Source organism: Malania oleifera, chromosome 7 (assembly GCF_029873635.1).
Source record: "Malania oleifera isolate guangnan ecotype guangnan chromosome 7, ASM2987363v1, whole genome shotgun sequence".
NCBI classification, from domain to species: Eukaryota; Viridiplantae; Streptophyta; class Magnoliopsida; order Santalales; family Ximeniaceae; genus Malania; species Malania oleifera.
Window position 1 is genome coordinate 12,762,993 of NC_080423.1, and position 72,089 is coordinate 12,835,081.

The 72,089-nt window shown below is 37.1% G+C and overlaps 1 protein-coding gene and 1 long non-coding RNA gene across 2 annotated transcripts; both read right to left on the reverse strand.

The window, feature by feature from the left end:
- Nucleotides 1-4,070: 4,070 nt before the first annotated feature.
- On the reverse strand, nt 4,071-36,396 carry LOC131159542 (MICOS complex subunit MIC60, mitochondrial). The gene is made up of 12 exons (XM_058114553.1): nt 36,038-36,396; nt 35,670-35,733; nt 29,475-30,155; nt 29,051-29,224; nt 28,765-28,917; nt 28,584-28,661; nt 7,817-7,909; nt 7,599-7,718; nt 5,686-5,763; nt 5,368-5,547; nt 4,824-4,925; nt 4,071-4,724 (listed from the first exon to the last, which is right to left on the reverse strand). Exons 1-12 carry the CDS (start codon nt 36,046-36,048, stop codon nt 4,491-4,493), a joined length of 1,968 nt encoding a protein of 655 aa, XP_057970536.1. The 5' UTR covers nt 36,049-36,396; the 3' UTR covers nt 4,071-4,490.
- A 7,638-nt stretch (nt 36,397-44,034) lies between these two features.
- Nucleotides 44,035-45,676, reverse strand: LOC131160235 (uncharacterized). The gene is made up of 4 exons (XR_009137969.1): nt 45,561-45,676; nt 45,423-45,468; nt 45,261-45,323; nt 44,035-44,133 (listed from the first exon to the last, which is right to left on the reverse strand). It is a non-coding gene; the product is annotated as an uncharacterized LOC131160235 (long non-coding RNA).
- Nucleotides 45,677-72,089: the final 26,413 nt, after the last annotated feature.

Here is a 72,089-nt window from a genome sequence, read left to right on the forward strand (position 1 = left end):
TATAAACTAAATATTTTTACTATCGTACTTTGTTTTATACTTAAATTTTATATTTATTATTTCATTTACCATATTCTGTGGGTAAAGAAATGAGTATTCTACAATTTATTTATTTAAATTGAAATTCTGTTCTAGTTGCATGAAAAATAAATTAATATTATCAATAAAATATATTATTAATTCATTTTTTTATATAATATTAAGACCAACATTTTTATTTTCTATATTAAATTAACTATTATTAAGAAAAATAAATGATTGATCCAAATTATTAATTATTGTCAGCAATATTACTATCAGTATTTTTATTTTTTGTATATTCCAATGCAATGGAAATTTTTCAATAAGAATAAACAAGCTTTTATGAAAAAAAATAAATAAATATTCATATACATTTTTAATTGGGTACAGTACATCTTGAACCTTTATTTTGTAAGAGCAAACTTGGAAATATAATTTAATCATTTCAAAAAGTACACAAAAAAAATCTCTTAACAAAATCAAAATCCTTGTCGTATTATTAAAATAAAATAATAAACATTTTATATTAAAGAAATAATTATGATATTTAACCGATCCTGTCACTATTTTAAATTTTTGCGCTTGCCTTTACAACTACTCTTAAATCTTATTTAAAATATTTTTATCTAAAAGTAATTTCATTATATAAAATTATCTCTATGTTTATTCATTTTTTTTGTTACAATTAATCGAAAAATTGACTTTATAAGAATTTTCAATAATCAACATGCTCTCGTAAAAAGTCTTTTTTTTGACCGACTATTTTTTAATTATTTCATTATACACATAAAAAGGATGTAATTATCACCAAAATAAATTTTGTAATTTTTTTGTAAAATATTAGGGTAACAAATTGGAATCTACAAACTTATTTTACGCTCTCTCAAAGTATTTACACGTGCAAAATTCTTTTCATTTCATTTTGGAAAAGACTTTTTTTTTTTAACCCTTTTGTATTTATTTAAAATTTATATCCTACTTAATTTTTCAAAACCTAAGTTGAACCTTATTACTTTTGATTTTTGAAATCCAAGCACCCTAAAAATGGAAGGCACATATTTGAGACAGTTAATATCAAAAAATTGTTAGAATGATTATAAAGGTACCCGTATTTCATAATTAACATACGAAAATTCCTTTTGTGGGGACGCCGCAAAACCAAATTTGACGTTACTCATGCCATTTTTCCTTCTTTTTTTTTTGAAATATAAATATATCTGTACAAATACAAACGGGTTCTTCTTTAAATTTTGATATAGTAACCAAAACTTACCGAAAATAAATTTTCATGTATACTATTGTATATAAAACTATTTATTCTTGCCTCCTAAATTAACAAAACTATCAATACTCACATACCTTTCAAGTTTCAATAGTTTTGGTTGAAGAGATTTTTTTGAAGTCATTTTCTGCATTTTTTTTTTTTTTATATATTTGAATTATGTATGTTGATAAAAAAAAAATGTTTGAAATAGAAGCAAAATGAACAAGAGGATTCCTACGTACTTTTCAAGGAAAAAATTTATGACTTTTCATTTTTGATAATATTTTGTAAATCCTTTTATTGTAATACGAAAGCATAAGGAATGTTTGGAAGAACAGAATTTAATGCTGGAAATTTAAAATTGTGTGAATTGAATAAAATACTATTATGACATCTCATATAATAAAAGATCTAGGGCTCAGAATTTAGATACTGCAACTATGAGTTATCCATATTATAATAATGGGTAATTCAAAATGTGTTCAATTACTATATAGGCACTTACAAATAATTTTAAAATATATTTTCTTATTTCCTGTCCTTTTTTGTAATACTTCCTTTCACTAATTCTTTTTTCAAATAATTAACTCCTATTTTTATTTTTTTTGGTCAATTTTGAGCTCTCAAAAAGGGCCCTTTTAAAATTTTTGTAAATTTTTTAAAAAAATTTTATAAAAGATCGAGATAACAAATTGAAACTTATAAACTTATTTTACTTTTTCTCAAAGTGTTTGCACGTGTGAAATTCTTTTCATTTCATTTTTAAAAAGCTTACTTTTGAGTTTTGAAATCGGAGCATCCTAAAAATCCCCAAGAACTTTCCAAATGACAAAAAATACTTTTTTAAAAGATTAAACTTCTGTTCTGAAATATCCTTTCTCCATTTTAGTGACTATTTAAAATACAATTAATTTTACCAAACATATTAAGCCCCCAAGCACTTCAAATGAAGGCCCAAAAATGATTAGAATTTTTTCCTTTCTAAAAAATATTTGGTGGGTCAGAGAAAGTGACTACTAGCCAAGGGCCACATATCTATCATCTTCTTCTACTGGTGAAACTCTTTTTTCCTTTTGCAGCATGAAAATCAGAGCTGTCATTAGTTGAGCTGTATCATCTTTTTCCACCAGAATCAATTCAATTAGAAAAAAAAAGAAACAAATCTCTCTCTCTCTCTCTCTCTCTCTCTTGGGAGTTGACCTGTCACCAGCAGTTGCTTTGAAGACTAATGGGTATTACCAGGAAAAGGTTATAATAATATAAGCAAAGGTGTTTGTTTTGACATCATTATGTATAGATATATATATATATATATATGTGATGGCAAACCAAATATAATATTATAAAATGTAATCAATGGCATTTGTTGCCTGAAAGGCACATTCCTTCATGTGCAATTCTTCACATAAAAGTTTCATCAATTAAACCTACAAACCCTACCTGTGCATATTGAAAAAGAAAACTAAGAAGAGGAGAAGGATTTGCTGATTATAACATGGGAATGGGATGATGCCTTCATCAACCAAGATGCTGACTTTGCAGCCAAACAGGGAATTGGGAATTGTCTATATGGTTGGTTTGGTAGCTCTTCCAAATTGACAGAATGGTTTAATCATCAGATCAGACGGCTGTAATTTAATCATCTGATCAATGGATGCCGCAACACGAGGGCTGTTGGATCTATTAATGGGATGGATGTCCAGTAGGTGGTGATGACCAGCTATGCCCATGCCTACCTTTTATTCTATTTATGTTGGAAGCTTGTTAGATTAGGTTACAGTTGCTTTTTCTTTTATGACGCCATTAATTTTTTTCACGGAAAGCAATATATTAGATGGAAAAATTATTTTTTTTAGACAAGAATGTCCTGAATAAAGTATAATATACTTTTATTCTACATTTTAATGATGTATTCAAATTCACACAAAATTAAATTAATAATTCGAAATTCATGCTCCCAAATATAATACCGATAAAAATTAATTGAAATAGATTAATATTGATGAAAAATTGATGGCCACCATATGGCTAAGTGATTTTTAATTAAACTACGAGAAGGGTTTCATCTTCTTTTTTTAATCTTTTCCATAATTAATTAAACATGATCTTGTTTGTTTAATAGTATTTCGAATTTGTACTGGATCCGTAGATGTCTATCCCTATAATTATTTTCAGCAGTTTGATGATTCGTATTTTTTTTTTTTTATTGTACTCATAGTTCATCAATGTCTTTGCTCATGCATTTTTCACTTATTGAAAATATATTTCAAAGAAACTAATGATCATAGAACAGCATAACTACAAAAAACAATTTTCAACTTTCATTTTTAATTTTTAAAGTTCTTATTTGAAGCTTGAAAAATATTAAAGAAACCCTTTTCTTATTTTGGCTATCTCAATATTTCAGTAACCAAGTGTACTGTCATGGAGTCCATTGTCTACAGAACTTGGCAAGCAAATTATGACAACCAACAAAATAAGCAGCGACTCAAATCCATGATGCAGCAAAACATAAAACAAAAAAATCATAAAAAAACACAAGTTATGAACGGTCACCAATCTTACTGGCGTCAATTCAATTACCAAAAATAAAAATAAAAATTCAAATTCTGCAACACCTTCAGAAGGGTGAGCAGGGCTCTTAAAATTTTCTACATGATTCATGATCTCATGTGTATTTTATGCATAACAAGGTGAAGAAAGTAACAGAGTTCGTTAGTATCATTCAATAAGAGGGGGGAAAAATGAAATATGAAACAATCATGTTACCCAAGACAGTTTATAATTTACAACACAATACCACCTGATATATGTAAATTAATTATCAATAGTTGCTTACATTTAAAATGGACAATATGGTTACATTGTCTCGGCATAACCATGCTGCTGCAGTGCTGCTTCCTTTAATTCCTGAGTACGCAAAGGCAAGAGAAAAATACCAGTCTCTAGAAACTACAACTGACACGTGAATCCAGAATTCACATGGAGCATAAAATCTAATTCAGTGAAACAAAACACAACCAACTCATTTTTTCAACAAGAAACCCTGCGGTATTCGTTTACAAAATTCCCAAAATTTAAGTTGCTATAAAGAGGAGATTGGCTGCCAAGCACTGCTTCTAAAAGATTCAATCAATGAAATTACTAGAGAAAAAATTCCATCCCACAAGATGAGCCCAGTTTAGATAATCAAAAACTTCAGACTCTAAGTAAGACTGATGGATGTCGTGTATGACTGAAGAAGGGTTAATGCTTGCTCTGTGACAGCCCTATTCCTAGCTCGTCTCACCCAATCACCAACAATTTCTGCAGCTTGGCTGCCTCTGGCACCTTCTTCAAGAGTATCTGCTGCCTCAGCAAGTTTCCCTTCAGCCAAATAACTTTCAACCCTGTATATGACAGATTCAATCCCATCACCAGCCGGGTCAGCTTCCCTAACCTAAACAGAGGACAAGAATATTTCAATTAGCAAGTCAGCTGTTCACCGATAAAATGCTAACTGCTAAGTATCATGGATGTAGATCCAGGATCCCCAAACCTTTAACCAGGCAGCAATATGAGCCAAGGAATGTGCTAAAATGCCACCGCCCCCTGGTGGGATTAGACTGAAGTGCCGCAGTGTCCCTTTCAGGGCATCAAACTACAAGAAGAATATAGAGTTCAGTAAAATGTATCAAATTTTGGTTTTTGAACCATTATCACAGTGAACGGTGAACATGGGAAGCTTGTCTTTGGAGTTGAAGCAAAATGAGAAATAATGCAGGGGCCTTTATGGGTTTGGTGATACCAAAAATGAAATGAGTTGCAAACTGGCACCCTATATTTATATCCGTAACTACTAATTAATCATGTGCCTCCCAAATATTGTCAGTTCATGTTAACTTTTCATTAGGCTTCCTGAAAAAAAGGACTGTACACTACAGTTAAAGAACCCAACCATTAATTCATAAATTGTTACAGCAGCAATTTCTAGGGTGGAGTTTGCAAGCAAATAGCAGAGAACAGTGAAATATGCTATGGCTTATGCAAAGGAGTAATAACTTGTACTTGCATATTATCTAAGGGACCCACAGACAACTTGCCTTCTGATGCAGTTGCAATAGACCATCTGTGCCATGGTTTCGAGTTTCTTCTGGAAGGGATGATATGACCAAATCTAAAAGTGAGTCTCTATCAATACCTTCAAGATAACTGTGCAAAGCCTCTATTTCTGCCTGAATTGGTTGCCCTTTAGAAAGTGCATCTTCTAGCACAAGTGCTCCCTACAAGTCCCATATACATATAATTAAAAACAATGCAACATGTGGGCTAGAGAAACAAGCTGATAAATCATGCAATCTACCAACATAATCTTAGTTTCCTCTATTCCAATAACGAAAAAAAAAAAAAAAACAAATTACCAAAGCAAGTTTATGGACAGAGTGACTCTGACGAGCCTCTTCCGATTGTGCATAGAATGCCATACACAAAGCATTTATCTACAAAAGAAAACCAGAGTTATATAAAGTTCTCTATTAGTGCAAAACAAGGAGTAAAATACATATATACACAAAAAAAAACTATAAATAATGTACGCATTTTGTGGGATAGCGGTGCGTACACATGCAGCCAGTGAGGGGAGAGAGAGAGAGAAAGAAATCAGCAATTTTTACCCTAACTAAAGCAGATATTAAAGTTTTAGCACAGTAATGAAAAATTTATCACCACTGTTATTTCCTTGTTGCAACAATTATCTCAGCACCACTCCAGAACCCACTCTCTTTCTGTTTTCTTCTCTCACTGGAAATTAATTATTTAATTATTTGTTTGGATCTTAGTTTTTTACTTTCATGAATTAAAAAATATATTACTACAAGCTTTTAAAATTATTTCCAATAAATTATTTTAGTGTGATTAGTACAAGATTTGATTATAGATGAGCATACTAGAAATTCAAAAGTTACTTATGATTACCAAATTTAACTATATTCCAATATTATTTCTTTCTAAAAATTCAAAAAAGCAGACATATGATATGTACGACAATTACCCACATCCAACCAGTAAGGACAGTGACAATGCCATTATCCCGCAAGCTAAATCCTCCAAATCAGATATAGCAAGCATGTTGGAAACCAAATGACCTAGAGAACTAAAACACTGCCAACAATTGCTACGTCAGGTGCAAAGCAAGTACTCATCACAGCTTATCATATATCTGAATTGACTGACATTCTTTTTCCACCTTTTTTTTGGGGGGGCGGGGGGGTCGGGAATTGGTTGAATCTGGCTAGTAACATTATTCACTATTCGGCGTATCGGCCTAAGTTACACAAAGCTAGCCCATTCACAAGGTTTGAGCCTAGGGCCTATAACATTAAGGTATCCCATGACAAAAAATTTGGCTCTCCCCTAAGGAATTGTTCACATTTTGGAAACAGTCATGCCCTAAGTTACAGGTAGGCCCATCCTACCACATCCCAAGGTTTGATCTGGGATACATAACATTAAAGTATCCCATCATAAACCCATCCTGAGGAATGGCTTACATTTTGGAAACATTCAGTTTCCCATGTTAACATACATGAACCTGTATCGTGACAACAGCAGAGCTATATCAACCAACAGATAACTTCTCCAAGATTGTTTATTAAGACAAGACTGTTACAGTGCACACATGAACCTGTATTATGACAACAACAGAGCTATATCAGCCAACAGATAACTTTTCCAAGATTGTTTCTTAAGACAGTACTGTTAAGTGTGCATTTATATTCTGTGTTGGACTCCTTCATTCCGTCCTGTTCTCTCCCATCGTCTTCCTCTTGTGCTCACATTGTGAAGTCCCAAACCACAACTCACAATGTCCTGTGTTTGAATTAGCCAGTAGACTATATTACTTTACTAACTTTGTGGCACTGAGAAGTTAAAACCATATGCAGATGTTACTATATCTCTAATGTCATTTTATCGACCCCAGGAAAAGTGATTTTGTACTTTGAACTTGTTTTGCTCCATCAAGTTCTTTCATAACCTTATCAGTTATAACTCTTGCTTCTCTTTGGTGATTTTCTCTGAGGAGATCTATTCAGAAGTCTTGCTACAAAATTTTCCTCAAAAAATAACAATTTGTTTGTGTTATTTCTGAGAAGAATATCCCCCAAAATAAAATTTTGCTTTCCTTCTTTTTTTTTCATTAGAAGTCCCTCAAAATCAAATTTTGTTTCAGAACTTTTATTGCTTCTCAAGGAGATGAAATTGGCCTCGAGCAACTTATGAAGACCATTAAAATGTGTGCATATCTAACTATGCTTGTGTAGGAAGTAGATTGTACATGAAGATTTGCTTCTGCCATTTTTTCAATTTGAGATGCCTTCTCACTGGCAATAGCTGCAGCCAATTCCGCTTTCGCTAACTCCTGAACTTTCTTCAGCTTTAATTCTGCTTCACTTTCCTGCGACCATCAAAATATCAGCAAAATATAGTTAGGTCTTCAACTCAGTTTTACTGACAACTTAAAAATGTTTCAACAGCAGAAGGTTAATTATGCACCTTTTGTTCAAGTTCCATTTTAAGTTTCTCTTCTGCTTTTTCTTGAAGTGACTTAATAGCAGCCGCCACCTTTGCCCTCTCTTTGTTCAATTCCTGGAAATTACATACCATAAGATGCCAGATCTAATTTGAGAAAACTATTAATTAAGTCATTAAATTGCCAACAAAGTGCACGACAGTTAACACATAATTATTCACTTAACAACAATATACTAAATATAATTGTCACTCGTTACTGGTTATTTAGTCTCAGTTAATTACTGGTGTGCATTAGTAAGGGTATGATGGTGATTGTAATACACATGACACATTGTAAATAGAGACCTATCACTGTGAATAGGCCATCCAATTTATTAAACATTCTCAACATGGTATTGGAGAATGATCCCAAGACCTCAACCCTAAGTGCCATGGTCACCACCAAACCTAGCCCTAAACCTCGTAGCCTATGCATGTCTGCCACTGTAGAAGCATTGTCCACAACAGCATAGGCCTGAAACAGCTGCAACAACCAGCCAACAGTGACTCAGAGACATCATCAATCTGTAGCTCCATGAAATATCATCATCACAAGCTCACCCACACGCCCGCAGAAAGCTTACTGCTCACTCAGACTCCACATGCTGGACATGAGGCTTTGTAAAGCCTTTTCTTTTCGCCCAATCTGTTCCCAGATGGTTTGAAACCCTTTATAAGCCATGATATCAAGTTGTGGATCATATTTTCTGTTCAAAGATCCAATCTTTTATAGTTGTTCACTCATGACGATTCATAAATGATTGTTTGGTACCATTAGGGTCAATGTGTCAGTGGTAGCTGAGTTCTCCGGGATTGTGGTAGTGTTGTATTAGTTTTTTTTTTATTCATTTTGGTTGTTCACCTTGTTTTTTGTTGGTCTCTTTTGTGAGTGTTGGGATATAGTCCATAAATCCCGTAAATATGTTCCCTTCATATTGAATTAGAAACCAAGAAGATAGATGGAAAGAATTATGAACTGTGGTCGAAGCTTGTCAAGATCTATTTGACATGCTTAGGAAAATATGAAGACTTGTTTTAATCTAGGACAAGTGACAATTTGGAAAAAAAGATTAATTCTAACTAATTCTATTTTATTATATTATATTTCTAGTTTCTAGAAGTTTATATTATATTTATATTGAATTGAATATTTATTTCATTTTCAATGAATATAAAATCATCACTTTACAAAAGGTCAAAAATAATAATAATAATAATACAGAACCAAAATATGACACTTGGGCGACAAACTCCTATGCTCCTTTCATTACGGTATTTCTGAACAAGTTCCTGGATAACAAGCCTAAAGGTTTTCTCATTGATGATATCGATATTGATGATAGTGACCTTGATACGGAGCCGGAGCTGTTAACTATGATGAATGCGCTAACTATGGATATGATGTCGGAAATAGACCGATTCATTCCATCATTGTCAAAGGCCCTTCACTCTCATTCTATCAATTTGAAACTCGATGGAACCCCAGATTGCATGGATGTGCAGGCATCCAGATGTATGCTAGGAGCCTAGGAGACTTGGGATTATATCAGTCTTATTTCCATAACATTAATCATATGTATGATCTACTTTCAGTTACAAGAAGAAGACAGGAGCATCACAAAGTACTTTGCCAAGCAACTCAACATTGTGCAACCCTAAAAGCACACGATAGTTCTTCAAATCCTAGTGGCTTTGAAACCCAAGTTCGAAGTAGGTCCCATATTCTTGATAGTGCAGAGTTGCCATCATTTGCCAATGTTTATTCTCGCATCCTTGCTGCTTCCTCTGGCACCCATTCCTCAGCCCTAGTTCTAATGTTCCGACATCTAGCTCTGAGTACTGCTTTTGTCACTCGAAGGTGGTTCTAATTATCAAATATCAACCAAGTGGTGGCAAAGTTCCCAGGGTGGTTCAAGTAATTGCAGCAAAAGGGATGGATGTGGTGGAGACCCCCCTGTACAAATGTTCATATTGTGGACAAAAAGGTTGGTTCAGAAATTTTTACAATCTTCACAGTAAACAGCTGCATATTGCCAATGAAGCCACTAGATTCTATTCTCCCCTGTCAGCAACTGGGGAGCACAGCATCTAGGGGTGTAATCAGTTATAATTGGTTCAATTTTACCCAAAACTGATGATCAAACCAAAAATATTTGCTTTTTTAATTTCCCTCAAACTGATCCTAAGCCGAAATCCGGAAGTTTGGTTAAAAATGATAGCTGATTTTTTTGTTCAAATCGGGTTTGAATCCATTTGAAAATCACAAACACGCATGTCTAGAACTTAAAAAAATCAATGAAAGAACTTGTTCTTCAAATTATTCCAATAATTCCAAACCTAAATATAGATAGGCCCATAATTGATCAAAGAAAAACAGCTAGAAGCTCAAAAAAAGGAGACATGAGTAGCAAACATCAAGCCCACCACAGTCCACACGTCCATAAGACAAGTGAAGCGCAGCAGGCTTTTATAAGAGGGAGAGGGCTCCCCAACCGTGAAGGAGTCGATGTGGGATAACTATTGCATGCACAAACAAAGCAAAACAACAAACCAAGGGTCGTCCTCATTGTCCCACATCATTTTGGGAGAAGGTGGCCCTTTTCTTCACCTGTAAAATGCTTCCGCCCCCACGTCTGAAGTTAGGATATTGAATTAATATTTTTATAAAACCACAACACCACATTTATTGATCATATGAAATTTTGAAAATAAGAAATAAGTCCAAGATACTAATATTAAATTATGAATGATAAAATCTAAAATTAAAAATATAATTTGATTTTTCATTTTTTTTTTTTTTTCAGTTTGGTTTACATTTACAACCAAAACCAAAATCAGAACTAATAAACTGGATCAAAATGTGAAATGGTTCGCTTTTCAATTATTAGAAAAAAAAATTAGACCCCTAACTATATCACTTTCAGAGAAAGAGCATTCAAAGTTCCTATAGCATTAGGCATCCCAGCTTGCTTGTCATCCAGCATTTCTCTCACTATTCCTTGAAATATAGATTCAGCTGCTAGCAACCCATATGACAGGCGTAACTAATTTCTTTTCCACTCTCCAGCATTCTAAAATTTACCTCATGTTACATTTATCAATGGTTCCACTACAATTGTTAAGGGGATAAGGACAGTAAATCCTATTCCCTTCACCTACCTACCTTCATGCCAATTAGCAAGATTATATAATCCCCTCATTTTGTTGTCATTAAATATTTGAGATTAGGAAGAATACTGGTAGAGGACATGAGGCCAATGCCAGTAGATTTCACTATTTTGACTCACTATCTCCTTGTACTGCATGCACTACAGCTGCTACATCACTTCAAATCCATTATCGCCACAATCATCCTTCATTGGACAAGTTAAAATCAGTTCGCTCCTACTTTGAGTTCTGTGTATAGATTTGAATTTAAGTCTTGTAAGTTGGGAAGGCATCATGTTCCGTTTTCTTCTCGAGTCAAGAAACAAGTAGTCAGCCCTTTTGTGTTAGTCCTTTCTAATGTTTGGAGTCTTCTTCGGGTTTTGTCAAAGTTGGGTGTCCAATATTGTCACTTTTTCGTATATGACTACTCAAGGATGACTTGATTATATTTAATTTAGGATTATTTTGAGTTATTTATATATTTTTTGCCTTTTGTTATAACATGAAGACTCTGCTTAGATACTTAACAGTGATAATGCAAAGAAGTATTCAGCACCCAATTCAGTCATCTTGTGCTCCCACTCCACAACAGAATGGGGTTGCAGAGAGGAAAACCAGACATATCCTTGAAGTCCCCTGCACCCTATTGTATTATATGAATGTTCCCAAAATATTTTGTAATGATGTGGGGCTCACTTCTAGCTCTCCTATAGACAAAATACCATCATGAGCCCTTGGCGGTAAAATACCCCATTTGATTCTCTTTCTGAAAGCCATGTGTTTTATCTCTCTCCCCATATGTTTATGCGTGTGCGCTTTGTTCATTAGTTAACTCCAAGAGAGAATAAGCTGGATCCTCAGGCTATCAAATGTGTTTTTGGTACTCAAAAGAGTATATCATTGTTATAATCCTACTTTCCTAAAGCCAACCCAACCTTGATAAGTCACTTCCTTTGCCTGGGCATCTAGATTCTGGTCTATTATCTCTGCCCAATCATCCTCTTGCATCTCCACGTACTTTGAATCCTTTTAGTCACCTTTGCATCTTCTAGCTCTCCTATAGACAAAATACCATCATGAGCCCTTGGCGGTAAAATACCCCATTTGATTCTCTTTCTCAAAGCCATGTGTTCTATCTCTCTCCCCATATGTTTATGCATGTGCGCTTTGTTCATTAGTTAACTCCAAGAGAGAATAAGCTGGATCCTCAGGCTATCAATTGTGTTTTTGGTACTCAAAAGAGTATATCATTGTTATAATCCTACTTTCCTAAAGCCAACCCATCCTTGATAAGTCCCTTCCTTCGCCTGGGCATCTAGATTCTGGTCTATTATCTCTGCCCAATCATCCTCTTGCATCTTCATGTACTTTGAATCCTTTTAGTCACCTATGTCATCCTAATTTGCAAGCCTACACATAACCCGTCTGAATGCCCTTTTTGTTGCCAAAGGATATACTCAAGTGTATGGTTTGGACTATTCTGACACGTCCTCCCTTGTCTCCAAACTTGCCTCAGTTTGTCTATTCATCTCCTTAACCACCACCTACCATTGGGCATTGACCTTCACATAACTAAGTGAAGAATTCCTACATGGTGATCTTGAGGAGGGGGTCCATAAAGAGCAACCACCCAAGTTTGTTGCCCAAGGTAAGTCAGCATTGGTTTGAAGCAATCCCTAAGAGAATGGTTTGGTATGTTCAATGTAGTTGCGTTTGAGTTTGGACTTGAATGTTGTGCAATAGATCATTCTGCATTTTATTGCCACATTGTCGCTGGAATGATTTTGCTCGTTGTATATATAGCTGACATTATGATTACAATGTCGCCACTAGGATTTTGCTGATTGTGTATATAGATGGCATTGTCATTACTGGTAATGATGACAAAGTCTGAAGTAGTTTCTCTGAAAAAATTCAAATTAAAAATTTTGAATGCATTAAAATACCTCTTGGATGTATAAGTATCCAAATCTCGTACAAGACTGCATTGTTATAGAGGAAGAATGTTCCAGATTTTTTAGAAGAGACTGAGCTATTGAGATCTGAACGACTATAACATGTTGGCCCATTGGGGAGTTTTTAAACTACCTCACAATAACATGACCAAACATATACTCCACAAGTGTTTTGAGCCAATTTCTTGATTCTCCCAAAATCATCATTCTTATCTCTCAATACCTTAAAGCTGCACCTAGAAGAGGTCGCACATATCTCGCAATGGCTCTTGTATTAGGATCAGGGTCACACTCAGATTCATAATTATATAGATACACAACCAGGTCCTTTCTTTATGGTAACCTAGTATCCTGGAAGAGTACAACAAATCAACAACAAAACCAAGCCTTAGTCCCACTAAGTGGGGTTGGCTATATGAATCCTTTTCCGCCAATTTATGCGATCATGGACCATTTCTTTTGATAAATTCAAGGATATTAAATACTTACTCACTATCTCCTCCCAGGTTATTTTAGGTCTACCCATAACCCTTCTACTGTCCCCCATAGTAACTAAGTCACTCTTCCTCACAGGTGCACTATGTGGCCTATGTTGCAAGCGTCCATACCATCTGAGTCGTCCCTCCCTTATCTTATCTTTTATAGGAGCTACACCTAACTTACCACGAATATGTTCATTCCTTAATTTATCTTTCAATGTTATACCACTCATCCATCTAAGCATTCTCATCTCGGCAACTTTTACTTTTTGGATATTATGTTTCTTCGTCGCCCAACATTCCGATCCATGCAGCATAACTGGTCTTATAGTTGTTCTATAAAACTTTTCTTTCAATTTTAAGGGTATTCTACGATCATAGAGCACAATTAAAGCACTTCTCCATTTTACCCAACCTGTTTTAACTCTATGCATTCCATCATCTTCAATTTCTCCTTCAGCTTACATAATAAATCCAAGGTATCGAAATCTACAAGTGCTATTTATATCTTAAGAAATAAAATATTTTGGCCCAAATGACTGCTGAATCAGAACATTGGATCATGGCACACACAAGATGAACTAGTATAGCTAAAGAACATGTTGGAAGAACTTGGTTTTTCACATTCACAGACTATGGAGTTGATGTGAAATAAGCAAGCTTCCGTTCATATTAGCCTCCAAACTAATCTTCCATATGAGTAGGCAAACCACATCGAAGTTGATGGTGGCTTTGTTCAGAAGAAACTTATGTGAAGACTGAATTCCAACTTGCTGATTTTTTCACTAAATCTCTTGTAGGTGCTCAAGTTAAATCCATTTGCAACAAGCGAGGAGCATATAATATCTATGCTTCAGCTTGAGGAGAGTGTTACTCATTACTGGTTATTTAGTCTAGTTATTTAGTATTAATTATTTAGTGTTACTATCATGTGTTAGCAAAACTGAGAAGTGGGGCTATGATGGTCATTATAATGTATGTGACATGCATTATAAAGAGAAAGGGAGATGTAACGTTGTGATTGGGTTTTCCATTTTACTAAACATTCTCCACGATAACAACAACATTCAAGATAACATATAACAATTTAAAATTCAAGTTCTATATTTTATTATGCCCCCCAAGACCCAAAAAAGTGTGTGAAATATAATCCTACAACTTAGGTCAACCTACACTAGAAAGCATGTCCTGTATCAACCATTCATAAGGAAAATGAGTTCTTTATAAACCCTTAAATTGTTCATTGAATGACTTTGTAATCATCTAGTATTTAAGGCCAATTATTTGGCCACTTCGACAGTCTTTCGTTTCAAACATAATTAAGCACCTTGCTAAAAACTTAAAACCAAATTAGGTAGGCTATGGGTGGAAGTTATAGACTTATATCATAAGGATTATGCACACAGGCTTAAAACCAAAAATTCAAGCAAGTATCCTAATAGGTCCCTAACTCCTCCGAACAAAGCTTTTGCCATCAAGTCGATATGGTGAGTCTCAAGCATTGATTTTGCTCCTCCCCTGAAGTTATTTTGCCATCAAGTTGATTTTAGCTAATTGCTTGTGTTCTTCCGGCGCTAATGGGGGAGGCCAAATTTTTCATATGTAAAAAGGTTTTGTTCTTTTGAGAAGAGTGGCTAGTATTTTAGTATCATGTACAAGAATGATCGCCATTTCTTCCATCTTTTTCCGTCAAGGGAGGAAAAGAAATTACTTTTAGAAGAGTTACACTAATTTTTTCTTCACAAAAACCATATACCCTTGGATTAGAACATTCAAAGCACCAAATCATTTTTTTTATATTGAGAGTGAGAAAGAATAGCTTTTGTAGGCTCTTCACTTTGGAGAAGAGCCTAAACAAGAACTCCATACAGATGATTTGCATTCTGGAAGGAAAAAAGGTAGGCGGCTAGGAGTTCTTTGAAGGGCAATACAAAGAGCAATTGGGCTAATTTTGATTACCAAAGGACAACACCTATATTGCGTTATGCTGATTGTGGTTCAGCAAATGTGCATCAAGGGGTTGGAAACCTAGACATAGTTCCCCGTGAAAGAAACAATTCACCACGGCATTAGGGAAGGTTCCACAGTAGCACCAATGGTGGAACTCCGACGAGGGAAGCCAAGAAAGGAAAGACAATGATCAAGACGGATTTGAATGAACTGTAAATGAGGATATTCATGAAGGATTTCTACAAACAAAATCATAGGAGAAGATTCTCTTGTGGAACGGGCATTTCAGGCGCAAAGGTGTAATAGGGCTTGGGCTCCTAAATATAATTTTTATAGGCCTATAGAGGTTGCCTTTCTTTACCTGGGGAGCAACTCATGGTAAGATATTAACCCTGGACAACTTGCAGAGAAGGGGGTTCACCATCACCAACAGATGCCCCCTTTGCAATGCTGATGTAGAATCAATTGAGCACATCCTTCTTCATTGCCCCTGGACCAGAAATCTTGGAAATTGGCTCTAATTTTGATTGGGCAACGATGGGTTATTGCCAGCTCTGTGGGAGGGAGCTTTGGCCTAGAGAGGGATTCGAACAAAAAATGAAAGGAGAAACGTTTTGTCTCTCATTCCTCTCACAATTTTCTGGTGTGTTTGGAAATCAAGGAACAGGTGAGTGTTTAAAAGTTCAATCTCATTGCTTCAGATCAGCAAAGAGCAATGGTTATTGTGATTACTAGTGGCATAGTGGACATATAGCAAATGAGTTCAACGCAATTTTTTATTTTTGTGACACCCTTCAAAGTGGTTGATTTCCTATACCTTGGGCTAGCATCCCCTTGATGCCCTTTCAATATATTACCCTTTACTAATAAAAAAAAAAATCATTTTGATGGACCCAAAGAAAATGACAAAGAATTCTAGGCCCAATGGAGAGAGGGTCATCTATAGTCAAATCTTAAGGAAGAGGCAGCCAAAATGGGCCCAAATTGGAGAAATTCAGAGTGATGAAGAGGAGTAAGGGGGGCAAAAAGTTGGAGCATATAAAGATGATAGAAGAGGAAATCATGAGCTAGTGGCAAAGTTTAGCTGATAACGCGTACCAACCCAAAATTTAGTGAGGTTGTTGTACATCTACGATTGTGTGAAGAAGATAAATGAGGAGAGTTTTTTTTTTTTAATCAGCAAAGAGAAATTATATAAAACATTCATTTGATCTTCAAATGGATGAGGGAGGCTTATATGACAAAAAAAAAAAGGAAGTCATGCAATCAGAAAGCTAAGACAGAGCATTATTTAAATTTGGAGATGATGGGGAAGAGTCGTTATCCTCTTTTGACCTCGAAGATGAAGACTTGTTAATCAAAAAGCTGAAGAGGAAGCGTGATGGAGGAAGGGGCAAAGAAGAAGGTTAGAAGATTCAGAAGCTCAAGGGGAATTAATGAAGGCAGAAGCTCAAAGTTTCTTTTATCTTGAGATAATCAAATTGGCCTTATTCCAAGATTTCAAAGAGTAGATGATGCCAAGATGTCAACGAGAACCAATCTTTCCGCAACAACCATAACTTCTCTTCATTCTGACAAATTCTTAACCCCAAGCTCCCTTTCTAGCCCCAGTGCAATTACAAAAAGATTTAGAAAACAATCTTTCAAAGGCCAAGCAGGGTAATACTGCTAATCCTAAAAGGTACTTCTCCCATTACTATGTCATTTCATTCTAACTTTGAATTACTGAATTGCCATAATGAATTAGAACCTAGGAAATCTTAATACCTCTGACCTTTCGGGGATGAAAGAGGAAACCAAGCAGCTCAGGAACTCTTCATTGATTTGGGTCTTAGTAAGTTGGTTCCTTTTGGGAATTTGGCCAGGCTCTTTTTTTGGACATCGAGAAAGGAGAAAAGCCACAAAAAAAAAAAAAAAACATTAAACAGAGAATTGGTTAGATAACCTAACACGGTCAATTATGAGAAAGGGAGTAGATTTCCAAGGGTCAATCTTGAAATTAAATGGAGCTCTTCTTTTTTTTGAAAGGTAGAAATTAAATGGAGCTTTTATTTTGGAATGTTAAGAGGTCTAGAGTGCGGTGGACGGCAATATAATTATTAAGGATTTGATGAATAGAGTTAGTCCAGATATTTTGTTTTTGCAAGAGTTGAGGAGAGATAGATGCTCATTTCTTTAGGAGTATTTGGGATTCTGGATATGAAGTGTAGGTGGCTTTCCCTTCTTTAGGAGCCTCAGCTTTCCCTTCTAGGCAAGCTGTTTTCAAAGAATGTGTTAGGGTCCTTGTTGGTCCGCCTTGAAGTTAGTGGTGTTTAGGAGGTGGTTCACCTCTGTTTATTGCCCTGCACAACATTCAGCATAACAGTTTTTTTTTTTTTTTTTCAACAATTCGCTAGTTTGTTTAAAATTTGCAGTCCATGTTGGGTTGTAGGAAGTGATTTCAATCTTATCAGCTGTTTGAGGGAGAAATCTAAGAATTTGAGGGTGACTATTGACATAAATAAATTTGACTTTTTCTTTGGGATTGTGGTCTCAAGGATTTTCCCTCGGAAAATAGATGCTATGCTTGGGGGGCATCCAGAAACTGACAAGCTTCGTACTAACAAATTCCTTTTTACAATGCTTGGGAAGACTTACTCCCGAATATTGTGCAAGAGGTGTTGGTTAGGCTCATTTCTAATCATTGCCCAATTCTCTTGGACTCCATACAATTTGACCCCCTTTAGGTTTGAGAATAGGTGGCTGTCACACCCTTGTTTTCACGATAATGTTGGAGTTTGGTGGAAGAAGAGCCATGTTCAAGAGTGGGAGGATTTTAAACTGATGAGAAAATTGAATTTGTCAAAAATAAGCTAAAGGATTGAATAAAGAGGTGTCGGGATGGGAACATCAAGGAGAAGCCAAACAATATTTTGACTAATATTATTAGCATGGATAGTGTAGTATGTTGGGGGAGGAAGATACTATTAGAAGGGTTCATCTACGCGATGAGTAGGAGGTGCTTATGTTAAGGGAAGAGAGGAGGTGGCATAAAAAACTTAGGGTTAGTTGGGTTAGAGAGGGGAATTGAAATTCTAGGTTATTTCACACTATGGTTAATGGAAGTCTCATTGTGAAACTAGAGTTAGACTCAGGAAGGGTGGGGAGAGATAGCAAACAGACTGAGGATGAGATTACTATTTTTTTGTAAATTGTTGTATAGTGATGAGCACAAGAACAGGCTAAAGGTGGAGGCACCTAATTGGAGACCTATTGAGACAGAGGCTGCAAACTGGTTGGAGAGGCCTTTTGATTTGGAGGAAGTTAGAAGTATGTGTTTGACATGGATAGGGATAAAGCACCAAGCCCAAACAGTTTTACAATGGCCTTTTTCCAAGACAATTGAAAAGTGATAAAAGATGATATCGTGAGGGTTTTTTCCCTTTTCGTGGAGTTCCATAGGAGTGGGGTCGTGTGCAAGAGTATTACTTCTACTTTCATTGTCCTTATTACAAAAAAGGACAGGTCCACGTGGGTGAAGCCTTTTAGGCTAATTGTCTTGTGACCAGTGTTTATCAAGTCTTAACTAAGATTCTATAAAGGAGAATCAGGGAGGAGTTCAAGGATATGGTGACAATGGTCCAATATGCTTTTTGTTGTAGATAAACAAATCTTGGATACAATTTCAAGAGGTACTTGAGGATGTGATGAGGAGGGGCAAGAAAGGCGTGGTTTTTAAATTGGATTCTGAAAAATCCTATGACATGGTTAATTGGGTTTCCTTGACAAAGTGTTACAGAAAAAAAAAGAAGTTTGGGTCAGTGTGGCATACTAAGATTAAAGGGTAACCCACTTTCACTAATATATTGTGATTTTTAAGGCAAAGAAAGGTGTGGCTTTAAAATTGGATTTTGACAAATCCTAGTACAAGGCTAATTGGGTTTACTTAACAAAGTGTTGTAGAAAAAGGGGTTTGGATCAGTGTGGTGTACCTAGATTAAAGGGTGCCCCGATTTCACTAATATACTATGATTGTTAAGGGTCAGCCTAGGGATTAGTTTAGGGTAAGGGTTAAGACAAGGGGATCCATTATCCCCTTTTTTCGTTTACTCTGGTGTTGGATGATTCAAGTAGATTGATTCTTCATGCTTAGGATCTAGGGATGATTGTCTTTTGATTGGGAGATAGGATTTTGAGTTGTCTCATCGTTATTTTGCGGTGGTACTATTTTTCTACTAAGAACAATGTTGCGAAATTCCGCAAGGTTCTGTTTTTTTTAAAAGCATTTTTTAGAAGATTTCAAGGTTGAGGATAAATCTATCCAGGAATGGTTTAGCGGGTATCAATTTTAGTAGAGTTAACATTTTTAATCTCTAGTAGGTTGTGAATCTTTGGCTCAGCCTTCATCATATCTTGGTCTTCCTTTGAAAGGTAATCCTTTTTTGGATACTTTTTGGGAACTGATAATTGAGAGAGCAATGAAAAGATAAAAGGGTGGGAAGAGAGCTTTTCTTTTCTTATGGGGTAGGATCACTCTTGTAGTGCTTCCCTTGCTAATTTTCCCATTTTTTATCCCTTTCAAGATTACCTACTAAGGTAGGAAGGAGCTTGGAGAAAATTATGAAAGACTTCTTGTGGTCAGTTTTTGGGGAGAATAAGAGGGATCACCTTGTTAGTTGGAGGTGGTTAAGAAGCCGAAGTATGAAGGTGTGGGGCTTGGAAATATGTTTTCTAAGAACATCTCTTTACTTGAAAAATGGACATGGAGGTTTCATTTAGAGTATAACACCTTCTGGCACTAGGTTATTAAGAGTACGTATGGAATGCATCAAATGGAAGGAATACCAGGGGGAGTGGTAGTGCGTCTCATAGGGGCACCTACCCAGGTAGCTAGTCTTTTCTTTCCTCTTACTCATCTTAAAGTGGGTACTAGTGATAAAATCTGTTTTGGGAGGATATTTGGGTAGGTGAGACGTTGAAGTTATTGGTGTTATGCTTGTTTAGACTTTCTTCCGTTCATAATGCACTAATTTTAAATTGTAATTTTTTAGAGGTGAACTGTTTCCTTACTTTGAGGGGGATGCAAGGCTTTGGAGTGGAGATTCAAAGCCCTTAAAAAATCAAGAAATCCTAGCCCTTTTCTAGTTGAACAAAGTTGTTTGGAAAGAAAAAGTACTTTTAAGATCCAAGGATTCAAAGCCCTTAAAAAATCAAGAAATCCTAGCCCTTTTCTAGTTGAACAAAGTTGTTTGGAAAGAAAAAGTACTTTTAAGATCCAAGCTTTCAACTGGAATCTTGCTCTCATCATGAATCATTTGCATCAAATAACAAGGCTTCATAAAGCTCTTAGTCCAGATGTTTGTATGTTGTGCCATGAGGCAACAAGAATAATGGTCAATTGGTCATATATTCCTCCATTGCTAGTGGCCAAGTATCTATGTCGAAATTTGATTTCTTATCATGGTTAGGATGGGATGGCTCTGAAGAATGTTCATTACTTTTTGTTGAAGTTTTCGGGTTGAATGAAAGAGGAAGGATCTTTTGGAACTGTGCAATATATGCTATTTTGTGGATACTTTGGCTTGAAAGGAATGCTAAAATTTTTGAAGACCAGAAGACTTATCTAGTTTGCTTTGGGAGAAAGTTGCTTTTTTGCTTCCTTTTGGGCTCACTCTTTTGGGGTTTTGGTGGCGTCTTTCGCTGTCCAATATTCAGAGGGGCTGAAAGGCAGCTTTATGCAATTCTTCTTTTTTTTTTTTTTGAGGATATCTTATCCTCATTTCCTTGTAATTATTTCTTTTCTTAATAGACTCATTTTGTTGTTTAAGAAACACCATTTGGTATTGTTTGATGCATAACAGGTTCAATGTTGATATATAATGTACCAAGTTCAATGTTGATTCATGTACAAGCATGGAATAACAAAACATAACAACCAGCTAAAAATGAAGAGTAGAACTGTACAGGCAGCATCCACGCATGAATGCAAAGGCAAAGTGTTGGTATGACAAGCAGCATGCTCCTGCAGTGGCTATGGAATCCCACATTGGAAGGGTAATAAAGAACAGCACAGTAACCCTCTTAACTGCATGTTTGGTATGTACGAATAAATGGAATCGGATTTTTTTCACTTGATTTCATCATTACCACCCCCACCCCCCAATTCAAATTTTCATTTCATTCCTTTCCTAACCTATTCCATTCCGCAAACCAAACATGCATTCTCCCATTCCTAGACTTTATTCCTCAAATCATAAGACCTGGAGATCCACTTTCATAAGTCCTGCCTGTGATGTACTTAATGTCTTAATCTTTTCACACACATATAGTCCCAAGCCCGGGTAAGGGAAGAGAGTTGTGTTAGGTAACTAACAACCAATGTAAAATTTGTCTGATCACTATGATATTAATCTTTACCAAATTAAAGGGATATTCTACAGGACGACTGTAAGACCAACTATGCTATATGGATCACAATGTTGGGCGACTATTAAGATGAGAATGCTAAGGTGGAAGAGTGGTAGAACATTAAAAGATAAACTAAGGAGTGCACATATTCGTGGTAAGCTAGGGGTAGCTCCTACAGAAGATAAGGGAGGGATGCCTCAGATGGCTTGAGTATCAACATATGTCAAATAATGCACAATTGAGGAGTGACCTAGTTACTATGAGGGGTAGTAGCAGCAGCAGGGTTAGACTTAAAATAACTTGGAATGAGATAGTGAGTAAGGATTTAATAGCCTTGAATTTGTTGGTGTAAATTGCCCATGGTTGTGTAAATTGGCGAAAAGGATTCATGAACTCGACCCCACCATAAGGGACTTAAGGCTTGGTTTATTGTTGATTGTTTCAAAACCCACAAAAATTGAGAACTAAAATTTCAAAATTTTTAAACCAATTCTAAATAAATTAATCAAAATTAGAACAGGTAAAATCAATCAAATTGGTTTTTTGCTATCAATTTTTTTTTAAGACAACATAATTAAGTCAACCACATAAACCGATGTAAGGAATGATTTTTGAACTGCAAAGAGAACATGAAGTGATTCAGAGAGTTAAGGAAGAATGAAGGATCTCAGTTCCTGTCAACCAAGTGCAACTCTAATGCGAAATGTCGCTGAAAATTGAACCGAATAGCATAGGAACAGAATCAATCATCTTCTCTACACGATACTAAGAGTCGGTCAAAAATCTTGTGTTGCTTGAAAGATTTAGACAAACTGGAGTTGAAGGACGCATTAATACAGGAGTCTTGACCAATCCAAAAGGGAGTTTGGATATGCTTGTTGATCTTGAAGGATGACACTTCACCTTCTCCGGGAATAGGAGTAACAGAAAAGCAATCACTGCAACCAGATTCAGCAGGGGAAGAGAAAGTGTGTGAAAAATGCTGCCAAGTGAGTGTGACCATGATGAAACCATGATTTTTAAACACAGACCAGATTCTAGAAGTACAATTATGATAAAAAAATTTCCATTCTTAAGATATATGGCTGAAATGAATAGATCATCAAGAATCCCTTTTTTTTTTGGAAGCAAATTAGATTTTTTTTATTAGAATGCAAATCAAATCTTCTATCTTTGAAAATTTCAAGTCAGATAAGGAAACTACTAAATGAAAATAAATTGATATTAGAGAACATTTAATTAGCTAATTAAAAACTTAATAGTAAAACTAGGATTATGGGAGGTCAAGGGGAGTTAGACTAGAGTTTCTTTCTGCTGTGTGCAATTAGAGGAGGCTGCATCTGCTGGAGGAGGTAGCTTAGCTGCATGCCAGAAAAGGGTGCATGGCCAGAGGCTGTTGCTGTCACCGAAGCTTGCTGCTGTTGCCAGAGGAGGCTGCTGCACTGCCGAAGAAGGAGATGCAGCTTGGCAGTGTGGATCTTATTTTTTATTTTAAAAAAAAAAAATCACCAGGTGGACCAATGTCTGACTCAACGTACAATTCTCGATTCGAATCATACGATTTGTATCGAGAAAGGCATAAATCGGTTCAAATCGCATCAGAGAATTGAAGAAGGCAGTAAATCGAGGTGCATCGTACGATTCACCTGGTGAAACCGTGAATTGAATCAAATCGTATGAATCGTAAGATTCAGATGCAACTCCCCTAAAACCCAACTCAAAGATTTTTAAACCCTTTTCTTTTTCATGCTGGCCTTCCATTTGCTATTACATGAGTTTTGTCTTTCAAGAGGGAAGAAAGAAGTCTGTTGGCCCTCTCATTCTGCACCTCTCATTTCTGCCATTAGATAAGATTAGAAGAAAATCAGAGTTAGAGAAGGAAACCTGTCTTACGAAGAAAACCAAAGTCAACTAGGTGGGTGAGCTTTTGGTTGGTGCAATGCCCTCTCCATTCCTTCAGATTTAAAGATCTATTTTTTCATTAGTTTCTATATTTTGGTAAGTTTTGTTTGTGTTTTTCATTTGCTTTCTCTTCTTGTTTTAGTTATTAGAGCAAGCCCATGCAATAAAAATGACTTTTCTTATTAAACACCATAAATTTCAAATTTTTATTGTTTCTCATTGATTCATCCCCTTAAAATCCATAAGTTCAATTTTTCATTAAGTTTTTCTACCTCTCCTTATTGTTTTTTAAAGAAAGCATACACATGAATTTTTATTTTTAAACTTGTAAACTTACACCATAAGCATGAATATCAATTTTTAAAAACATTTTTTGTCCTTATCTTACTTTAGAGTGTATCTTGAACTCTTAGACTTGGTGCTTTAGCTCTGAGTCACCTAACCAAGTGTTATAGTTTCATAGAAATTAGCTTAACTTGATACTTGATAGAGGTGGAATGGTTAGATCATGGTATATCTTGCATATGGCTACTTTTATTTTTATATCAATATATGTATAATGGTAGGATTTAGACCTACAAAACTTGCTTCGAGGGCAAGCGCCCTTCCAATTATCAACATGGATGATCCATATTTGTTGAAATTTCAACGTATATTTTTTACTATTTTACTTGTTTGACATATATGCAAGTGATTTGGAAAGGCGTGGCAGCAGTAGTGTAGGCAGTAGAAGGAGATAGCGGCTCAAAGTGACAGAGTCCACCAGCTTCACGCCCTCCACCAATACTCTTCCTCGGCTTCAAAGCTTGAATAACCACACAATCAAGGAAGAATGTCTCTGAACAGTTCATGGATTTAGTAATCTTGCCAATGGACATAAGTATAAAAGGAAGCTTGGGAATATACAAAACCGAAGGAAGAGAAATAGAAGTAGTGGGATTTACAATCCCAATTCCCTTGATTGTAGCGGTGGATCCATCAAGAGTAACACAAGGTAAATTTGCAAGGTATTGAAGAGTGGAGTCAAAGACCCAAGGGCTAGGATGAGAAGTACAGGATAACAGGCATACTATGGGATTACCTGTTTGGGAAAGAGATGTGATAGGAATAGAAGCTTGTCGTAATGTTTGATACTGGTGGAACTTGGAATACTCTTCCTCTAACATGGATACGGTACGTTGCCCTCCACTCGGCCCCAAAGGTGAGGAGTCAGTGGTGGCTGCACTGGCTGCCCCTAAAGGAGCGAAGTCAGTGGCGGCTGCATTGGCCACACGTGAAGGTCTACAGTGGATATCCCAACACTGCTCAATAGTATGATTACTCCGCCCACAATGAGGCACTTGCGAGGTGTACCTCTACCTCGTCCGTCTCTACCACCTCGATAACCTTTGTACTTGTGTGGTAGAGAACTAGAATCACCCTGTGTAGCAAAGGCTGTCCTCTCAGAGCCAGATGCAAGAGAAAGAGAATGCGTACTAAAGGAAGCGCGAAGGACACAAGAATAAACATCAGCAAATTATGGCAGCTCGGCACTACTAAGTATCTAGGACCGGACTGCCTCAAACCAGGGTCTCAAGCCCGCTAGAACACGAAGGACTATCATCTGCTACCTCTACTTTTGCATCTCACAAACGTTGGCAGTTATAGGTTGCACAATGTTAAGCTCCACATGAATACACTTCATCTCTTCAAAATGATCTGCTGTGCTCCTATCTCCTTGTTGTAGCTTAAAGTACTCCTAGGATAAATCATACATACATGTAATGTTACTAGGGTATAGAAGCTCGACATAATCCTAAATCTCCTTGCATGTATCTAAATGCATACATGGATGCAATCTGTGGCTCCATTGAATTCCATAAGAGGGAAAATAGCAAGGCAACTTCTTGAACCCACACTTCTTTTCTCTTCTCATCAAAAGGATTGAAGCAAGTGGTCTGATTTCCCTAATCTTGCTAAAAAAACCCAAACAGCTTTAGACCATTGAACATAGTTCTTTCCATCCAACTATTAAGTTGTTATGTGTGGCAGCGATGTAGGAAACAATTTTTTTGGAATTCATAGCTTCCATCCCAACACTCACAAACCAGCAGCCACACCAATGTCAAACAACAAGAACAATCAAAACTAGTTAGAACAATTACAAACTATGTGAAGCACCGACACAACCACGGACGAGGTGAACGACTCACCAACGGATATAGCACTGCCACACCCTCACAACTAGAAATACAAACACTGCCACTACTCCAAGAAACTCACAAAGAAGCCTTCACAAACCCCGAACAGAGACTAACAGAGTACCGCGAGTGCATGGTTGAAAAAGGTTGGATTTTTGGGCAAAAAACAGGCCCAACATCTTGATAATTTTATCTACAAAAGTGATCAGAACATGGCAGAGGAAAAAAGAAAAAGAAAAAGGTGGCCGGAAACTCACACGCCAGCGCGTGGGGTCAGCACTGCCGGCATTTGGCAGGCGCATGGCGGTGCATGGGATCTCGTCCAGCAATGGGGTTTGTGGGGTTAGGCTTCGAAGGGTTCTGTGTTTGTGTATATGGTTGGTTTTGTGAAATAATGAGGGGTGGAGGTGAATCTTAGAAGGACAGTGGCGGGAATGGCATTTTCTGGCAACGGCTGAGAAGAATAGGGTTTGTGTTGGATCACGCTCTGATAACATGCTGAGATTTTGATTAAAATGAATGACCTAACTTAAAGATAGGTCTCTCCATCTATTTATAATACAAATTAAATACATGCTAATGACAATAATACCCTTGCTAACTCTCACTTATTAACATACTAACACAATAACAATAATACTAAAAGACATAAATAACCTCTAATAGACACTAATGCAATTAAAATATCCACCATCTCTATTCTCCATAAGAGGCAGAAATCTATTTGGTAGATTTGATGAACTTTCATTTGCTTCATTATCGGAACCTTTGCCTTTTTTTATTTCAACGATTACGCCTTGCCGCAATCATCCAAAGGCCATAACCATTGTTATATTTGTTTATGGAAGGTTGGCATGAATTATGCCTACAATTATCCTCCACCACATTTATGTGCTTTGCCTGAACTTTTGCATGTCCAGCCACAGATAAATTTTCCAATGGGAATATCGGTGTCATGTTCATAGTAGTACAGACTTCTGTTTCATGTCCACAGTCACCACAAAGAAAACAAATTTTGTACAAGCTTTCATATTCTGCTCGATCCAACAACCATTCAACCAAAACTGAGCAGTCTGAGCCACAAGAGGCTTAGATAAGTCCAAGGCCTTAAATTTTGATTTCGACTCAAATTTTGAAGCTCCAAAAGTACAGAAATTTTGACGAAAATTTCAATTTCGATGTCAATTTCGATTTGAAAAAATAATGGAAATCAGTAGTAAAACATGGAATTCTTTCTGAAACTTAAGAAATGGTTAACAAACATAATAATGTAAGTTTTAGGACTAATATATTACACGCTATATACATCTATGTTGTGTATGAGGTGGAAATGTTGTAATATAGTATGTGTATCAAACATATTTATAAGATAGTGTACAGTAAACGTATTCAGCTAATACAAATGAAATTCATAAATCATTTAAATATTATTTATTATACAAATAATGATAATTTAGACATAAATGGTTAAATAAAATGCTGCTATAAGTTTATTTTTTCATATAATATCAAAAGCATTTGTAATAATATTTTGTTTCGATAAAAATAAAAATAAAAAAATTTAAGAGAGAAATTTCACTTCACTCCTAAATCTCTTATTTGAATTTCAAGGAAATTTCATTGTATAGTTAAAATTTCAACAAGTTTCATTGAGATTTCAAGGTTTCGATAAATTTCAGGATGATTTGTTGAGATTTTGATGGAAATTATGTAAGACGGAAATCAACTGCCATTTCGATTTCAAGGGTGACAAATCGGAAATTTCAAAAATTTCGTGGAAATTTAAGACCATGGATAGGTCCACTTCTACAGACTCGGGCAAAACGTCCACTAAGAGCCAACCAAGTATTTAGATCAATTTTGACAAAAGATCCAAAACATGATGCAATGGCTTCCAGCAGATTTTTGTCATAACATGCAACTGAGAGTTCAGGGAATCGAATCCATACCATCGCAGTAACAATGGAAGCCATGGACAGAGTAAAGTTAGGATCCCATCTCATAAGGACCCATAGCAAGGACCCTATCAAGATCTTCATGTAAGATGAACTTCACTAGAAAATATTCATTACCCTAATCTATTAGATCCATCTCTCCTTTAGGTTTCCAAAGTTGCTCTATTCTTCTCTTTAGGAACTAATAACCAGCGGATTTACCTAATAATTTAATAATGATCATCTTATGCCATGATTGTTGTAAACTATGAAGATACTTTTGTTCCACTGAGATTTGAGGATACAAAGGATTATCTTTCAAGCACTTGATAGATACAATCTTGTTTTAAATTAAATCAATTTTTTCATTACGTGGAGTAAGAGAAGAATGGTCTCTTACTAGTGTAATCTCTAAAGGAGTGCATATTATGCAGTTGAAGTACATTATCTGAATGCAACTTCTCAAACACTCCTTCCTCCATGTTGCCCGACACTCCCAAGGACTGGCAGATCATTCGGTGGCCTCGGTTTCTTAAAAAGCCTAGGGTTCTCCCTCGTCAAGCCTTCTCCAGGCAATGTATCTAAATTACTAATCTTGTGCTTCTCTGAGCATTTTAAAGGACCTTTTGGTGGGAATGTATCTATCTAGCACAAGAGGATAGATACAGCGAGCAAAATAAAATCAATACAGATTTAACCGAGCTGACATAATAGTGCCCTAATGCAAAATAATTGAAAGCAAAACATGGAATATATACATAATATGCATTACACGAAATATAGGACAAACAATAAAAAGATAAAGATTTGATCACCTTATCCAAAATCGCTGCCTCTTCTGCATACATTAATTCTCTTACCCTCGCATCCTTCAACTCCTTTTCATACTTCTCCTACATTATAGGAAATAAATTAGAAAAAAATTAATACCTAAGTTACAAATCATGTATTAGAAATTTGAACTATCTATGCTACCAATTATGCAGTAGTTCATACCTTCATCATTCGCCTTTCTTCATTAAAAACATGAGCATCCAACTCAGATTGCCTTTTTTCAGCAGCATGAATGGTTTGTAAGAAATCAAGAACCAATTTTCCATCTTCTGATATATAAGCATCCTTCAAATCCTCCATTGCACTAACTGAAGCCTATAATTTTACAAAAACAGCAATTAAAGACAGTACTATTTTGAAATTCTTTTTCTGCATAACTATAAAACATAGATGCCTTAGCAAGTAATGAAAGCATAAGATATGTTATGGTTTCCATCAATGTAAGAACCTCTTTTCCCTTTGAAAAATGTTCATAACCATTAGTGCCCTGTGAGAAAGCTGCAACAGATCTGTGATTCTTATCCCTTAGATGATATTCATCGAGGAGGGAACTTGGTGCTTCAAAGCCTTGACCTAGAGCACCCGGCAAAACATTAGCGCTGGAAACAGCTTCAAACGGAACCTATCCAAAATAAAATAACACTATTTGCATAATTAGTTTCTTATTCTTAGAAGATAATACCATAACATCTACCACTGCCATCATCAACTTAGTGTAATGATGTTACAATAATACAAACAAACTTTACAGCTTCTACCTACAACAATCCAAGAGAACCAAGAGGGATTGTGCCATAATTCCAACTGAGGAGCATTAAATACTACTTATATCAAGTGCACTAAACAGAGAAAATCTGATGAGAAAAGTATACCTGTACTTGTTGCGTATCCTTTGCAGTAAGATGCTGAGGCATGGATGTTTCATTTTCTTTATGCACTGTACTATCCTCAGTAGAAGCGGATGCAACTTGGACTTTCTCATTTGGTTCCACATTAGCTTTTGCCACTAGTGATCTCATGTCATGACTCCCTTCAGATGATATTCCAGAATTTGTACTTTGATCATTAGATGTCATGGGGGTGTGAGAATAATTTGGCAAGTTCTTCTCTTCAATAGGGATTTTGTCCTCTACAGGAGCCAAAGATGACTGGCTTTCACCTCCCTTTTCACTCAAACCTTCAAGATGTGGAAGATCGTCATGAGTTTCAACCTTTGGCTCGGGATGCTCTACATTTTGGCTCAATTTGTTAGTCTCTTCATTATTTGGCAAAATTATGTGCTCTCCCCCTTGCTGTACACCCTTTGCATCTTTTTTATCAAGCCCAACTTTAGATGACTCATAAGAACTAGGATGATCTTTGCCAATAATTTGATCTAAATAGCCAGTTTGGTAAGCTGTCACAACAACGGCACCAAGGGCAAAACTTCCAATGACAACTTTGGATAACTGACTCCCTGACCCAGATGACTTTCCTGTGGAGCCAGCTCCTTGTGAAGCATTTTGCTGTGATGCAGATGAAAATTCCTTTCTAGAAGACAGAAATGAGGATCCCTGCAACAAAAATGCAAAGAACTGATAAGAAAATATATTCGACACCTATGACGAAAAATAACAATACTGAATCAGCAACAAGTATAAATACATACTATATACATCCACAGTTTCATACTTCCATAGTATCATGGTCTTCTGACAGTAAAATAATAAAAATAAAATACTATCAGTGGTCATGCTGATAATTTAATCAATATGGTGCTCCATCAAATACCAATTCAGGGGAAAAAATGCCTTCGAGTGCCAGATGATCCATATCTTCTGTCCGATAACTTGTACAGAATAGCAATGAAGTATTACTGACAATTGAGAAATTAAAAGAGATATAAAGGAGGGGAAAGGGTAAGGAGGAAGGAGAGACAATGTGGAGGAGGAAGAATGAATTAGGGGGAAATAGCGGATTGAAAAAGGAAGAAAGGAGATTTTTATTGGGCTCCAAAACCAAATGATGCAGCACAGCAATAAGGAATTTCAGCTGAGAGAGGAATTGAAAGAGACATAGAGGAGACAAAAGAGGAAGATCAAGAAGGAAGAAGGAAGAAGGAAGAAGAGAGGAGGAAGAAGAAGATACAATGGAGGGCAAACAATCACTTCAATTTTCAAGCTCACCAAAAACTAACTCTTACATGGATTTTACATCCTATTTACAATAAAGCCTACATTAAAAATTTACAAATAAACACCAAAAGAAACATATATAAAAACAAACCTCATTTATGCATAGCCTAGTCCTACAACTTAAACTACGCACTCATATCAAATACTAATAAACTAAACACATTTGGGTTTAGGACCCCCCCCCCCCGGGCGGGGATCCTATTCTTTGACATTGGTCTCCAAATTGGATTGAAGTGATCCAGCAAATAATCTGATTCCAAAACTACAACACAACTCCAATGAGAAACTAACCAGTTAGTTCCTTATATTATGCATCAAAGGTTGCTCTGTAGATGCCATTTGAAATTCCATTAGTACCATAAAAAATAAAAAGACAAGAGAGCAAATGCCTTCTAAGTTCTGATGGCTAAACCCTCCCACCAAATGGATGTCTACACCAGCAGAAAAGGCTGACCCCTATCAAGGAGACTGGCTGCCATGCAGCAAATGCTTGTCCAAGGGGATGCTAATGCATCATATCTTCTAGGTCACCATAGTGACACCTTAAGACCTGCTTTGATTCAAAAGTAAGGCTCTCACCTTGTAGATAATAGGTCACAATGACCCAACCACTAGCCAATGGTAATGGTTCAAGAGCATTGCGTCATTGGCTAGAACTACGGCAAGTTAAGGTGGGTGTCTACCAAGAACTAATCAAGCACAACATGAGGCATCATAGCCACCATGAGACTGAGGCTATAATGGAGGGGCAATTCTACAAGGGATTCATATGATATTGTATCTACATTTTTTCAGATAAATGAATAATAGAATATATTAAGAGAACCATGCTGCATCCATATTGAACACAAACACTTGGCAAGCGCTCAAACAAAATATGTTTAACAATATTTATGCTCCCCAAACAATTGCACAGCTCTAAAGTATATTTTTTTATTTCTAGCACTACTTTCACAGTTTCACATTTCTCTAACAACTTATGGAGACACTGATAACACATTATATGACATTTCTTTCGTTTTTTTTTTTTTTTTTTTTTTGTAGCAAATCTTTTTCCTGATGAGGATGGAGATAGGTCAATTTTTGAGGGTTTGAAGTGGAATCCCATAATTTTGGATCAGCAGTCTTGGTTGCAGAGACCTTTTGAGGAAAGCAAGGTTAGGCAAGTCCTTTTAAAATGGATAGGAATAAGGCGCCAAGTCCGGATGGCTTTAACATGGCTATCTTCCAGGATTTTTGGGATGTGATCAAAGTAGATTTAATGAAATTGTCAAGGAGTTCTTCTTTAATGGTTTTTTTAGCATAAGAATAGAAAATATTGCATGTTGCTGATTTTCAGCCTATTAATCTAGTTACTAGTGTGTGTGAGATTACTACTACGGTGCTTGCAACAGGCTGAGTTTAGTTATAGGAAGTACGATCTCTCAAGCTCTGCGTGCTTTTGCGGGGGTAGGCAGATCCTAGATAGGGTTTTGGACAAGAAAAGGTTTTAGGGTTAGGCGGAGGTCTTGGATGAGCATGAGCAGTCACCTATCGAATACTTATTTTTCTACTATTATGGGGAGCCTAAGTCATGGTTTACAGCTTCAGGAAGTTTTAGGCAAGGAGACCCCTTGTCCCCACTTTTGTTTCTCTTGGTTGTTGACTGTTTGAGTAGACTGATAGATGGAGCAGTTGATAAAGGGTTTGTGAGTGGTACTGGTGTGGGTAGTGAGAGGGTCACAATATCTCATCTTCAGTTTTCTGATGATACAATCTTCTTCTTAGAGGAATGGGAATCTTATTTGAATGTGAGCACCATTTTGCAACTTCTTGAGTGTGTTTCAGGGTTAAAGTGAATTTAGGGAAAAGTGGGATTGTATGTATTAATATGGTAGGTCATAGATCTTTGGAGTTGGCGTGTTTAGCAAGTTGTGCTATCCTTGATTGGCCTAAGTCATACGTAGTGATCCCATCAAGAGGTAATCCAAGTACATTGGCTTTTGGGCTGCTATGGTAAAAAAGGTGTCACTGTATCTTGATGTGTGGAAGAGTGCTCTTTTTTTAGCTTGGTAGGGTAACTCTTATTCAATCTTGTCATTCTCATATTCCTCTTTTCTGTGTCTATTTTTAAAGTTCCTGTTGGGGTGGCTAGCACTATTGAGAGAATCATGAGACTTTCTTTGCTCTGGGGTGGGGGAGAAGAAAGATCATTTGGTTAGACGGAAGGTGGCGTGTAGGCCTCAAGAAGAAGGGGCTTTGGGTCTTGGGAAATTGGTATCTAAAAAACATTGCCTTAATAAGTAAATGGCCATGAAGATTTCAAGGAAAGCTCACTTTGGCATAACGTAATTAAAAGTAAATTTCCCATATAAGGAAATGGATGAGATACAATGTGGGTTTTAGATCTTCTTGTGAGAATCTTTGGAGATTTATAACTCAGCTTTATCCACATTTTATTCCTAATACCAAATTTGAGGTGGGAAATGGGATGAATATTCATTTTTGGAAGACCCTTGCGTGAAGGATTCGGCTCTTCTCATGTTGTTACCTCATTTGTATCATCTTCTTTATTACACTATGGACCTATTTTTTTCCTTTTTGCTTTTGGGGAGAACTTTTCATGGGATTTTCACTTTTGTAGATCTTTGAAAGATAGAGGGTGGAGGATCTTGCATCCTTGTTGAGTTTATGGAGGGTTGGTGTCCTTCTGATAGGGAGGACGTGAGGAAGTAGGTGCTGGAGTCGTCATGAGAATTTTCTTGCAGTTCTTTTTTTGAGTTCTTGACACAAGAAAATATGTACTTTTCTTTCCTTCATAAGACTTCGAAGGCCAAAGTTCCCCCTAAAAGTAGGCTTTTATTTGGTTGGTTGTTCTTAATAGAGTTAACACTGAGGCGTTCTAGGGCATCATCTCCAAACTTGTGTGTTTTCTGCTTGATCGTTCTGAATCTGCCTCTCATTTGTTTATGCATCGGTCTTTCACTTGGAGGTTTTGAAACAAGTTCTTTGGTTTTATTGGGGAAAGAAGGATTTGTGTGGAGTCTGTGGAGGTTATGCTGGTTTTTATTTTTATTTTATTTTTTTTTCGGGTTTCAGAAGGAGCAAAGACAAGGCTGCTCTATGGAGATGTGGTTTGTTTGCTGAATTGTGGGATATTTGGATGGAAAGGAACAATCGCATTTTTATGGGGAAGAAGACTTCTTGGGTTTTTATTTGGGATAAGATTAAGTATTTGGCTTCTTCATGGGCCACTGCTGCTGATTGTTTCAAGGGGTTATATCTTGAAGATGATCAGCATGTTTGGACTGCTCTTTCGTATTAATTTGTTCTCTTTTCTTCAGAGGATTCCTTATTCTCTTGTATTGTCCATTCTTTCACTGCTTCTTTTGGGGGGGAAAAACTCATTATAAAGGGAAAAAGCACAATAATGCTTTATCTAAAAATGATGGTAAGCTTGGTATTTTTATCATGAAAGAAGTTATGCATTGAAAATATTGATAACATGAAGATTGAAGAATATGAAGAAAAAGTACATGCATACACTCACCCATGAATAAAAAGACAAGTTTTCTCGGTTATAAGTTATAACAGAATTGGATATCCCTATGTCATGTCCTTGTGCCTCATAACACCATTTGCCTTCTATTCCTTTTGGTTTTTAGGAGCATGGCATATTCTCCAATCAGTAATCTCTCTTTCTGAAATACTTCTTCTTTTGTTTAAAAAAATATATGTGCTTGCTGAGTTGTATCTTGTTTGTATTCAGATTTATCTTACATATCCAAATCACAACATACAAATATTTCTGTCCTATGTCCATGTCTGCATCCTTATTCACACACATGCTACAAGTAAGCAAAGGAGTTTTTCAAGGAATGGGATCGATCCAATGGCATGTTTCTCACTACATTTAACTCATAAGCATAAACAGAGTAGTTTGCAAACCAAGTAGGCAGTAGCCAGTAAACCTTTAAAGCCTCTAACAAAAAGTTATCTATGATATCATAGTTGGCCCAAAGACAAATCAATTTCGTATACAGCATCCTTGAAACTTGTCTTAGAGGTCCAAATCTCAATAATGTGTGCTAGAACTCAAAACCACACAAGTCTTGTAGCATCTCAAGTCACCCTAATCTCCTGCAAGTCAAGAATCATTATTCATCCACCAGAAACTACTTTTATCTAGTTCACCTCTTTCAAACAGGAATGCCATGTATACACAAACTTATCACCATAATCAAGAGCTAAACATACAAAATGTGAATTAACAAACTATATCCACTGACTTGACTGACCATGTCTGTGATAAAATTCTACAATGTTCACATACATCATGTGAACTGCATCAATCCCATACTAGCAAGTGAAGAAAACAAAAGGCATTCAGGAATTTCTATTTCCACTGGCAGATCAATCTAACATTATTTTCAAGATCTAAGATACAACTCTCAATTATTTTGGAAAGGTTGAGTTTCAAGAGATTTAGAAATCAACTGACAATATTCCTTTTATAAACTAGCCAAATCTAACTTGAGAACCACACACCCAAAATGCATTAGCCTCAACTAAAAGTGCGTAAAAGGTATGCCCTTTGTACTAATGCTTAAGCCTCAACGCGCATTAGCCATTTTGGGATTTGATATTCTAGATTGAGCCTCAAGATATTTAGGCATGCCTTGCCTTGAGACAAGCCTTGATTGAGCCGTCTAATACATGTATTGGCAGAAAGAGGCTGAAATAAAAACATCTGTAGTTTTAGCAATGAGAAAAATATTATCTGAGTAAATTAGTACAAAAATTATTTTTATTAGAATAATATATAAGTAAACAATGCAATTCAAAACTTGCTTCATCACGCCATTTCCAGCAATTGGATTAATTTACGGTGTATTAGGGGGTAAAAGTTACTGCCTGAGTAGTAATCTGTCTTGGGATCCTCCGAAGCGATTGACGTGATGATATCTCCAAAATAGACCTGCAAACAAGAAGAAGACTGAGGCTGTACTCAAACCGTATAGCGCTAGCATCAACGAAACTCCCGAAACAAATTAAAATGAATTGAACAAAAACAATGATACATCGAAAACTTTTGAAAAGCCATAAATTTATCGACGTCATGACCATGATTGATAGTGATACACCCTAGGGAATCTGAGGCACTTGCGTAAATGGAATCGCAAGTAATAGACAAAAATATAGGAACCCCTGGATTATAACTGAGACAATTTCAGAAAAAATGCTTAAATAGGATTGGAGTTTGTTGGATTAGTTACTCATACCTCCACAACATGGCTTGTACAACACAGTTGGCGATTGAGGAAAGAAAAATTGATGTAGCAAGAAATCACAGAGAAAATGAGAGAGTGGAGATGTTTAATTTGTTAATTGATTGATGATAATATGTTGATGAAGCTGGGCTGAAGCTTCGCCGGAGTTATCGGCCTTATCGGAGCTCAAGTAGGCTTTTATCACTCTCTCACCCCGCGCCTTTGTGCGTCTCTCTCGCTTCCTCCGCCCCCTCCCCCCACTGCAAAGACAGAGAAGGGATTGGGCACGGACCGGGTTAAGGCGGGGGGCGGGGTCTCTCACCGCTGCTGGTCGCGTTTTAATTAAAGGTGCGTTCGGAATCATCACCCCGTTGCCTATTTTCTATTGCATTTTTCCTATATGCAAAACTTATGTTACAAGTGTGTTTATCAAAATTGATGATAAATATGTGCTTATCTTATTTCCATAAAAATAAAAAACCACAAAATGTAGTTTCCACTTGGTTGTGCAGCGGGAGAGAAGCAACAAATCACTAGGGGTGGCAAAATTGATTAACAGGTTGAGTTTGGATGCGTTATAAACGGGTTCGGGCTGACCCGTTTAACAATTGATAACTAACATATAAATTTAAATCCATCCATTTAATAAACGAGTTATAAATGGATAACTCGTTTAAAAAATAAGATTTTTTCTTAATTTTTTTTAAAATTAATGTTTTTTATCTTAAGAAGATAAAATAGACAATATCAGTATTGGCCTATTGAGGAAGCGGAAATAGGAAAAAATACAAAGAAAATGTGAAGAAAAGAGAATCAAATTCAGATTAGTCCATGAATCTGCATAAACAGGACATGGATAGGACCAGAGATTATTCATTGGCTAGGACATTTCAAAAATTCCTCACGCAAAACAAATTAACCACGGTATTCAATCCATAGAACAGTAGCCAAGACAAGTACTGCAGCAGGCGAATCGGAAGATCTCATATCAAATCTGGGATTTTGGCATGGCCGCTAGAATAGCCGTGTGGAGAGTGGAGTGGTCGCTTCTCCCCTAGTCACATGTGAGGTCGTGTATGAAGCATGAGACGATGAGGATCCTGCTTCTCGCCTAGTTAGCTATGAGGCCGTGAAAGCGTGAGGCGGTGAGACCACTTACCTCGGTCCTAAGGCTGCAAGGTAGTGAGGCTGAGCCATTGAGGGAGTGAGGGAGAATCAGTGTCCAGTGAGGCTAAGGCCTAAGGGAGTGAGGGAGAATCATTGTGACTGAGGGAGTGAGGGAGAATCAGGGGATTCGGCCCATTCGGGAAATGGTAAGCAGATAGGGAGTGGGGACTAGGTTTTACAATATATATAATAAGTTAAATGGGTCACCCGATCACAACCTGCCTAACTCATTTAATAAACGAGTCGGGTCCGAGTTGACCCGTTTATAAACAGGTCAACTTCTATAAAACTCAAATTTAGGTTTAAATAGCTGGGTCACAAGTCACCCATCGAGTTTCGACCCGCTTTGCCACCCCTACGAATCACGAATTGTACTAAAGGATCTTGGGCTTAAGCCTCAGCCCATGAGTAATTTTTTTTTTCCCACTCATTTTTATTTGTTATTTGTAGGGCTTATACTCCATTTGCATGGCTCTTCCTCCCCTTCTTTGTTCACCTCTCATCTTCGGCCAGAGCTTCTACCAAATCCTTTGCACAGCTCTTCCTCCCCTTAGAATCCCTTCTTCATTTGCCTCTTTAGATGGGCGTCTTCAGCACCTCGCACGCACAACGATTATGATCCATCTACCATTGCAACTTCTCACTTCAATCTTTGTTGAAAATTAAACTTGACTAGAGATGGCCGACGGCCCACCTCTATTGAATTTGGGCTGGAGTCGACAGCAACCTCACCAAAATCTCACCAACTTCAGCCACCATTGTTGATTATATTATTCTAATCTCACTATAAATAGATGTGTGTGTGTGTAGTCTAATGTGTGGTGTAAAGAGGGTGAATAACCGGTGAGAGATTTTGTATTGAGATTTTCCTTTATAATTTATTTCCAGTTTATTATTGAAATTAATTGTTTTGCAATTGAGTGCAATCCTCATTGATTTTCAATCATAACCAATGATTAAGTGAGTCCCCTCCACCCATCAATGGTATCAGAACTTCAAGTTTGCCAGAATTTGCCAAACAAAGGCAAACAGAGGGGAAATTTGATTTTTTCCCAGATTTGAAGTTACTCTAAATCCAAAATTGAGCATACTATTGTGAAATTCACATTGAGATGAGTTCAATGATGAAAACCACGTCTCTAACAGAGTTTGGGTGCTTCTACACATGCTCCCACACGCCGCCAACGAATTCAACGTCAACGACACATGCCTCACGCGCCAACGAGACTATTTACCGGCGACGTCACGTGCCGCACATGTCCTCACATGCCTTCTTCACCTGACTAACGTGATCTGACTCTGACACCCGATCCATGACCCAGCCCAGCAACCAGCATCCCGAAACCGACCCCTCAAGCATGACCCAACTCAGCTGATTGACCCGTATCCAGTCACTGGCACGCAGTACGCGCAAAATCCACCACGTGTCCTAATGGTAATATCTGACGTCATTAAACTCCATTAAGTAAAACCGTTTAAAAAAAAACCAATTCATAACTTCTTTTAGCTGATTCGGTAATTTTCAAACTAGTTCGTTGTAACCCAAAACCGGTTTGTAGGGTTTTTTGACCTTCTAAACACAGTGGTGGCAAATTTGCCAAAATCTATCCCCATCACTCTGTTTTTTGATATATTAAATCTAATGGCTAACGGTACTACACAAGTTGTTATTCTAAAGCCGACACGGGAGAACGATGAAAATTGGTCTATTCAAATGAGAGCCCTACTAGGTGCTTAGTATGTCATGGACATCGTTGAAGATGGGTACAAAGAAGCCCCATCAAAAGAAGTCGAATCATCTATGTCCGACGCTCAAAGAACGATCTTGCGAGTCAATCGAAAGAAGGATTGCAAGGCAAAGTCCATAATCTACCAAGGCCTTTATGAGGCCACGTTTGAAATCATCGCCTCCGCCAAGACGTCTAAAGAAGTTTGGGACTCTCTCCATCGAACAAACAAAGGTGCAAACAAAGTGAAGAAGATTTGTTTTCAAACATTGCGAGGTGATTTCAAATCTTTAATAATGAAATCTACTAAATCTATTGCTTACTACTATACACGAGTTATGGTAGTATCAAATCAATTGAGAAGAAATTAAGAGACTCTCGATGACGAGAGAATTTGTGAGAAAATTTTGCGATCTTTGGATCCAAAATTTGATTATATAGCTGTGACCATGGAAGAAACAAAAGATAGAAACCATGTACGTAGAAGAACTTGTGGGCTCACTCCAAGCCCATGAGTAGAAAGTCAACAGAAGGAGTGATGATAAAGTACTTGAGCAAGCCCCCCAAATGAAGTTGTCCCTCACTATAGATAGATACAACAAAGGGGGGGACGTCACAGCGAGGAAAAGGACAAGGCTGAGGCCGAGGATCTTGTAGAATAAATTATGAAAATTTTGACTCCAGAGAAAGTGGCAGAGGCTGAAGAGGTCCCACTAGAGAAAGACGTAATCAACAAAACTATGTCCTATGAGGCAGAGGACAAGGAAGAATAGGGGGATACAATAACTGTCCAAACGTAGACAAGAGAATCGTTTAGTGCTACAACTCTCACAAGTACGGACACTACAATAATTAGTGTAGAGGTAATCCCTAAAATCATGAAGTAAATGAAAATGCTAACTTTGCTAGAAAAGGAGAAAACCGAAGAAGAATCGTTGATGCTGATGGCACACAATTCAACCCACCAAGACCAAAACGTTTAGTACCTTAACTCTAGAGCCAGTAATCACATGACTGGTAGAAAGAACCTATTTAATGAACTTGATGAGAAAGTTCAGGGAGAGATATCATTTGGTGATCTCTCTAAAGTCCCAGTTCGAGGAAGGGGAAATGTCCTAATCAAGAGGAAGGATGGAAACCATGCTTTTATCTCCAACGTGTACTATGTGTCAGCTATAAAGACTAATATACTTAGTCTCAGATAGCTTATGGAGAAAGGCTACCGAATTAGCCTTAAAGATAAGCAGATGGTAATAACAAATGCTCAAGGTAAGCTCGTTACTTGAGTACAAATGGTAAAGAATTAAATCCGCTTGCCATTTAACATGATACGCTAAGGTGTTTGAGCGCTATCATCAAAGACTGGCTATGGCATCTCAGGTTCGGACATCTGAACTTTGAAAGTTTGAAATAGTTGGGAAGCAAGAAGATGGTGAAAGGCTTACCCAACATCCACCACCCAAATGTGATATGTGAAAGCTATGTTTTGAGCAAGCAACACAGAAATAGCTTTGGAAAGCAAACCAATTGGAGATCTACCATGTCACTCCAGCTAGTACATACAGACATGTGTGATCTATTGAGGTCGTTTTCATATGGACAAAACCGATACTTCCTTACTTTCACTGACGATTGCAGTAGGAAGACTTGGGTCTACTTCCTGGAAAGGAAGTCAGAGGTGTTCGACAAGTTCAAAATTTCAAAACTCTTGCGGAGAAACAGAGTGGCTATCGTATCAAGTCACTCTAATCAAACCAAGGAGGAGAGTACAAGGATGAAACTTTCCTGGAATTCCTTAGGCAACAAGGGATACAAAAATAGTTCACACCGACCTACACTCCCCAGTTGAACGGTGTAGCTAAGAGAAAGAACCGCACGATCCTTAACGTGGCCAGGAGCATGTTAAAGGATAAGAATATGCCAAAAATTTTTAAGAACCGCACGATCCTTAACATGGCTAGGAGCATGTTAAAGGATAAGAATATGCCAAAAAGTTTTTGGGTAGAAGCAGTATCATATGTAGTCTATCTACTCAATAGGTGTCCTACGAAGAGTCTTGATACAAAGACACCACATGAAGCCTGGAGTACTCACAAGCTCGGTGTGAGTCATCTTAGAGTATTTGGCTCCATAGCCTACTCCAAGATCCCAGAAGCAAGAAGGACAAAGTTGGAAAATAAATGAGAGAAATGTATCCTTGTTGGATACAGCGACAACACCATGGGATATCGACTCTACAATCACATCAATAAGAAAGTCATTCACAGTCAAGATGTCATTTTTGAAGAAAATGAATCTTAGAAGTGGGACTAGGTTGAATCTTCCAAAGATGTAGAATTGACGCTTGAAGGAGAAGAACCCACACAAACACAAGAAGTGGCTATCGAGTCACAAGTTCTCGAGCTGCAGACACCTCCACATGGTTCACCACAGAGGAATGAATCTCCATCACCAATTGAGCATAAAATCTCAAACATGAGGTTTAGAGGAGCTCGTAATCTAACGGATTTGTATGAAACTACAGAACTAATAGAAGAGTATGTTACATTGTATTGTCTATTGTTGACCAGCGACCCGGTTACCTTTGAGGAGGCTAACGAATAAGACAAATTGAGAAAAGAGATGGTGAGGAGATTCAATCCATGAGAAGAACAAGACTTGGAAGTTGACAAATCTCCCAAAGGGCCGCAAACCTATTGGTGTGAAATGGGTCTACAAGAACAAGAAGAACGCTCAAGGAGAAGTTCAGAGATACAAAGCAAGACTTGTCGCCAAAGGCTATAAGCAGAAAAAAAGGATTAATTATGGAGAAATCTTTGCCCCGGTTGCTAGGCTTGAAACTTTCAAATTACTAAATTCATTATCAGCACAAAATGGATGGAATATTTACCAGATGGATGTGAAATCAACATTTTCGAATGGTTTTTTGGAAAAAGAGATCTATATTAATCAGCCACCTAGATATGTGCAGAAGGGCAAGGAAAATAAAGTGTACAAACTGAACAAAGCACTCTATGGCTTGAAGAAGACACCTCGTGCATGGAACATGAGGATTTATAAGTATTTCCAAAAGAATGGATTTCAAAAGTGTCCCTACGAGCTTGTTTTATACATGAAAATGGAGACAGACGGAAGCATGTTGATAGCCTGCCTATATGTTGATGATCTGATCTTCACCGACAACAATCTAGAGATGTTTGTCGCTTTCAAGAGGAGCATGGTCAAAGAATTCGAAATGACGGATATTGGTCAGATGGCTCATTTTCTTGGCATAGAAGTAGTGCAAAGAAATAAGGGAATCTTCATCTCCCAGAGCCACTGTGCAAAAGAAGCACTGATGTAACGACCCGACCCACCACGTGGGCCCAGGGTGCTACTTTAATGACGTCTAGGCACCTAATACCATATTTATCATAATAAATGTAGCGGAAGTAATGAAACCTTCTCGAAACATACATTACCAGAGTTTTAATTTCATTTCATACATAAAGGTTTCCAAACATCCATATTACAATTTGACCCAACAAGGACAACTAGTTCGATCCATACCACCATTATACAAGTTCAGAGGCTTACAACATAATTTATATACACCTGAGATCATACAAATCTTCACAAAAGACTATTCTAACTTTCACCCCCCGATCCTGCTAAGCATGATACCTGTTATTTCCTGAAAAGATGATTTGTATATTGGGGTGAGACACTTCTTAGTAAGGATGATCAAGTTAATATCAATGTGTGTGCAGCATGAATTTAGTGCTTACAGAAAACATTCATTCTTCATTTAACCAAAAATCGCTACTTTACATTGTACGTACTGATACAATTGGAAATACTTACTTCACAATCTTGATATAAATATTTCATTAATTACATATCATCATTTACATAAATCTACAAATATGCATAAAAGACAATCTCTAGGACTAAACGCCATGTATAAACCTCCGTGGTCAGGGTTGTGCAGTTTGAAGGCTGGACAAAGCTTGGGGTGATCAACCCAGACCAAGTCAAACATACATCTGCATCTAACTCCGACTATGCAGGCATCCGCAACTTGCTTGCGTGGTTCCGATTGCCCTACCACATCATGAAAGTTTGGGCTTCTAGGGAAGGTACACCTTCTACCGAGGCTAATCAGCTGAAACCACCCACACCACTCTCGTAGTACAGTTTAGGCGCACACGGTCACATAAAGATCCTTTAGCAACGGTACCGTGCTCATAACATAATGGTCCTCAGGATTCCTAAAGCATATCATGTAATTTAAGTAATATAAACCATATTTCAACTCATTTCATATAAAACCTATCATAGTATAAAACTCAGCCCTCACAGCCATCATATGGTACTCCCTGTGTTTTTACAAGCAGTTCTAGTATTTAACAAACATTCATTATTTCGGTTATAAAATAGTACTTACATATCATTCACCGGCCACACAATCTCCAGTATTTTGAATATAGCCCGTAGGCAACCAAGAAAAGATAGCATCAATGGTTTAAAACATAAAATCAAGCTTTCCACCGTTAATTTGTACTTAAAATAGAATAACATATATCCTATGTTTGAAAAAGGGTCCTTTGAATGGTTGGTTTTTGAAACATCAACTGAAAACATAAATATACTTACTCCAAAAACATTTCGTACGGTTCAAATTCATTAAAAAGCTGACTTAACTTAATCCCCTTACATGATTATGAAAAAGAAACTGAAACGAACAGAAAAATAGAAACCATCGAACCGGTGACTACGAGATCCTATGAGTCGAGAAGGGAGAGAGTGATTCGGAAGTAAGAGAGAGCCCATAGGAGCCTTTTAGTGAAAAATAATAGAAACCCTAGTAGATGTAACGACCCGCTCCTTTTTCGCATATTATTTTTTTTATATAAATAAATTATCATCACATCATACATTCCAGCTCAGCAGGTCACAATCCACCTGGACCCGTGGGCACCAGGGATATAACAAAACATACAGCAGAAGCCTACGCAGCAGAAAGTACAAAATTATATACATCTCATCACAATGTGCATAACACATACCAGAGTCACTACAATTACTATCTCACAGTATATACATCCCAAAAATGAAATCTAGGGACAATTCCCACAAAAACCTAACTGTCCCTACCAAAAACTTACCCTTCCAAAGAGGGCAACCAACTGATCTAGATCAGCGGGGCTTTTCCCGCTCTCCTATCAGGGGCTCCTGAAAAATGTATAAGATTTAGGGGTGAGACACCTCTCAGTAAGGGAAATAAACTAATACCAGTGTGTGGCAACATGAGTATTCTGTGTTCTACATATACCATACATAACATATTCAATACTGTTTATCAAATCTGGGAAAACATATGCATATCAACACATAGCAGAATATACTGCATTTTCATAAACATATCTCATCTCGTACACTAATAATAACATAAAACAATCCTGGTAGGTTAGCTGGCTGTTGTCATGTATTACCCCCACATGACTGGGTTGTGTGGCCCGAAGGCGGGACTTGACAATAGTTGGCCGACCACTGCCAAGTCAAACAATAGTTTGTAGGTCCGATGGGTCTACCCAGACTGGTCCGTACACCAGGGGCGATAACGGCACACTTCTTGAAAATAACCACATCGACCATCCAATCTCACACCACTCCGTACAGCGGCGTTAACACAGATATCATGATCACGAAGACCATGGACACATAACAACGGTACCGTGCAAGTGCTAGCCTAGACCAAGCCAACCAGGTTCTGATATCATATACATATACTAAAATCGTGATACATAAATATCTCATATCATTTATTTTCGCATCAATCATATCATTTCACATATATACGTGTATCATAAAAATCATCGACCCGTACGCCGGTATTACACATTTTAATATAGCACGGCCCGTACGCCGGCAAATCACATAGCACAGCCCGTACGCTGGCAATCCACATAACACGGCCCATACGCCGGCAATCACATAGCATAGCCCGTATGCTGGCAAATCACATAGCACAGCCCATACGCTGGCAAATCTCATCCACATAGCACGGCCCATACGCCGGCAAATCACATATACATATAAAAATATCTCGGCCCGTACGCCGGTTTTCCATCATAGAAATCCATATCATCCCCATTCCAAAAAAAAAAAACAGTACAAAACATTTTTATACTCATGCCACACTAAACAAATTTTCCTCGTATTCAACATATCATCATTTAAACAGTATTTTTCAAATATAAATCATATATATAAATATATTTATTTTTCCTAAAACCAGATGCTATATATATGTATACATGCATTTTCTTAAACAAAACTAGCTTAGTTTATCCCCTTACCTGATTCCTGAAAAGCCCCTAAGAAAATCTCCCCCGTACCCACAAGGTTCTCAACTCAACACCCTGAAAATGAAAACTCGCAGAATTAAAGTTCAGTATTTTCGTACGTACAACATTTTCTATAACTACCACTAAGTCAAATTCGACTTTAAAAAGTCTTACCTCAACTTAGGGATGATTTCCCACGTTCCCAATCAACACCCTGGAACTGAAAATTTCCAATATTAAAGTTCAGTATTTTTACGCGTATATCACTTTCTTCAACTGTCAAAAATCCAAATATTGAATATAAAGCCTTACCTTGGATTTGGGATGAAATCCAATTTCGTTTTCCTGACGATCCGTTCCGGCAAACTTGTAGAGAATTTCGCCAGGAGCGTCGTGGTGGTTTCGGTTTGTCGATCCGGCGTAAAACTAACCCGAAATCGAAGAGAGAGAGAGAGAGAGTTGTAGGAGAGAGAGAGAGAGAGAGAAAGTGAGAGAGAAGAGAGACACGGCCAACAAATCCAAAAATTGGATTTCCTTCCAAAGCTTCTTAAAGAAGCTTACTAATTTAATAATATATATATATATATATATAATAAACCTAAAGTAAAGTAAAGAAGCTTTCATACCTTTTATATATATATATATATATATATATATATATACACACACACACACAAGTATATATATATATATATATATTTGTTCCTTATCATACTGTTTATTTTATTTATTAATTTAATTAATTAATTTTATTTTATTATTTTATTATTATTATTATTATTATATTTTTTTTTTCGGGTTACTACAGTAGAGCTCCAAAAGAGGAAAATTTGAGATTCCTTAAAAAAAAATGAGCTCACTTCTATTTATACGTGAGCAAGCCCAAGAGAAAATCGACGCCGGTTTCCCTCATTCCCACAAAATCATCGCCGATTTTGTGGTTGACTCACCCAGTTGACTCAAAACTGGTGACGATTTTTCTCTGCTCTCAAAAACCATCTACAGTTTTGGTCCAGTCAGCAGAATTTCTTCCTTTTTTCTTTTGTTTTCCTTTATTTCTATCTTTTAAATTTATTTTCTTTTATTTTTTCGGGTTCGAGTTTCTACAAATGAAGAAGTTTGGGATAGACAAATGCAACCCTATGACAACTCCGGTTGAAACGAGATTGGAGTTGAGAAAAAATGAGTAAGGAAATGTTGACTCCACATATTTCAAGAGTTTGGTTGGAAGCTTGAGGCAATTGACATGCACCAGACCAGACATACTCTATGGAGTTAGACTTGTCAGCAGGTACATGGAGACTCCTGACCGGTCCCATCTGAATGCAGGGAAGAGGATACTCCGCTGTGTCAGGGGTACCATCACTGATGGTACGTTTTATTCATCAAAAGGTGATTATAAACTTATTAGTTATTCATATAGTGATTGGGGAAGAGATCTTGATGAAAGAGAAAGCACAAGTGGATTCACATTCTTCATGGGAGATACAATGTATACATGGCCATCGAAGAAGCAACCCATCGTAACACTTTCATCATGTGAAGTTGAGTATGTTGCTGCCAGTTCAACTGTTTTTCATGGTATATGGATCAAGAATGTACTGAAGTATCCGGTATTTTTTCAAAATGACCCCAAAGAAGTCTACATCGACAATCGATCAGCGATTACACTTGCGAAGAATCCAGTATTCCATGAAAGAAGCAAGCATATTGATACTCGGTATCATTTCATCAGGGAGCATGTCAAGAAGAGAGAAGTGGATTTGATATCTTGTAGAACATATGATCAAACTGCTGATATTTTCACGAAGCCACTCAGGCATTATATTTTTGCAAAACCGAAGACAATGCTCGGAATGACAAAACTAGGAGAGTCAAGTTTACGGGGGGATGTTGAAAATTAAACTTGATTGGAGATGGCCAGCAGCTCACCTCTGTTGAATTTGGGCTGGAGTTGGCAGCAACCTCACCAAAATCTCACAAATTTCAGCCACCATTGTTGATTATATTGTTCTAGCCTTACTATAAATAGATGTGTGTGTGTGTAATGTCATGTGTGGTGTAGAGAGGGTGAATAACCAGTGAGAGATTTTGTATTGAGATTTTCCTCTGTAATTTATTTCTAGTTTATTATTGAAATTAATTGTTTTGCAATTGAGTGCAATCCTCATTGAGTTTCAATCACAACCATTGATTGAGTGAGTCCCCTCCACCCATTATCTCTGGTATTCTCCTTGCCGCACAACAATTAATTATTGTTAACAAACTTTGCTACTCGCCTCTTTATTTGTTTGCCTCCTTTATTCATGTTTAATTTCTGAAATTAAAACACTGTGTTGCTTTGCTATATAGAAGAAAGAAAAGTAGCATGATAAAAGCAAAATGAATTCAAACTAATTGATACAAGACAATAATGTGTGCGAAAAAAAAAAACCCAAAATGTTGATTTTAGTGGGTTGCTTTCCAAAATTTGATGGCAAGCTGAATTATTGAAATGGGTTCATGCATGGGTTTATTGAAATATTCATTGTTCTAGTTCTTAATTAATGTTCTTGCATGTTGGTATTGTTTTTTATTTTATTTGCGGGTTAATGTTGAGCTATCCTTTTATATTGGTTAGCTTGGGTGGAGGTAACTAGTTCAATTACAATAACTCCTCTATATTAGTCAAAAAAAATATTGTTGCTGGTCTCCCTTTAAGGAACATGAAGATTCATAATTTTGAAGGGTTTGATAAGATAATTAGGGCCAGTGCTAGGAACATGGCCAACCAAAGTATGTTATTTTATTACATATTCTTTCAAAATCCAATGGCAATTGAAGACCTAGCATGCTAAATGCTACATATTGGAGTTTTTTTTTTCTTTTTTTAGCTTTATTTATATTAAAATATTTAATAAACATTTAGTGGGAACTTTTTTTCCCACTTTGCTACCTTTTAAAACTCACTGGATGGTCCATCGATTTTTAAACAAACTACTTCCACAAAATTAATGAAATGAAGTATGGTACCGCAAGCTGCTCACCGCTTTTATCTCCAAATTGCAGCTAACACCTCCTGTGACGATGATGGACATCCCAGGAGGACTGGTAGTTATAATTAAAACCCTTCCACCCCGCTACTGCTACTGCTACTACTACTACTACTGCCTTAATTATTATTCCCTTACCCTCTATGCATGTTTGCATGCATTTTCCTTGTTTCCTTCCTCTTTTTTTATTTTTTATTTTGAAACTCTTTTTCTATCCTTACAATTAATGGTATAATAAAGAGAGAGAAGGAATGTAAAAAAAATGTTGATAAACTAATAAATTAATTTTTTAGGAACTTTGAGGAGTTTCATCGCTTATATAATTACAGCGATGATTGGGTCAGGGGTTCTGCCTCTTGCATGGAGCATTGCACGACTAGGGTGGATAGCAGGGAAGTAGCATTTATGGTAGAGTATAAGTATGGATTTAAAATCTCGATTTAAAAAAATTATAATGAATTTAGTCTAATTTTGTACAAGGCTGGGACACTACACGCAAAAACAAAACATAATGAAAAATGTATTTGCAAATTAATGCTACTCAAGTTTAATAATAACAAATTAAAACTAAAAATTTAAAATTAAATAAAAGAAGAAATATTAGCCTGTGTTTTTTCTTTCATATTTTTAATCATTAAATTTTGAATTTATTTTCGTTCATCTGAGTGTATGACCAACCTATCTTTGCATTCAAGTAAATATGGTCAACGAAGTTTTGGGAATGATGGGTGCAGTGGCTTTTGGCCTTTTACTGTATATTTTCATATAGAAATGTACTTTGTGTGGAAGAAAATTAGTTGGACAAAGAAGAGGATTGTTCTTCAAATATTTAGCAGTATTGCTTGTAGCTATTTCTAGCTATTGAGCTACTTGAGGGTTTTGTCTCGGGAGGGCAGAACAAGAAGTAATCATAAGGGTGGAGGAGGTACGTAGCGGTGGCAGCTCTTTAAAGTAATAAGAAGTTGCGTAGATTGGGTGGTTACTAATTGCGTTAATGTAGAACGAGAACTAGTTGGACGACCTCTCTCTCTCTCTCTCTCTCTCTCTCTCTCTCTCTCTCGTCCACCATGTAAAACTCGTTGGACCATCCAGCGAGTTTTAGGAGGCATCAAAGTAGGAAATAAAGTTCCCACCAAACTTTTAATAAATATTTTAATATAAAATAAAATCAAAAAAGGGAAAAAAAAAGCTCCTACATATTGCCAATTGAATGATATCTAATTGACTTAATGGTTAAGGAGGTAAAGAAAATAAATTAAACCACAACAACCTTTTCAAAATCAGGTTGGAAAATAATAAAGAAAAAGACTAAAGGACAAATTTTTAAAGGATTAGAACGATAATCAGCTAAAGAACAAATATAATCAGTTGAGGGCAAGGCAAAGGCATTTCAAGGCCTTAATCTAGAGACTGAAATTGGGTATAACTTATTAATAGGCCAAGTAAATGCAGATGATAAATGTCAGGAAAGATTGAGTAAGATAACATCTAATATCCTATATACATTGTTGAGAAAATAGGGTTGTTTTATTATTATTATTATTATTATTATTATTATTATTATTATTATTATTATTATTAATGGGTTTTAACTAGTGCATTTAATTCTTATAGGTACATAGGTGGGGAAAAAGATTTAGAAGAAGGAGTTACCCATAATATGCATACTTGTGCTTCATTTTTTGGGACACTGCAACTGTTGGTGCTAATGCACATCCCTCCAATAAATCCCCATCAAAAAGTGAAGATGAAGGTCATGGTGGCATTAATATGGACAATGATGAAGACCGATCGGCTATCCCCATTGAACATGGACCTACTATTTCATCCAAAAACAAGTCTTCTAATCCTAGAAAGAAAAAATAAAGGCAAAGAACATGAAATCTATAATAGAGAATGTTTTAACTATCATTAGTGAACAATCTATCATTAAGAATGATATACTTGGACAAAAGTTTGATATATCATCATCAGTTGGAGATAGCGGGTTTGAAGCAACTTCCAATAGCAATCTTGAAGTAAATGCAATGAAAGACTGTTCGAAAGATTTGGACAGATATTGAGGGTGTTTCATATGGAAAAGCAATGAAAGCATTGCGTGACTCCTCTTTGTACAGGGAGATCTTTTTAGAAATGCTTGATGATAGGAAGAGGGATGGGCGTGCTCACTCTTTAGTTTATTAATTATGTTATGTCTTTATCACTTGATGATTTCAAATTTTTTGGTTATTATATTTTATCTCTTTTAAACTACTTCACATTTTAATATGGTTGTGTAATTATTGTGGATAATGTTTGTTTTAAGTTATGCTAAAGACATTACTCGCATAATTATGAATTGCATTTTCTATGTTATATTCCGTAATAATTGTGGATATATATTACTTGTGGATGATGCCTACTTTGGTTATGCTAAATAATCGTTCTATTTATGTTGTGTTGTAGTATGGATAACCCGCCAGATTTTGAAATTGATTTAGACAAAGATACAATTAGGAATGTTGTGATTATATTGGTTTTGTTGGAGGATGAGTCTTTGCATTCGAATAAACTACCTTGTTGAACATCCATTTTACCAAGACATGAGTGGGTTTTTGAACTCCTTAATGTTAATCCTACTAAATATTTTTGAATTTTTTTTCACATGGATGAATATATTTTCTTCAACTTGTGCAAAGAATTGAAGCAATATGGAGACTTGAAGTCCACAAAAAATGTGAAAGTTGAATAGCAAGTAGCAATTTTTCTTATGATTATTTGTCATGCCGATAATGTTCGTGATAGTGCTGAATAATTTCAATGTTCTACATTAACCGTATCCAAGTATTTTCATAAAGTCTTATATTCAATGAATTGATTTGCAAAAAGAAAAAAAAAAAAGAGAATTATCAAACCTCTATCATTTAACAATGTTTCTATAGAAATATGTCATAATTCCAAATATTTTCCATATTTTGAGGTATGACAATCGAGTGATATTTTTCATTAATGTTCTAAGATGAAATATGCATTTATGTTTTAAGCATATTTTTAATTATGTATAAGATTGTATTGGAGCTGTAGATGGGACATGTGTTGTTGTTCGTGTTCCCATAACAAATTCCATATTGAGGAAAAAAAAATTGAGCCAATGCGGAATATGATGTACGCATATTCATTTGACATGTTTTACACATTTGTGATGGTTGAATGGGAGGGAACTACAAATGACTCCAGAATTTTCTTACAAACTGTATAAAGACATGAGAATCATTTTCAAATGCGCCCTAAAGGTATTAATTAAAATTCATATTACATTGTTGTTTTATTTTTATAAATTTGTTATATAGGAAAAATTATGTTGTTGATTCTAGATATACAAACATACTTGGGTTTCTTTCACCACACCGAGGAGAGAGATATCATTTAAGAGACAATAGAGGAAGGGGTAGACCACAAGGCCTAATAGAGTTATTTAACTGCATGCAATATTTTTTGCGAAATGTCATAGAACGATGTTTTGGAGTTTTAAAAGCTAGTTTTCTAAAACTTTTAAAAATGCATAGTTATATTATTAGGAAATAAAAATATACGGTAATTGCATTTTGTGTTGCACACAATTTTATTAGAATAAATGCTCGTCAATATGACTTATTTGAGGAATTTGGAGAATAAGATATGGTTATTGGAGAAGGAGCAATGCAAATGCCCCTCAACTTGAATATGATACTACCCTATGACAAGGCTCGTAAACATGATGTAATTATTCATAAGATGTGGGATGATCATAGTAATGAACGATGATTGGTGTAGCTTTGTTATAATAGAAAACTATGTGATTTTCACTTTTTTGTTGATTGGTTATTTTAATTTGTAATAATTAATAGACTTATGGTGGTTTTTTTATTCTTTTTCAATAAACTCGTACTAGTTGCTTTCTTTGTTTTGTTAGTTTTATCTTCTTTTATTTATTTAGATTTTTTTAATGCATGGTAACGTCCATTTCAATCCATTTTTTATTAAAAAAATGTTTTATCATAAAACATTATTATAAGAGCAAAAGACACTCACATCTCCTAAAATTTGGCAAAAAGATAGAGACCTCGCCCTGAGATTTCAAAAATACCACAAGTCTCCTTTGAGGTTTGCCAAAAAGATGAATATCTCTTTAAAAAAAATAGTTTTTTTGCAAAATACACGAAAAAAATTTTGTCTTTTTGACAAACCTCAAGGGAGGTCTTTAAAATTCTTGAAACATCAATAAAGGTTTATAAATTTTTTTAAACCTCAGGCAAGATTATTATCCTTTTTCCAAACCTCAAGATAGGTAAGTGTCTTTTGCCTTTATTATATTTCCAAAAGGCAAAAAAAAAAAAACCAAACAATCAAATAGATTTTTTGTTTTAATTTTAGTTTTAAAAAATGAAAATAGAAAACCAAACAGGTTTTCAGTTTTTGTTTCAGTTTCAATGACTAAACCAAATAAGTTGACAATTTTTAGTTTTTTTTTTGGTATCCAGTTTTCGTTTATATTTTTTTTTTCAATTTTTTAATAGTGATACCAAACGGACCCTAAGTTTTCATATTTAAAATATACCCTCCTATGTGGAGGATGACTCCCATGTGATTGGTCCACTTGGAGGTTTTGACTAATGTCTAAGTAGATTCCATGCTTAAGTAGAACAAGAAGATTTTTTTATGGTTTGGATTAGTTCACTTAGGTGTTATGATTAATTATATAATAATTATAACTTTATTGGAGGATTATTGATCATCTTTGGAGAAATTAAAGGCAACAAATTAAAAAAAATGTTGACTTTTTGAGTCCGATCCCTATTTTGATGCTGACAAAGCGCGTGTATCTTATGTGTGCATTTAGTGTGTGAACAGATTTTCATTTCGGTATAAACATAAGATATCGGAAAATGGAAGCCAGTGGGGACATAAAGCTCACACACTCTTGGCGAATTCCATGGAAAATGAAGAGTAAAAGAAGAAGACATTTTGATGTTATTTGTATTGCATTTAATTTTTTTATTAATTGGTCCGTAATAATGCATGCATCTGCATGATATGGATTGATTGCTCAGACGACCTTAGATTGACTATAAAGACCTAATCATTCACATAAAACCCTTTTCCAAATTGTCTAAATCACACAAAGGTTTTCAAAATAAATTAAGGTAAAAAATTAGGGCTTACAAAGACGGTTGACCGACGTTGGATTTTTAGCTTAATTAAAAAGTCTTGGTCGACTGACCCATTCAATTATAAACACCTCAATCGACCGAACACATTGTAGGCCAAAAGTCAACCTGTTGACCATGCCTTGGGCGACCGACTATAAAATGAACATGCACGGTCGTCCAAACCCTCAAGCTTGTACTTTTCACTGCCTTCAGCTGACCAACCGAATGAGCTAAAAACAGCTCGGTCGACCGAACCAACAAAGGTTAGAAAAATCGCCTTTGGCTTAGCCAACTGGCCATTTGCCCAGCAACCCAAAATCTTAAATTATTTTAAATGCTTTTAAGGGCTCAACCGATCGAAGCATTTGCTCAGCAAACCGAACTACGTGATCAGTCCACCAAACCTTATTTCGGTTGCCCAAACCTTTCTGTTTGGCCGCATAACTAAGTGTTTATACTTAATTAATTTGTCATTAAACTTTTTCAAAAATACCGAACGTGTCCCTAATGGTCATATTTTCTTGAAAATCTATAAATACCTCTTTCATAACCTTAGATTAGCAACTTTGATTAACTCCAAATTCTCTTTAAACCCTTTGTTAGCAACTTTGATTAACTCCAAATTCTCTTTAAACCCTTTGTTAATCAAAGTTCCCCCAAACCATTTTTGAGAGTAGCCTTAATATTTCTTCCGGTTATTTTTTCTTGATAAACATTTTTGGAAGAAATCTTTTACTGCACAAATATTTTCTTGAACTTAAACTCCAGATTCTCCAAATATTTTTATCTACAAAAATCTTTGTTGGAGAATATATCTTTATACACACGCATGTATTAGTTGTGCAAAAATTATTTGATAAGCACTCTTACTCTACTGAGCATATTTCATATCATTAGAGAGTGTATCTTTTAGAGTTTTAATGTTGTACATTTTTGCTTGTATTCAGAAGTATATTTATATGTACAAAAATGGTTTAATGTATCGGTCGGATTCAGCCCGTTAATTGAACTGAGTAGTTTCAGCCCCATAAGTGAGATTGGTTCTGTAATAACCCAAAAAAGGGTTATACAAGATTAGTGGGGTGATTCAAAAAAATAATAAAAATTAATTAATTAATCGAATTTTAAAACAGGAAAAAAATAAATAAAATTTATTTTTATTTTTATTAATAAAATATATTATTAATAATATTAATAAAATATTATTATTATTATTATTACTCTCCTGAAGCAAGAAGCTCTAGGAGGTTTGTTTTATTTTTTGTTTTGGTTTTCTTTTTTTCTTTTCTTCTTCTTTTCTTTTGTTGCGCGCAGACACACACACACACACACTCTCTCTCTCTCTCTCTCTCTCTCTCTCTCTCTCTCTCTCTCTCTCTCTCTCTCTCTCTCTTTCTCTCTCTCTCTCTCTCACCTCAGTTACGTGGTGAATTTTCATCTGATCAAAAATTAGAAGATACCGCTGGACTCCATTCTTCGCTACCGTCATTTCTATCGGAGCGGATTGGTGATAGGAGCAGCGTAGGCGTATCTCCTGAGGTAAGTCAATTTTTCCTTTTTCTTTAATTTCTTGCAAATTATAAGTCCGATTGACTAACGAACACCACCACGAGAATTTATGGATGATTCTCTATAAGTCTAGTAGAACGGAATTCTCGTGGGGTCGTCGTGGGCAAAACCCCAAATTTGGGATACGAGGGTTATTAAGGGGCTTATTTTTAATTAATTAGGATTAATTTAGAAATGCTAAAATATTGAGCATCTAGAGTTGAAGCGGAATTTTCAAAATTTAGGGCCTGAGTGAGCGCCGCGGGTGTAATTTGGGGACCTGCAGGCAAAATTCAGAAAATTAAGTGAGGGAGTCAAATATTGGTTTAAATGTTAATTTAGGGTATATGGAGCCTAGAAAAGGTTAGATGGGTATTATTTTAGGGAAATAAGTTAATTATCTGGGAAAAATGTAAATTGTAAGAGTTGAGTTTCGAGCACCAAGGGTGTAGGATCTGAGTGCTAACGAGACTCTTAGTAAGTTAGGTAAGGGGAATAAATTATAGCAGTATTTTTAGAATTACCGTTTGACTTAATATATGAAAATGAGCATATTGTATTTTGCCTAAAAATTATTATGATATAAATATCAGATAAATTGTGTGGCACATGACATGTGTTGAAAAATGTGAAATATAACGATGGGTATTTTTTGAGAAAATATTGAAATGAGAATGATTGATGTGATTAGTGGAAAATAATGAAGAATGGTATTTATATATGAGTGGAAATTATTTGTATGAGAAATGAGTTTGTACAAATTATGGATATAAGTATTTTGCGAAAATGTGAAAATTACGTGAAATATGATATATGTTATTATGAGATGATGAAATGTGCACAGAAAATGATGAGAATATTTATATTGAACTGAATTGTGATATACTGGAATATGATTGATGAAATGCCAATACCGCATAATGATTGCGGGTATGTGGTAGTGAACCTTGATGAATGGTTGTGATATTGAGCACGGTACCGTTGCTAGTGGTGCTAGTGCAACCACACGGACTCTTGGAGCGTGTGGCATGACAGTCGACTGAGCCATTTTGTTGGGTTGTTGGACCCCCTGAGTCCGGATCAGGGTTGTAGGCCGGTCAGTCGTACAATAGACGCGAGATGATATTTTGATCTAATCGGGTCGACCAACAGTGCTTAGACGCAGCCTTCGAGCCGCACAACCTTGACCATGGGGGGAAGCATAGCATGGATAGAAAGATCCTCAGGGTGGCCATGAGTTACGGACGCGATGTTGGTATTTGATACTAAGGATACTCATGAGCTGGAAAATAAAATGGAAATGGCAAGTGAAAGAATGATAAAATTGGCTAAAATGAGAAATGAAAAGAAGAATGAAAATTGAGAAATAAAGAATGGTAAAATTGAGAAATGGAACCGTGTAAGTTAATAATATACATATTTGAGGCGAAATAAAACTCTCTGCCCAAGGGCTTATTGAGTAAGGTGAGTGCCCTGATAGGTATCATATGTGGCCATATTCGGTTGCATAACGTGTTAAGGCGGAGGGAAACTACCCGTATGGGCGGGTAATCTTCCCTATTCTCAGGAACTTCGCAGGTAAAAATGTGTTGGAATGATGGATTTTGAGAAATGATTTTAAAGCTTATAAAAACTTGTGTTGTATATTTATATGACTATGAGGATATATTTTCCAGTGTATTTTCTCAAACGAAATGTTATTTTGAAAAGTAAAGCATGTTATAACTGAACTCATATGGCCACACACTGTAAATAATTTATTCCTTCTTACTGATATGTGTCTCACCTAAATTATCTAAATTTTTTAGGGAACACGGATAGGCCAGGTGATAGAGCTCCGTGACCATTGGGAGCTGAGACCCTGACACACAGGGTGAGTTTTTGGACTAGGGGAGGTGTAATTCCCTTAGTGTTGCGTAGTTTTTATTTAGTTTGTCATAATGATGTATATGTGTGTATGTAGATACTTTGGGTATTGTAATCTGAATAATATAAATACAATATCTTCCGCTGTTAGGTTGTAATAATGAAATAACTTTTTACCCGCTATCCAATGCGGGTCAGGTCGTATGAATGATAGTAGGATTGTTTGCATGGCCGATTTATGGATATTGTCGATGACGTGTAAATTATTTATTATTGTTTATGAAAATATTTGTATGAAAATCGGGGCGTCACAGGTTTGGTTCAGCCCTGTAAATTAAACTAGGGTGTCTTCGCCCTATAAGGGAGACTGGTTGTGTCACGACCTGCTCATTTTTCATTTTTTTTTTATAATAATATCATCATAAAATCAATACCACATATCTCACATTCCAGCTCAGCAAGTCACAATCCACTTGGACCCGTGGGTACCAAGGATACATCAAAACATATAGTAGAAGCCTACGCAGCAGAAAATGTATAATCATATACAAACCATCATATCAAACATCACAATGTGTATTACAACACCAGAGTTACTGTAATCACTGTATCCCAGTATATACATCCCAAAAATCATATCTAGGGATATTTTTCACAAAATCTAACCGTCCCTACAAAAAGAATCTTACCCTTCAAAAAGGGCAAATATCCAGCACTAGGTCAACGGGGCTTTTCCCGCTCACCTATCATGGGCTCCTGAAAAGTTTGTAAAATTTAGGGGTGACACACCTCTCAGTAAGGGAAATAAACTAATACTAGTATGTGGCAACATGAGTATTCTGTGTTCAACATATATCATACACAACATGTTCAGTACTGTTTATCAAATCTGGGAAACTTACATATACCATCAAAACATGGCAGAACATACTGCATTTTTCATAATCAAATTTCATCTCATAATAATAATAATAACATAAAACATTCTTGGTAGGTTAGCTGATTGTTGTCATGTATTACCCGCACATGACTGGGTTGTGTGGCCCGAAGGCGGGACCTGACAATGGTTGGCCGACCACTACCAAGTCAAACAGTAGTCTGTAGGTCCGATGGGTCTGCCAGACCTAGTCCGTACACCAGGGGCGATCAGCACACTTCTTATAAACCACATCGACCATCCAATCTCACACCACTCTGTACAACGGCGTTAACACAAATATCATTATCATGAAGACCATGGACACATAGCAACGGTACCATGCAAGTGCTAGCCTAGACCAAGCCAACTAGGTTCTGATACTATATAACATATGTTAAAACTATGATACAGGGATATCTCATATCATTAATTAACAGATTAATCATATCATTTTGCATATATACATATATTATGAAAATCATCAGCCCGTATGCCGGTATTGCACATTTTATCATAGCTCGGCCCGTACGCCGGCAATCACATCATAGCACAGCCCGTACGCTGGTAAATCACAACATAGCACGACCCATATGCCGGCAAACCACATCATAGCACAGCCCGTACGCTGGCAAATCATAACATAGCACGGCTCGTACGACGACAAACCACATATGTAAAAATCTCGACCCATACGCTGGTTTTCCCATTGTAAAACCTATATCATAATCTCATTCTAGAAAACAGTATTTCACAACATTTTATACTCATGCCACACTAAACAAGTTTTCTATATTCAATATACGATCATATTCAACAATATTTCCCAAATATAAATCATATATCATATATATATATAAATATATTTATTTTCCAAGAATCAAATGCTATATATATATATATATATATATATATATTCTCAAAAAGAACTAGCTTAGTTTATCCCCTTACCTGACTATTGCAAAGCTCCTAAGAAAATCTTCCCCGCACCCGCAGGTTCCTAACTCAACACCCTCAAAATGAAAACCCCCAGTATTAAATTTTAATATTTATACGTGCATAACATTTCTTATAACTACCGTTAAGTCAAATTCGGTTTAAAAAGTCTTACCTCAACTTAGGGATGATTCCCAACGTTCCAAATTCAACACCCCTGGAAATGAAAATTCCCAGTATTAAAGTTCAGTATTTCTAAGCGTATAACACTTTTCTCAATTGTCATAAATCCAAATATTGAGTAAAAAGCCTTACCCTAGATTTGGGATGAAATCTAATTTTGTTTCCCTGACGATCCGTTTCGACAGACTTGTAGAGAATCTCGCTAGGAGTGTCGTGGTGACTTCGGATTGTCGATCCGGCATAAAACTAGTCCGAAATCGAAGAGAGAGAGAGAGAGAGAGAGAACAATGGGGCTTCCTAGGGAGGTTTGTACAATTATATATATTAATATTATTATAATTTACTAATTGAAGCAAAGCTTCTTGGAGAAGCTTGTACAACTTTTTATATATTACATATATATCATAATAACTTACTTATATATATATATATATATATTTTCCTTATCATACTATTCATTTTACTTGTTATTTTAATTAATTTATTTCATTTTATTATTATTATTATTATTATTTTTTAAATTTTATTATTATTATTATTTTATTATATATATTTTATTTTTTTTCCCGATTACTACATTCCTCCCACCTTAAAAGAATTTCGTTCTCGAAATTTACTCTTCCTGTAACTCGCCATTCTTTTACCAAGAAAAAAAGTCTACTCATTTTATTACCTACCCTCACTTATGGCGGAGGAATACCGTGGTTACATTTTGAGTCTTGGAAGATTACATATACAAAAGAAAACCATTCTCCCAAAACTAAAATACTACACTAATTAAACCATTACATGTACCTGCAAAAGAAACTACCTAACTACTTGCATTTTATTCCATCAACTTTCTTGGAATAGATGCGGATATCTCTGTCTCATCTGCTCCTCAGATTCCCAAGAAGCCTCTTCTACCGCATGATTCCTCCACATAACCTTTACGTGAGGAATTTTCTTATTACGTAGCTCCTGTACTTTCATATCCAGAATATGTACTGGTACCTCCTCATACCCCAGTGAATCACTAAACTCCAATTCATCGTAACTGATGATATGAGAAGGATCTGGGACGTACTTCCTCAACATAGCAACATGAAATACATCGTGGATCCTAGATAACACAGGTGGCAAAGCTAGCTTGTAGGCTACCAGCCCCACTTTATCTAAAATTTCAAATGGACCGATAAACTTAAGACTAAGTTTACCCTTCTTCCCAAAGCGCATAACCCCTTTCATCGAAGCAATCTTCAAAAATACGTGATCCCCCACATCAAACTCTAAATTCCTGCCACGATGGTCAGCGTAACTTTTTTGTTGGCTTTGAGCTGCACTAATCCTGTCTCTGATAAGCCGAACGTTATCACGGGCTTGCTGCACAAGTTCTGGCCCCACTACTTGCCGCTTACCCACTTCATCCCAAAACAAAGGAGAACGACATCTCTTACCGTACAGAGCCTCAAATTGTGTCATGCCAATGCTAGACTGATAATTGTTATAATACGTAAATTCTACCGGCGACATGAACTGAGCCCAACTACCCCCAAAATCTGGTACACATGCTCTGAGCATGTCCTCTAATATCTGTATCATCTTCTCAGTCTGCTCGTCTGACTGAGGATGGAATGTCGTACTAAACGATGACTGAGATCCCAGAGCCTCCTGCAGACTCCTCCAAAATCGTGATGTGAATTGTGGGTCTCGATCCGATACAATAGATACAGGCACCCCATGAGAACGTATTATCTCCTGAATGTAAATCTCCGCCAAACGGCTAAGGGAATAGCTGATCTTGATAGGAATAAAGTGGGCGGTCTTTGTCAACCGATCAACAATCACCCAGATGGCATTCTAGCCATGCAACGCTGTCGGCAGTCCTGACACGAAGTCCATCGATATGTGATCCCACTTCCACTCTGGGATAAATAACGGCTGCAACTGCCCTGCCGACCTCTAGTGCTCAACTTTCACCTACTGGCACATCAAACACTGCGCTACATACTCGGCGATCTCCCTCTTCATACCACTCCACCAGTACGACTCTCACAGATCTCTATACATTTTCGTACTACCGGGATGACCTGTATACAAAGATTTGTGAGCCTCCTCTAGAATGGTCTTCCTGATCTCAGTATCGGCAGGAACACATAATCTGGAACGGAACCGCAAAGTTCCGTCATCTACAATGCTGAACTCCTCCCCTACCTACTCTGTACTCTGTCTATCACCTCTCCTAATTCTGGATCCTCCTTCTGAGCGGCTTTAATTTTTTCCTGTAGAGTAGGCTGTACCACTAGACTGGTAATACATACCGGGAGATCACTCTCTACTAACTCTATGTCGAGTCTCTCTAGATCCATCATGATCGGATGCTCAATCCCCATAGCCGCCAACACTGGCTCCCTGGATTTCCTGCTCAACGTATCAACTACCACGTTCGCTTTCCCTAGGTGATAACTGATAGTACAATCAAAATCCTTAATCAGCTCCAACCACCTTCTCTGCCTCATATTCAGTTCCTTCTGCGTGAAGAAATACTTTAAACTCTTGTGGTCAGAGAAAATCTCACACTGTTCGTCGTACAGGTAATGCCTCCAAATTTTCAACGCGTGTACTACTGCGGCCAATTCAAGATCATGTGTAAGGTAGTTCTTGTAACGACCTAGAAAATATTGATATTCAAATATTAAAAAGAGAGGAAAATAGATACAGAAACAGAAGGAGTTCGTCGACGACATTGCATTTTTGGAGATAATATTAAATAAAAATAATTTCAGAAAAATTGCCAAACTTCGTCGACGAACACAAGGTCTCGTCAACGAAGGTCTTCAGAATTTTGTTGACGAACTCAGGTTTCATCGACGAGAAAATACCGAGAGGGGTTCTGAGGCAGCCTGAATTTTGTCGATGAATACAAGGTCTCATCGATGAAATTTGTGAAGGACTCGTCGACAAAGAACGGGCTCGTCAACGAAATCCCCTGTTATATATATATATGAAAATCCAAGAATTAATCCATTTTTAAGAAACCTCTCTCTCTCTCTTTTTACTACTCTCTCTCCTTTCTCTCTTCGTTTTCGGCCCCACCAGTCACCAGATCGACGATCCGAAGCTACCACGATGCTCCTGGCAGAGTTGTCTACAAGTTTGCTGGAGCGAATCGTCAAGAAAACGAAGTTGGATTTCATCCCAAATTTAGGGTACGGTCTTTTATTGAGTTTTTGACTTTCTGGCAGTTATATGAAATGATGTAGACTAAGAAATATTAATGTTTTGTTCTGAGACATTGCGTTTTCAGGATGTTGGGTTAGGAATCTTGCGGGTATAGAGCCAGATTTTTATAGGGGCTTTTCAAAGTGAGGTAAGGGAAATATGCTATACTAGGAATTTTTATAAAGTTATTAGAGAATTTATAAACATATATTCATATCAGTTCATGATATAGTTTATATAGAATATGGGTTAAATGCTTGTGTGGCCTGAGTAGATTTTCATGAAATAAAGAATTTATATAGTTTTGTGATGTATCATATTATACTAAATACACAGTTATTGACAGTGCATACAATTTACATAGTTTTTCTAGTATATGGGTTTACACAGAATATATAGATATAGATTTATATTCACAAAGAAATGTGCACACTTATACAACTTTTATATGAATGGTTTCATGAAACAGATATATACATATATCCATATACATATATACAGATATTCATAACAGTATATATACATATACAGTGTTATAGCATGCCACGTTTGCCTATTACCATAACATACAGAACATACAGACAGAGTACATACATAGAATACATAGATAGATATACAGAGGTAGCATCAAGATGCTACAGATACAGTATACAGAGATACAGTATTTACAGTACAGAAAGATAGAGGTATGGTAATTTTGGAAACATGATGAAAACAATAAAAGAGTATATATGTATATACGTATATAATATCAGATCCTTGAGGAAAGATATACAGACAGATACAGATTACAGAACACGGTACCGTTGCTAGATACAGATAGAGTGCAACCACATATCTCAGATAGTATGTGGGTACCGTCAGCCGTGCTCGGAGAGTATGCAGCTCCCCAGTACACTGGATTGAGGGTGCCGGTTTGACGAGGTAGTAGCCAGTCCCGAGCTTAAGAGAGGATGCAGTTTGGTTGGGATGAGGTAGTGTAGAGTATGATGACTTATCTAGAGGGCTGACCAGATAAAGTCCCTCCTACGGGCCGCACAACCCTGTCATGAGGGGTAAAATCATGACGTATGGAGTCCTAGGGAATAAGTACAGTTATATCTATATGAATACAGCTTTAGAGTATATGATGAGTATAGTATGATATTATCAGTAATGAAAGTAGAAAATACAGACGATACAGTGTATTTTAAATTGAGAAATATAGATATGTTTTACAGATTGTTGCATTATAGTTCAATTACTATATTTTAAAGTACTTGTAACTTAGTTGTCACACATTAGTGATAGCATATTTCCACTTACTGAGCGTCGACTCACCCCATTACTCTAACATTTTTCCAGATGAGCCAGTGAGGAGAGCAAATCAGGCTTACGAGTAGAGTGTAGCTCAGATCACCTTGGTTATAGGGTGAGTTTTTGTTAGAGTTGTATATCTTTTTGAGTAGATGATACTGGAGGGGCATTTTGTATGGTCTGTATATTCTGGGATCTGGTATTGTACAGTTTATGTATAAATGGTTTTATGATTTGTATTTTTGTTGTGTAGGAATGTTTATTGTATATATATATATAATGGTAAGAATTTTGAGGTCGTTACAGTTCTTTTCATATTCTTTCAATTGCCTAGACGCATACGCCACTACCCTGCCATGCTACATCAACACACAGCCAAGTCCCTTCAAGGACGCATCACTATAGATAGTATAACCCTCACCCCCAGATGGGATGACTAATACTGGTGTTGTGACTAACCTCTGCTTCAGCTCCTGAAAACTCTACTCACAGCTGTCGTCCCACTCAAACTTAACATTCTTTCTTGTTAGTCGTGTCAAAGATCCTGACAAAGCTGAGAATCCCTCAACGAAACGACGGTAATAGCCAATTAGTCCCAAGAAACTCTTAATCTCCTAGACGTTCCTCGGTCTATCCCAATTCACAACCGCCTCAATCTTGCTAGGATCCATAGAAATACCATCTCCAGATACAACACGCCCCAAAAACACGACCTTCTCCAGCCAAAATTCACATTTACTGAACTTGGCGTACAACTTTTTGTCCCGAAGTGTCTGCAAAACTTTCCTTAAGTGCATCTCATGCTCCTCATAGCTCCTCAAATAGACCAGTACATCATCAATAAACACAACAACAAACTGGTCTAGGTATCGATGAAAGACTCTGTTCATCAAATCCATAAATACCGTAGGAGCATTCGTCAATCCAAATGGCATAACGAGAAACTTGTAATGCCCGTACCGGGTCCTGAAGGTCGTCTTCGAGATGTCTTCTGCTTTCACTTTCACTTGATGGTAGCCGGATCTAAGGTCAATCTTCAAATACACCCGTGTACCCTGGAGCTGGTCAAACAAATCGTCAATACGAGGTAGAGGATACTTGTTCTTGATGGTCACTTTATTAATCTCTTTTGTAGTCTATACACATTCTCATAGTCTCGTCTTTCTTCTTTACAAATAGAACAGGAGCTCCCCATGGAGATACACTGGGTCGTATGAAACCCTTATCAAGCAGATCTTGCAACTGATTCTTCTATTATGCCAATTCTACTGGCGCCATTTGATAAGGTACTTTGGAAATAGGTGATGTACCTGGAAGTAGATCTATGGAAAAATCTACCTCTCGATCGGGTGGCAAGCCTGGTAACTCATCTGGGAAAACATCTGTGAACTCCTTTACTACAGGTGTGCTAGCAAGTTTCAATTCATTTTCTAACATCTCTTTCACCACAGCCACAAACCCCTGACACCCACTCGGCAATAGTCTCCTGGCCTGAATAGCTAAAATTAGCTGAGACGGGGATTGTACTTGCGACCCTAAGAACTTAAATTCTGCTTCCTTAGAGCTCTGAATATCACTTCTCGTGCACGGCAATCTATGCTGGCAAAAATGAGCTGCTAGCCAATCCATGCAAAATATAACATCAAACTCGTGCATGTCCAGCACTATCAAATTGGCAGACAGAGCCTTCCCTTGAATATCAACTAAACAACCTTGGAGCACCCTATTACACCTTACTACTTACCTAATCGGTGTAGATACGAACAATTCAACATCTAACGGTTGTGTTTCAGTCCCACATAATTTAATACACCCTGAGGATACAAACGAGTGTGTAGCTCCTGAATCAAATAATGCCATAACTTTAAAAGAAAATATAACAACCATACCTGTCACCACGTCAAACGCCATCTCAGCCTCACCTGGCGTCAGAGTAAACACTCTGGCTGGAGCCGTATTCCTCTGCTGGCCCCCACGTCGCACCTAATAACCTCCCCGGTATGGTTTACGAGCTAGAACTACATCTGGTGGAGTAGGGTAGTCTCGTACCATGTGCCTTGATCTACTGTAGCGATAGCACACCAGAGCTGCATCTGGTGGGGTAGACAATCCCGTACTATATGCCCCGATCAACCGTAGCGATAGCACACTACACCACCAGCTCGACACTTTCCCCAATGCCTTCTACCACATGTCTGACAGATTGGAGGGCCCTACCCTGTCTGCACCTTACGTCCTCCCGTCTCCTGCCTTTGCCCTCTGCCATGATTTCTTCTCCTCCACTGGCCTGGTCTATGACCCTGCTGGTAGCCAGTAGATGCAGATCTCTTCTTCTATCCCTGCTCCTTTGCATCAAGACGCTCACCAGCCTTTGCCAAGGTTGCCCTGTCGACTAACTCAGCAAAGTCCTGGATCTGCAGCACCATTACCTGCTTGAATATACTCCGCCTCAAGCCCCTCTCAAACTGCCTCGCCTTCTTCACCTCATTAGGAACAATGTATGGGGCAAAACGAGAGAGCTCGATAAAACATGCTGCATACTGCTGGACGGATAGCTGTCCCTACTTCAGACTCAGGAACTGTTCTACCTTAACCTCCCTCACAGTAGGTGGAAAATACCTGTCAATGAACAGATCTTTAAACCGGTCCCCTGTCATAGATATCAGAGTCACCCTCTGCTGCTCCAATAGTCTCACCGCAGTCCACCACCTCTCAGCCTCTCCTTTCAATCTATAGGTGGCAAAAAGGACCCTCTGTTCCTCAGTACACTGCAGTACAGTCAAGATTTTCTCGGTCTCCTACATCCAGTTCTCAGTGGCTATAGGATCAACTCCGCATGAGAATGCTGGAGGATTCATCTTCGTGAACTTCTCTATGGTGCACCCCTGGCTTGCAGATGGACCACTCTGCTCCCTTGAACTCCTAGCGATCTCAGTCATAACTTGCTGAGCCATGCTACATAATACCGCACCAGAGTCGGTCCCAGCTGCACTTGATGGCCCTGCTCCATCATTGCCACTCGCATGGGCACTATTTCCTTCTGGATCCATCTTGGAAAATAGCAATTGCAATTCAGTAATCCTATCTTCATAATTTACCCACCTATCCTCACCACTTATCTCAACATTTTTAACTCATTTATAATCCCTAGCCCTACATTCTAGGAACACAACCCGACAATAGCTTACTATGGTTTTCCTGAAATCGTCACCCCAGGAAAAACACAGACACAACCACGGAAGTCCTGCCTCTAGAGTGTAGAACAACCTCAAATCATTTCCTAAACTTTGGTATTGTTTCCGTTGCATTGTAGAGCCTTTTTTTTTATAATAATATCATCATAAAATCAATACCACACATCTCACATTCCAGCTCAGCAGGTCACAATCCACCTGGACCCGTGGGTACCAGGGATACATCAGAACATACAACAGAAACCTACGCCGCAGAAAATGTATAATCATATACATACCATCATACCATACATCACAATGTGTATAACAACACCAGAGTTACTATAATCACTGTATCCCAGTATATACATCCCAAAAATCATATCTAAGGACATTTTCCACAAAATCTAATTGTCCCTACAAAAAGAATCTTACCCTTCAAAAACGGCAAATATCCAGCACTAGGTTAGCGGGGCTTTTCTAGCTCGTCTATCAGGGGCTCCTGAAAAGTTTGTAAAATTTAGGGGTGAGACACCTCTCAGTAAGGGAAATAAACTAATACTAGTGTGTGACAACATGAGTATTCCGTGTTCAACATATATCATACATAACATGTTCAGTACTGTCTATCAAATATGGGAAAACTTACATATACCATCAAAACATGACAGAACATACTGCATTTTTCATAATCACATTTCATCTCACAATAATAATAATAACATAAAACATTCCTAGTAGGTTAGCTGACTGTTGTCATGTATTACCCCCACATGACTGGGTTGTGTGGCCCGAAGGCGGGACTTGACAATGGTTGGCCAATCACTACCAAGTCAAACAGTAGTCTGTAGGTCCGATGGGTCTGCCATACCTGGTCCGTACACCAGGGGCGATCAGCACACTTCTTATAAACCACATCGACCATCTAATCTCACACCACTCCGTACAGTGGTGTTAACACAAATATCATGATCACAAAGACTATGGACACATAGCAACGGTACCGTGCAAGTGCTAGCCTAGACCAAGCCAACCAGGTTCTGATACTATATAACATATTTTAAAACTATGATACAGGGATATCTCATATCGTTAATTAACAGATTAATCATATCATTTTGCATATATACATATATTATGAAAATCATCAGCCCGTACGCCGGTATTGCACATTTTATCATAGCTTGGCTCGTACGCCGGCAATCACATCATAGCACAGCCCGTACGTTGGCAAATCACAACATAGCACGACCCGTACGCCTGTAAACCACATCATAGCACAGCCTGTACGCTGGCAAATCACAACATAGCACGACTCGTACGACGGCAAACCACATATGTAAAAATCTCGACCCATACGCCGGTTTTCCCATTGTAAAACCCATATCATAATCTCATTCCAGAAAACAGTATTTCACAACATTTTATACTCATGCCACACTAAAAAAGTTTTCTATATTCAACATACGATCATATTCAACAATATTTCCCAAATATAAATCATATATCATATATATATAAATATATTTATTTTCCAAGAATCAAACGCTATATATATATATATATATATATTCTCAAAAAGAACTAGCTTAGTTTATCCCCTTACCTGACTACTGCAAAGCTCCTAAGAAAATCTTCCCTGCACCCGCAGGTACCTAACTCAACACCCTGAAAATGAAAACCCCCAGTATTAAATTTTAATATTTATACTTGCATAACATTTCTTATAACTACCGTTAAGTCAAATTCGGCTTAAAAAGTCTTACCTCAACTTATGGATGATTCCCAACGTTTCAAATTCAACACCCCTGGAAATGGAAATTTCCAGTATTAAAGTTCAGTATTTCTAAGCGTATAACACTTTTCTCAACTGTCATAAATCCAAATATTGAGTAAAAAGCCTTACCCTATATTTGGGATGAAATCTAATTTCGTTTTCTTGATGATCCGTTCCGACAGACTTGTAGAGAATCTCGCTAGGAGCGTCGTGGTGACTTCGGATTGTCGATCCGGCGTAAAACTTGCCCGAAATCGAAGAGAGAGAGAGAGAGAGTAGTCGTAGGAGAGAGAGAGAGAGAGAGAGAGAACAATGGGGCTTCCTAGGGAGACTTATACAATTATATATATTAATATTATAATAATTTACTAATTGAAGCAAAGCTTCTTGGAGAAGTTTTTACAACTTTTTATATATTACATATATATCATAATAACTTACTTATATATATATATATATATTTTCCTTATCATACTATTCATTTTACTTAATTAATTTATTTCATTTTATTATTATTATTATTATTATTTTTAAATTTTATTATTATTATTTTATTATATATATATTTTTTTAATTTTATTTTTTTCCCGGTTACTACAAGTTGGTCTTAGCCTAATAATTAAGCTGGGGTTTACCTCACCCTGTAAGGAGATAAAACAAAGATAAAGGAAAAAAAACAAACCCTTAGCTCTTGAAAGGGGGTATCGACTGGGTTCATTCTCCGGTCTTGTGTCTAAACTCTGTCCTTTCGAGCATCTTCGAATGCTTTAGCACCTGCAATGACAAGGAAAAATCAGCTACGACACTAACTTAACAGAGAACAGAAGATAGGGCAAGGAAGGAAAGAAGAAGTGGAAGAGACGAGAGAAAGCAAGATGGGGGTCTCGGAGTCTATAGTCGCAAAAAGGAGGAGAGGGCACTGGATGTAACACCCCAACCTAGGTCAGTCAGGGAGAACTGCGTCTCTCCTCCTCCACCTAGACCAAAAAATAGGGGAGGGCCTTATCGGACTAATGACTGACCCCACAAACCAGTACGTGTCCTTTTTAGTGTATTTTTGTCCTCACTCACACACTTTTTGAGAAAACTTCACAGAAGGTCACCCATACCAAGATTACTCCAAGCTAAGCCTGCTTAACTGTGGAGTTCTTATGGGAAGGCTTCTAAAAAGAAAGGTGCACCTTGTTGATATGGGTAGTAACATCAAATCCTTTTCAAGCCTTTCCTCCACGAGGTATTCTTCCCCACTTACAGAACGCAACATCCTCATTGCGAACGCACATTTCCAAACCCAGGTGATGTGAATCTCATCACACTTCCGGTTGGGTAATTGCTCTGATACCATTTTGTAATGCCCCGACTTGGGTCTTCCAGGGAGCATTGTGTCTCTCCTCCTCCACCTGGACCAGAATACAGGGGGCAGGCCTTATCGAACTAATGATTGGCCTCACAGACCAACACATGTCCTTTTCAGTGTAATTTTGTCCTCACTCACACACTTCTTGAGAAAACTTCCCAGAAGGTCACCCATACCAAGCTTACTCTAAGCCAAGCATGCTTAACCGTAGAGTTCTTATAGGAAGACTCCCGAAAAAAAAGGTGTACCTTGTTGATATATGTAGTAACATCAAATACTTTTAAAGTCTTTCTTCCATGGGGTATCACATTCTCTCCCACTTATAAAATGCAACGTCCTTATTGCGAACTCACATTTCTAAACCCAGGCGATGAGAATCTCATCACACTTTCGGCTGGGTAATTACTCTGATACCATGTTGTAACGCCCCAACCTGGGTTTGCTAAGTAGCACTGCGTCTCTCCTCCTCAACCTGAACCAAACAATAGGGGGCGGGCATTATCGAACTAATGACTTGCCCCACAGACCAACACGTGTCCTTTTCAGTGTGTTTTTGCCCTCACTCATACACTTCTTGAAAAAACTTCCTAGAAGGTCACTCATCCCAAGATTACTCCAAGCCAAGCACGCTTAACCATGGAGTTCTTATGGGAAGGTTCTCGAAAAGAAAGATGCACCTTGTTAATATCGGTAGTAACATCAAATCCTTTTCAAGCCTTTATTCCACGGGGTATCACACTGGATATGTCGTTGCAAGCTCTCGAGAGAGAAAAGAGAGGTGAGAGCAAAACTCTAGAGTTTCAAAGAAAGAGATAAAAAAAGAGGAGTGGGGCGGATTGCCGAGGAACCTTAAGGTTCCTACTCACTTAGGGACATTACAGAGAGAATGAAAGGAGAAAAGGAAGAAGAGGGATAGAGAGAAAAAACAAAGAGGGTGGGGTGAGTTGCAGAAGAAACCCTAGGGTTTCACTCGTAGAGAAGAATAGAGAAGGGAACGAGAAAAGAGAGAAAAGAGGGAGAGGGCATTTGAGAGAATGAGAAATGAAAAAAATGAACAGAATGGAAAATTTGGGTTTAAGTATATCAAGCTCGGGAACCGTAGGATGATGACACATGGAGGTCCATCCACTGCTCATTTGAGGTGTTATGTGTCTAAATCATGGCTATTAGAATTGCTATTTATTAGATAAATGTAATTGCCTCACGTCAGTGATCCAGGCAGAATTGCTCCCCCATAGTTAGATCCCTATTCTGCCTCAACGGTCATGATAATGTCGTGCTTGGATTCTTGTTGGAGTTTATTCCATCCACCCGCCGTATGACACCTGACACCTTCATCTCCACACGAAACGGGCATGACACGACTGCTTCTTTACCATCTGACCCATGTTTCTTCCGGATGGCCATGATGATGACACATCAGCAATCCGTGCGTACCCTGTTACCTACCATTTGATCAAAGCCTCCTGGCACGATCACGACCCGACCATGTTAGCAGCCCTGACGCATCTCACCATCATCGTTGGATCACTAATCACTATAAACGGTTGCGATCACCTTGTGTCAGAGGTCATCATGAGCGCCTCTCCAGATCCTACACACTCCTGATGTGTGGCGAGTCTTGTCCCCAGGCATTTAATGTCATGCCCTGAACCCAAAAATGGGCCCCAGGGGCGTGATTTAGTAACCTAACCTGTCCCTGAATGATACAATAGTCCATGATACTATATAATACAAGGGTCTGACCTCGTAGGGTTCGTATATACCTTATCCATCATCACATACACTGTATATACACAACAGAAAATTCAACCTAATGCATCCATAAAATCATACCAGAGTCTATAAAAAATAGGATCTAGTTTCCCTAAAATAAAAAACATACCCCAAGTGTCTACATAACCTAAAATGACTACTTGGCAAAGGACGAGTACTTACACAAGTACCTTTACGCAGCTAACCAACCACCACGCTCTTGAACTGCTAGGACGCTAGTGTCGGCTACTCGAAGGACCTGAAAAAACATTTGTATAATAGGGGTGAGACACCTCTCAATAAGGAAGAAACAGGTTACATCAGTGTGTGGATACGTGAGTGTTATTTTAATAACAAATATACATTTCGCAATACTAGTATTTTCACAATACAGTTCCAGTATACATACGATACAAAGCAATACGATCTAGTGTCGTCACACTCTTCGGCCTAAGCCGGACTGTGTGGTGGTATTTCATACCCTTTAGCAAAAGTCAGACTGTCTAGTGGTATTTCACACCCTTCGACAAAATCCTGTGCCCCCAGTAACCTAGCATAGCATAAGCCCCCACAACGTTGAACCGGTGCAGGTCTGGTGTTCTCACACCCTTCGGTAAAAATCGACCGGTCTAG

Bases quoted from the DNA above. Each gene is read 5' to 3' on its own strand.
- LOC131159542 (XM_058114553.1), bottom strand. The intron at 5,764-7,598 runs GTACAATCTACT...TTTCTTTTGTAG, and splicing joins TGGCAGAAGCAAATCTTCAT to ATAAATGCTTTGTGTATGGC. The intron at 4,926-5,367 runs GCAAGTTGTCTG...TTCTTCTTGTAG, and splicing joins TATTGCAACTGCATCAGAAG to TTTGATGCCCTGAAAGGGAC.